The 64,837-nt window shown below is 54.0% G+C and overlaps 8 protein-coding genes, 1 long non-coding RNA gene and 1 other non-coding gene across 11 annotated transcripts; 4 read left to right on the top strand and 6 right to left on the bottom strand.

The window, feature by feature from the left end:
• Positions 1 to 5,979: 5,979 nt before the first annotated feature.
• GFER (growth factor, augmenter of liver regeneration) lies at positions 5,980 to 9,876 on the bottom strand. The gene is made up of 3 exons (XM_056503519.1): positions 9,643 to 9,876; positions 8,890 to 9,101; positions 5,980 to 8,344 (listed from the first exon to the last, which is right to left on the bottom strand). The coding sequence occupies exons 1-3, from the start codon at positions 9,874 to 9,876 to the stop codon at positions 8,182 to 8,184; spliced, it is 609 nt and encodes a 202-aa protein (XP_056359494.1). The 3' UTR covers positions 5,980 to 8,181.
• A 9,291-nt stretch (positions 9,877 to 19,167) lies between these two features.
• On the top strand, positions 19,168 to 23,552 carry NOXO1 (NADPH oxidase organizer 1). Its single transcript, XM_056503344.1, has 8 exons — positions 19,168 to 19,351; positions 19,757 to 19,837; positions 19,952 to 20,015; positions 20,416 to 20,596; positions 20,826 to 21,007; positions 21,214 to 21,327; positions 21,745 to 21,862; positions 22,136 to 23,552. The coding sequence occupies exons 1-8, from the start codon at positions 19,286 to 19,288 to the stop codon at positions 22,704 to 22,706; spliced, it is 1,377 nt and encodes a 458-aa protein (XP_056359319.1). The 5' UTR covers positions 19,168 to 19,285; the 3' UTR covers positions 22,707 to 23,552.
• Positions 23,553 to 23,889: 337 nt separating this feature from the next.
• TBL3 (transducin beta like 3) lies at positions 23,890 to 32,443 on the bottom strand. Its single transcript, XM_056503626.1, has 22 exons — positions 32,360 to 32,443; positions 32,181 to 32,232; positions 32,004 to 32,099; positions 31,724 to 31,771; positions 30,899 to 31,040; positions 30,671 to 30,755; positions 30,205 to 30,372; positions 29,754 to 29,829; positions 29,508 to 29,604; positions 28,927 to 29,123; positions 28,495 to 28,636; positions 28,296 to 28,354; positions 27,689 to 27,792; positions 27,201 to 27,351; positions 26,845 to 27,075; positions 26,627 to 26,697; positions 26,096 to 26,252; positions 25,656 to 25,714; positions 25,312 to 25,415; positions 25,098 to 25,169; positions 24,663 to 24,821; positions 23,890 to 24,103 (listed from the first exon to the last, which is right to left on the bottom strand). Exons 1-22 carry the CDS (start codon positions 32,407 to 32,409, stop codon positions 23,991 to 23,993), a joined length of 2,433 nt encoding a protein of 810 aa, XP_056359601.1. The 5' UTR covers positions 32,410 to 32,443; the 3' UTR covers positions 23,890 to 23,990.
• A 266-nt stretch (positions 32,444 to 32,709) lies between these two features.
• Positions 32,710 to 33,563, bottom strand: LOC130259136 (uncharacterized). 2 transcript variants are annotated; one of them, XR_008841581.1, is made up of 2 exons: positions 33,263 to 33,563; positions 32,710 to 32,899 (listed from the first exon to the last, which is right to left on the bottom strand). It is a non-coding gene; the product is annotated as an uncharacterized LOC130259136 (long non-coding RNA). The 2 variants fall into 2 exon arrangements; XR_008841582.1 differs by having other exon boundaries at positions 33,267 to 33,563.
• On the bottom strand, positions 32,969 to 33,093 carry LOC130259514 (small nucleolar RNA ACA64). The gene has a single exon (XR_008841654.1). It is a non-coding gene; the product is annotated as a small nucleolar RNA ACA64 (small nucleolar RNA).
• Positions 33,564 to 33,660: 97 nt separating the features above from the next.
• RPS2 (ribosomal protein S2) lies at positions 33,661 to 36,300 on the top strand. The gene is made up of 7 exons (XM_056503130.1): positions 33,661 to 33,839; positions 33,952 to 34,041; positions 34,448 to 34,555; positions 35,079 to 35,252; positions 35,324 to 35,483; positions 35,892 to 35,983; positions 36,179 to 36,300. Exons 1-7 carry the CDS (start codon positions 33,684 to 33,686, stop codon positions 36,257 to 36,259), a joined length of 861 nt encoding a protein of 286 aa, XP_056359105.1. The 5' UTR covers positions 33,661 to 33,683; the 3' UTR covers positions 36,260 to 36,300.
• Positions 36,301 to 36,623: 323 nt separating this feature from the next.
• On the bottom strand, positions 36,624 to 38,890 carry NDUFB10 (NADH:ubiquinone oxidoreductase subunit B10). Its single transcript, XM_056503131.1, has 4 exons — positions 38,146 to 38,890; positions 37,346 to 37,484; positions 36,930 to 37,069; positions 36,624 to 36,823 (listed from the first exon to the last, which is right to left on the bottom strand). The coding sequence occupies exons 1-4, from the start codon at positions 38,663 to 38,665 to the stop codon at positions 36,723 to 36,725; spliced, it is 900 nt and encodes a 299-aa protein (XP_056359106.1). The 5' UTR covers positions 38,666 to 38,890; the 3' UTR covers positions 36,624 to 36,722.
• A 191-nt stretch (positions 38,891 to 39,081) lies between these two features.
• RPL3L (ribosomal protein L3 like) lies at positions 39,082 to 46,485 on the top strand. Its single transcript, XM_056503129.1, has 10 exons — positions 39,082 to 39,217; positions 40,150 to 40,342; positions 40,716 to 40,884; positions 41,827 to 41,962; positions 42,677 to 42,863; positions 43,823 to 43,983; positions 44,224 to 44,325; positions 44,413 to 44,508; positions 45,072 to 45,191; positions 46,374 to 46,485. The coding sequence occupies exons 1-10, from the start codon at positions 39,215 to 39,217 to the stop codon at positions 46,425 to 46,427; spliced, it is 1,221 nt and encodes a 406-aa protein (XP_056359104.1). The 5' UTR covers positions 39,082 to 39,214; the 3' UTR covers positions 46,428 to 46,485.
• Positions 46,486 to 46,899: 414 nt separating this feature from the next.
• Positions 46,900 to 56,215, bottom strand: LOC130259132 (testis-expressed protein 2-like). Its single transcript, XM_056503128.1, has 13 exons — positions 55,937 to 56,215; positions 53,359 to 53,523; positions 51,214 to 52,091; positions 50,928 to 51,128; positions 50,547 to 50,847; positions 49,949 to 50,163; positions 49,655 to 49,813; positions 49,461 to 49,560; positions 49,177 to 49,309; positions 48,941 to 49,078; positions 48,517 to 48,720; positions 48,113 to 48,233; positions 46,900 to 47,467 (listed from the first exon to the last, which is right to left on the bottom strand). The coding sequence occupies exons 3-13, from the start codon at positions 52,078 to 52,080 to the stop codon at positions 47,342 to 47,344; spliced, it is 2,565 nt and encodes an 854-aa protein (XP_056359103.1). The 5' UTR covers positions 52,081 to 52,091; positions 53,359 to 53,523; positions 55,937 to 56,215; the 3' UTR covers positions 46,900 to 47,341.
• A 433-nt stretch (positions 56,216 to 56,648) lies between these two features.
• On the top strand, positions 56,649 to 59,163 carry MSRB1 (methionine sulfoxide reductase B1). Its single transcript, XM_056502979.1, has 4 exons — positions 56,649 to 56,788; positions 57,300 to 57,442; positions 57,549 to 57,663; positions 58,141 to 59,163. The coding sequence occupies exons 1-4, from the start codon at positions 56,674 to 56,676 to the stop codon at positions 58,170 to 58,172; spliced, it is 405 nt and encodes a 134-aa protein (XP_056358954.1). The 5' UTR covers positions 56,649 to 56,673; the 3' UTR covers positions 58,173 to 59,163.
• The last annotated feature ends 5,674 nt before the right edge of the window (positions 59,164 to 64,837 follow it).

Raw genomic sequence — 64,837 nt, 5'->3', positions numbered from 1 at the left:
ACCGCTGGCACCGCTGGTGCTGCCGGCACTGCTGGTGCTGCTGGCGCTGCCGGCACTGCTGGCACTGCTGGTGCTGCTGGTGCTGCTGGCGCTGCTGGCACTGCTGGTGCTGCTGGCACTGCTGGTGCTGCTGGCACCGCTGGCACTGCTGGTGCTGCTGGCACTGCTGGCACTGCTGGCGCTGCCGGCACGGGGCTCCGGGGTTGGGGGCTCCCCCGGCCTCAGCACAGCTCTGCTGCCCCACTGCAGCCCCTGCCCCTTGCAGGGACCCCAGCACACCTGTGGACAGGTGTGTTCCACCCCTCACACGATGCAGTCACAAAGTGGATTCCCGTGTGCTGGATCCTGTTCCCAGCTCCCTTCGGCCTTTTGCAGCTTTTTCAATCTCTTCTTTCTGGCATAAGGATTTAACTGTTGAAGCTCATAATGATGCCACGCAGTTTTTCTCAATTACAGGTGAGTCATCATCTCTCCAGGTCTATTTCTGACTCCCAGCAGGAAAATCAGAATTCAGCCCTTCATTCCTCAGTGTCACCAGCTCAGTAACCAGCACATTTTTCTAGGCAAAACCGAAATGGCCACAAAGAGAACGGCAAGTTGGTCCCTCCTGCTTTCTGCTGGCAGCATGGCTTGTGGAGCTGGCCAGGGATGGCACCCCAGTGCCAAGAGCATCATTGCCAGCTCATCCCTGAATTGCAGGTCAGGAACAAAGACCAAATTATCTTGAAGGGATTACCCGAGGTGGGATTTTCAATCAGCTTCAGCAGTTTAGAAGCAGCTGTTTCAGCATCCTCAAAAATTCATTTCATGCTTTGGGGACAAAACATCCCAAACCCATCAGCTCAGAGCTCCAGGTGATGGCAAGGGCTGCCCTACTCCTCAAGGGTTGCCAATGCCAGGCAGGCAGTGAGTTCCAGGGATATTGCACAGGGAACCAGCTGCACCTCTGGGGTCTGCTCCTGGTTTTCTGACGATGTTGGGAAAGCCACTTTTTTATCCCTCTTTCCAATATATCTTGCCCAGCTCATCTGTCCCAGCTGGAACAGACATATTTTGGATAATGCAATGCACAAGGGAGCAGGACACTGCCTGAATCTTTGAGGTTTACCCTAGAACAAATCATGACCATTTCCAGACAGGTACACAGTTTATACCTTCAAGGCACGACCTTGGTACACCAAGCACTGAAACCCTTGTTCCTACATTTGTTCTTTCTTTGGGGTTCATCCCCCCAACTTCTGCTGCTTGCAGTGTTTATACAACCATTGCCCACATCATGGGGTGCCAGTTTTCTTCCCCTGCTCCAGCTCAGATAAAGCACAGGAGGTATCTCCAGCCCACATACAAACTGTCTTTGTGTCTTGCTTCCTATTGCTGCAAATCAGCAGATACACAGAGCCAGCCAATAATGGGCAAGAATATTGCACCTTCCACATTTTCCCCATCAAATGGAGAACAGCAGTGTTTGGAAATGGCACTTCCCAGAGCATTTGTTCAGTTTGAACAAGTTTTGTCTGTATTTATTGCTCCCGCTGGATTTCAGGGGTAGGAAACAAGGACAGGAAACAAATAGAGCAGCACTCAGAAAACTGCCCAAGATCTGCCCATATTTTGGCTTTTCATGAGTTTAATTAAAGGCAGTGGAAAACTGTATTTGCTTCCAGCTTCTTCTGGTCATGCCAACTTCTTCCACCCTATCACAAAAGAAAAAAAAAACAAGTCATCAGGTTTTCTCAGGGCTAAGTGTGTGGACATGACAACCTGGAGGAGATAAGTGTGGGGCTTTCTCCTTCCTCAAAACCTGTTCCAGTCAACCCTACCCTTGGCTGAGTGAAACAATCCCAGCCTGGCTGCAGAGCCTGGCCCAAGGGAGCCAGACTGGCTCTGGATTCCAGCCACTGACTTCAGCAGCTGCCCGTGCTCTGAGCCTGCCCTGGCATGGGCGTGGGTGGGAAAACAGCTTGTCCTTCACATTCCCTGGGCAGCAGGCTTGAAGCAGCACTTTGATAGATGTTTGTGTAGCTGTTGCTCTGAAATGCTTTGCTTGCTGTTCATTAGAGCTTGGCTGGTGCTGCTTTCAGCCATCAGGAGAATGAGAGTTGATGGGAATACTGAGAAGGGCTTAGAAGTCCATAGGGCCCAGTGGCAGAGAGAATGGGCTTCCTGATGAGCAATGCCTTAGCCCACTATCCCTATCTTCATGCTTTCCATCCTAAGAGATCCAAAAATATCTGGAAGATCATTTATTAGCAGGTTACTCATCTGCTTGTGAAAGGTTTCTCAGGTGGGATTCAGCACTCACTGTGCTGGATAAACCCAGCATCAGTGTGCCAGAAAAAACTGGGAAACCTTGTGAAATCACCGAGGGAAGATTGGGATAACAGATCTCAGTGAGCTGAGGCAGCTTTGGTTTTGAACAGGGGAGTTGATATCTCGGTCCTTGCGTAAAACCCAAACTGAACCAAACCCCAAAAGGTTTCAAAACTCCTCTCAGTGGTGCAGCCTCAACGGCTCAGGAGGAAACATAGGCATCTGCTCCTCCAAATATTTCACAGCATGAAAAGTTTGGGGGTTTTAGCAAACCAGAATCTAATCTGATGCAGCCACTGCTCCCCACCTTGGGAGGAGCTTGAAAAAGGGGAACAAGGTCTCTGCTGTTCCCAAATTTGCCTCCTTAGGAACACACTGGTGAGTCCCAGTGCTGGGGACCTGCCAGCCAACAGCTGATGTTGGTGCTGTCACCTGCAGCTTAGCACAGCTGAGCAGAGCTGACAGGTACCAAGACATGGGGCAGCTCAAACAATACTGGGCATGAAGATTTCCACAGTTCTCATTTGAGCTATATCAAGCTTTGCTGCCAAAATACACTGAAAATTTTAAAAAAGCTTTGTTTCCTATCTGAACACAACCCTAAGAGGTGCTCAGATTGACGAGCAGGATGCAACCTGATGGAAAAGAGATTTGTGGGATGGATGGAAATGAGGGATTTTATAACTGTGAATACTCTCAAGCCAGACTTGTGCAGCACAAGCACATTAAAACAGCCTCCCTGAAAGAGATTTTCATCTAAATAGGAAATACAGGCCAAGTCTGCCCTAACAGCTATTTTTACCCCCCTTATGCAGAAGTGGAAGTGTGGCTGCAGAAGATGAAAAGACTTACCTGGTGTCTAGCAAGAACTTTATTACTAAAAAAGACTGAATTTTGATTTCTAGAGCCTCCAGTCATGTGCTCTGGCCATGTGGGCATTGTCTTTTATATCTTGTATATCTTTTACCCCATCTAAGCAGGAGGCACAGTCACACAATCCACTTTTTTTTTATGCACACCTGGATGGAAAAAGCAGGAAAGGCCCAGCTTTCCCTGACCATAACTCAGAATTCACAGAGCAAGTCTCCATCCAGCACTGGGACTTGAGCTTAGAACTAAAACATTGTTCTGGGAAACATGGAAGGTTTTAGGGGCTGCATGAAATGCTTGGTGGGACAGATATTAAATTAACTCAGCTATTTCCTTTCTCACAGATCTGCTAACCCAAAGCAAAACTCCCATGAAACTCTATGGGATTTCTTCCCATGCAGGGCAGATGTCAACAATGCCAAGGAAGTTGGATCCCCTCTCTGGCAGTTCCATGAGTGCTATGTTTTGTTCCTGTACCCACCTCTGCTCTGTGCAGGAGCCCTATCACTGTTTCAAAATTATCCAGTGAAGTTAATTCACCCTTTCTAATCTGTTAATGACCAAAAATCCCAGAACATCTCCATATATCACCAGCTATGGGCTGAAGATCGGGTAGGAAATGTTGGAAACAGAATCCAGTGTTTTATTCTGCTTCCAAGTGCAGATTTCAGCTGCAGGCAGAGGAATAACATATCCCTTGTTTAGGTAATTATACAAGAGGCTTGCACACTAGTTTGAAAAGTAACTGAAAGTACAAAAATCTCCTCCCAAAGTCACAGCAAAGGGACTAGGATGAGGTAAAACATTTGGTATCTGAAGCAGTCTTGTTCCAGAGATGGGTGAGAGGTGGAAAAGCCAAGGAAATGCAAGGAAATACATGGACATACATAGAAATACATGGACACACATGGAAATACATGGACGTACATAGACATACATGGACACGCATGGAAATACATGGACGTACATAGACATACATGGACACACATAGGCACACATGGACATACATGGACACACATGGAAATACATAGACGTACATAGACATACATGGACACACATAAGCATACATGGACATACATGGAAATACATGGACATACATAGAAATACATGGACACACATGGAAATACATGGACATACATAGACATACATGGACACACATGGAAATACATGGACGTACATAGACATACATGGACACACATAGGCACACATGGACATACATGGACACACATGGAAATACATGGAAATACATGGACACACATGGAAATACATGGTCATACATGGAAATATATGGACACACAGGGATATACATGGACATACATGGAGATGCATCCTCTGTTGCCCTCTGCTGTTGGCTTGGTCAGATGTGAAGGGAATTTTCCCGTGGGCAGCACACTGCAGCCAGGAACAGGAGCCAAGCAGAATCACAGGATGTGCTGGATGGGAGAGAAAACTGGGACCAGGAGGGGATTCTGGATTTGGAGTGCTTGGAGGGAAATGCATCAGCCTGCACCAGCACAGGAGATGGAAATGGAGAGCACCTTTCCATGGGAAGCAAGGGCAGAACTGGGCAGGTTCCAGTGCCAGGGTGCCAGCCCATGCCAGGTGCTGAGCCCAGAGAATTGCAGCAGAATTTCCAGGCTGGATCAGCCACCCCTGACCAGGACTGTCCCATGCCAAGGGGAACACAGCAGGTTCAAAGCTTGGCAAATGCTGGTGTGGCTCATCAGCCCCAGGGGCTGGATGGTCCCTGTGGGTCCTTTCTGACTGAGATTTTGTGATTCTAAATCTGAATTCTGTGGTTCCACTTGTGGGAATCTTGAGAGCAATTACAAAGATTCAGAACTGACAGAGAAGTCAGATCCAACGGAGTTGTTTTTTTTTTTTTAACATACATCAGCACAGGAAGGGAACCAAACCCCACTTATCCTCAGCTAACAAGGTTTTTTCACAGTTTCACACATCCTCAGCTCCCCGACTGTGATTAACACCTGAACTGAGGGTTGGCCAGCCTGGAATCAGGATTTGGCATTCATCAACACTTCCCTGTGGTCCCAAGGCTGACCTTACTCCCTTGGATTACAATTTAACTGACTTGTCTCCATGCCATTACCTGTGGTTTGCTTTCCACTTTTTATTACTTTCTCTGTTACCCTACAAAATAAAGAGTTGACTTCACATCACCTTGTTGGCTGTGCTTAATCCTGACTTCAAAAAGTACTGGACAGCTCCTTTGCATCCTCCAGACGAAAACCCTGAGCAGCCATTCCAGGAATGGAATAAAACCCCAACAAAATCAGTGCTTACAGGGAGGGGAAAGAAAAACACTAAAAAATCCAAACCCTTCCCTCTCCAAGCCTGTAAAACTCCAACAGGAAGAATCTCCCACACTGCCTGGAACAGACTGAAGCAAAAGACACGAGAAAACAAATCAACTCTTGGGAATCCTACTGTAAACAGGAGGCTGCATACACCCAAAGCACTGCAAAGGAACAGCTAATCCCTGGAAAAATGTCAAAGGCACAGTGCTGCTTCTGCCAGCATCTGCAAGTCTGCCTGCCATCCATGGAACACACAATTCCCTCAGGGCTCCCTGCTCTTTGCTTTTGGGGAGGGAATAAAAAAAATTAAGGAAAAAAAAAAAAAGAAGGAAATAAAGTGAAGTACAGCATGAATGCAAATATATAAATATCTCTTGTTTTATATATATATAGAGTAGGATCTTGGTATGCAGAGGCCAGACCCACCAGCACAGCATGATCCCTTTTCCTAAGATCCCATGCAGCAGGAGTGAACCAGGAGTGAATTCAGTTCCTTTATTATTTTTACATCAACAGGAAATATAATTTGACTACAGAGATTTTTAAAACTAGATTTCATCAAGTGCAGTTAGTAGAGAATTCACAATTTTCTATACAGGAGTATGAGGACCCCCAATGGAAATTCCTTACCCAAGACTAAAACTTGTGGTACAAATAAGCAGCAAAACAACTTTCCCCACTCCTCACATGGCCAAGTCCACAGAGGTGAGGATATGCCTGAGAAACAATAACATCAGAACTCTTCTGCCAAGCCAAAACCACGAGAGAACAGAGTGCAAGCACAGATTTTATCAAATAGCCACTTGGCAAAGATAGAAACTGCCCTAAAATCATCCTGGCCACAGCTGGTGTGCTCATTTTTAAGCAGGATTTGCTGGAGACACAGACTCAGCTTGAAGGCTCTTCCCAACTCCTGCAGGGCAGAACAGGCTTTCCCTCCTGCACTCCACCTCCAGCTCCCTGAAGCACACAAAGTGACCAGAATGGGTTGGACACACCCTCACCTCCCTGTCTGCACTCAGAGAGTGCACAGGTGTGGTGGGGGCTGTCCCTGCTGCTCCCTGACCCTGGCCAGCACATCCCAGGCCTGGCACAGGGCACTGCAACTCCCCAGCCTGATCCCCTGGCAGATGAAGGTGACAAAGGATGGGGCAGATGCTTCACCAACCCGTTTTCCTCATTTACACTGCAACAAATGAGGGAGAAATCTCATCATCTGCTCCGTGGGCGAGGGAATTGTCACAGAGAACAGTTGAGGGCAGATTGGAATGGAAGAACACAAAATTCCTGCTTTAGCACAAGCAGACCCAGAGGGAAACGCCTTCCCACACCCCCAGCTGCCAAAAGTGTCCTGGCAGAACTGAGTCACTTGGGTCCTACCTGCAAAAAGGGGAGGCTGCAGCCCTTTTGTTGGTCCTCTCCCCTCTAGTGGATCCCAATGGGCTTTGTTTTGGGGCCTGAGTTTATTACCAAAAGACAAAACCCAAGAGCTGGGATTTGTTTGGTCTAAGAACCTTAATATGGTGATAGGGAAATTTTCTGAGCACTTTTAATAGCCTGAATGACACCTTCAATCACACTCCTCATGCAATACCTCATTATCAGCTCATTTGGGTTTGTGTTTAGAAATGTTACAACATAAAAAGTTCAGGAATCATTAGTCCATAAAAGTCTCATATTATTTTAACAGAACCGACTTGAAAGGACTTTGACTGTCCCACAAAATGTTAAAATGTGTTTCCAAAGGTGTTACTGGTTCTTTCACCTCTAAAGGAGCCCCACTGAGTGGTGTGAGGACTAAAGTCTGTAAGTTCAGATAAGATCAGTTCAGATAAGAAGTGCCATTGCTGTAATTACAACAGCATCATTAACATTTCCAGTCAAAACTTGCAAGAAAATCCTAAGGGTAAATTCACAAGTGTGCTGTGGGGCATGACATAAGGAAGCCCAATAAAACATGCAAGAAAACCTCAGCAGGAAACAGGGAAGGAAAAAAACCCTGCTGCTGTCAGGGTTCGTGCAAACTTCTCCCAGCCAGGAGAGCAGGAAGGGATGAGATCACGACCTACGTGAAGAACTTGAAATGATTTTGACTCTGCTTTGTCCTCTGACATAATAAGTTGAAACACAAAACCAAACTGAGAAACCTAGTTTCCACGATTTTAGTGTTTAAATGAAATGTACCTGTCCTCAGGACTTTTATCAAGGGAATTGAATGCAAGAGCAACAACAAATGTTGGAGATCCTGGAAAGAGAAATCCAGAGGTACAGATTTGGCACAAAACCCAGCATGAATTTTCTCTATCAGAACAACAGAAATGAAAATGACAATTAATCAGATGCATTTTGTAAAACATCAGGCAATGTCTGCAGAGAACATCACTGTGTTCAGGGAAAATAAATTCTAGCCACAAAAATAAGCAAATGCCCCCAAAATCAGGAAATGTCACAATGAAATGAGTTTGTCAGTGACCCAATCTCAGAGGTTTCTGGAAGCCTCAACCCCTCAGGTACCATTACAGATACCACTCATCAAAATATCATTGGGATAGGATTTTCAATTCTCCTTATTGGTTCAGCTGTGAATCAGTCCCACACAAACAATTATTGATTCCCACTGTCCCTGCAGCGATTCCCCATGGACTGAAGTGCTCTGCTGGATTCCCAGAGCAATCCCTGGGGGTTAATCACAGCTGCCATCCTTCCAGCCATCCCTCCAGCGCTCATCCACACGGGAGCAGTCGAATTCTGCCTTCCCCAGCTTCCTGTTCACTTCATTGTGGAGCAGACACAGCCACTGGGAGAAGTTACTCCTGGTGCTCGTATCGGGTTGGTTTGTCCGTAATCTGCAAACAGGGAACCAATTACTTGAAACTTCCGAGAAAGAAGTTGAGAGCAGCAGTAAATTTTGTCACAGAATCCCAGAATGGTTTGGGTTGAAATGGATTTAGAGATCATCTCATGGGCTAAACCAAACACCTCAACCCATTTCAGTCTTTGCTTTCACTACTGAGTTTGCCAATACAGGGCATTTCTGAGGGTAGAAGAATACTTGTCTCCTGAAAACCAAATTATTCCAAGTCCCAGTCTATTTTCATGACTGTTCACAAGCCAATTTTGAAGCAGAAAACTTCAAAATCACCTTGGAGGCAGCACAGAACCCAACAGCACGAGAACAGGTGTTTGTTTTTTGAGTGAGTGCACCTGTGATTGATGCAGTAATGGAAGAATCCAGTTCAGGTAGCTACAAACCCCAAGTGCAGGAAGAGCTGCTGATATGCAAACTAGCTGCTGCAGCCCAGCACTTCTGGCAAGCTCCTCTAGCACAAAATCCCGCTGAGGACACTCACCTTTCCCTCAGATCCTCAAAAAACCCGCTGAGGCCACTCACCTTTCCCTCAGGTCCTCAGCACAGTGCTCGCAGGGGTAGAACTTGGAGAAGAGGTTGATGAAGTCCCTCATCTCCCTCTGCTGTGCCCCCGAGGGCCGCTCGGGGTAGTAGGCAGCCATGGTGTGCAGGAAGGCCCAGGTGCTGCGGCCCAGCTGCTCCCTGTCCAGGGGACAGTCCGGAGGGGGCTCCTTCTCCTCCACGACAGCCACGTCCTGCAGAGGGACACAGGGCTGTGAGGGGACACCGGGGTTGCTGGGGACACAGCGCTTTTGTGCTGGGTGAGAAGGTGAGGGAACAGGTCTTTTACATGCTCTCTGGGGACATGGCAGAGCCCCCCTCACACTCTCTGAGGGAACACTGCAGAGCCCCTTCACACCTTCAATGGGGACATGGCAGAGCCCCCCTCACACCTTCAATGGGGACATGGCAGAGCCCCCCTCACACCTTCAATGGGGACATGGCAGAGCCCCCCTCACACCTTCAATGGGGACATGGCAGAGCCCCCCTCACACCTTCAATGGGGACATGGCAGAGACCCCCTCACACCCTCAGCGGGGGCAATAGCAGAGGCCCCTCACTCCCAGGGTGAAGATGGGGACCCCTCCCCATTCCCACTGAAAGGAACCCTGTCCCGGCTCCTTCACACCCTGAAGGGAACGCGCAGCCTCATCCCACTTGAGGGGGCAGGATGGAAGACTGAGGGAGCCCTGCAGGGACTGCGAGACGCCAGGGGTGGCTCCCGCCGCTCCTCACCGCGCTGCCCGGGGCCGCCTGCTTCCTCTGCTCGCGGAGCCAGCTCTTGAAGTCCGTGCAGGCTCGGCATGGCTTCTTGGGTGACTCCCCAGCCGAGCCGTGCGGGACGGAAAAGGGGAAGGGGAAGGAGCCGCTATCGGTGCCCGGGAAGGGCGCGGAGCCCCGGCCCGCGCGGCCCTCGCTGGGCGCCGCCATGTTGGCGCCGCGGTGCAGGACGGGCCGGGGCGGCGCCATTCCCGCCCGGGCGCCGTGAGGGGGCTCGGAGCCGGCGCCTATCCGAGTGCCGTTTCTGGTGGTTTTTTACCAAAAAACAGCAGTAAACTCTGTGTTTAAATATCTTATGTAAGGAGAACACAGCATTTCTGCCTGTGCTTCCTTGATTTGCGCTTCGCATCGTCCCCAGGGTGGTGGGGCTGTGCTCACCCTCACAGATCCCAGGAGGGAGCTCTGCCGTGTCCCCACGGTGGGTGTCAGAGAGTTCCCCTCATATGGCCCTCTCAAATGAGCACAAAAATATGTATAAATATATGTTCATGTGGGTCTGGAGCATCTCTGATGAGGAGAGGCTGCAGGAGCTGGGCCTGGTCAGTCTGGAGAAGGGAAGGCTGAGAGGGGATCCCCTCAATCCATACAAATCCCACCAGGGGTGTCAGAGGATGGTGCCAGACTCTGCTCAGTGACAGGACCAGGAGCAGTGGCCAGAAACTAAAACACAACAAGTTCCACCCCGACATGAGGAAGAACCTCTTTCATGACAGAGGGAGGAGCAGAGCCCTGACATGGCAGAGCCTGGAACAGCTGCCCAGGGAGGTGTGGAGTCTCCTCAGGAGACATCCCAAACCCACCTGGGCACGTTCCTGTGTCACCTGCTGCAGGTGACCCTGCCTGGGAAGGGGGCTGGTCTGGATGAGCTCTTCTAACCCGGCTATTTTGGGATTCTGGGGTGTGTAGATGCTGTGTGTGGCAGTGCCCATGGCACACAGCAGTTCTCCTTCGTGCCAGCGATGCTGACGGGCACCTCAGCATTATCTCCAGCAGACTCATACAATCAACAGGGTGATTTGATGGACAAACAAGTGATTAACTCCATTCAACTCGTGCTATTCTATAGCAACACGCCCATATATAGTTCTGCATGTTTTTAACAACTGTCACATGCTTGTAAATGCATATCGAGGGAGGATTTTTCTCTTTCTGAGAGTGTTGGCACGTGTCACACCAGGGCATGTGCTGCCTGGGGTGATGGAGAGCCAGAACTGACCCCAGGGCCTTAGCCTAGAGTGGACATTTGGCATTTTGTATTTTATTCTCACACAGCCACAGGCATGTGAGCACATCACAGTGGTGACCTGGGCAATGGTCCAGCCTGGCATCAGACTTTGGAGCTTGCTCTCTCACCCCTTGAAAACATTAATTAGCTGTGGCCTTACGAAATTCATAATAGAGATCAGAGGGTGAAAACTTGGAGGACATCACAGACTTGCTCTCATCCTTCTTTTTGGCTAGATTCTGTCATGCTCTTAAAGGTTTGAGAGCTACAAGTCTCCCACCATGAACAATGTGAATTTTGTATCCACTTCAACTTTTCTCCTGTTTATCACCTGTAGGTGAAGTGAAAAATATGATTATTTTGTTTAATGCAAACAAATCTATGTCCAGGATGGAGCTGGACCAAAACATAAATAAATAAATAAATAAATAAATGTGATTTATTTTGCACAGTGTGGTGTAAAATGTGCATTAGGCAAAGCATCATTTTAGAGAAATTTCTCAAAGACTTGCCCTCAAAAATACTTCATCACTTGGGGTGTTTCACGTGGAAATGGCTGAGCTGTTCCTGCTCTGTGGAACACTGAGCTGATGGTCTGGATCTCCATCTTGCTCCTTTTTTTAATTTATTTGCAATTTCTTGGGAATATTTCTTTGCTGAATTTTGTGAGGGAGGGAGAAGACACGTGAGTAACTGGTAGGAGCTGCTGGAATGGCTTTGCCTAAAGTTGTAGACAACCATAAATTTCACATGCAAAGGGAAGATCAAGTAGGGACAGTGACACTTTTATGTCTGTTTTCCTTACCCACCAATAAATGTTTTAACTGATGCTCATGACCTTGTTAATTTTTGTAAGTCAGGAAAAAAGAGAATGAGATACCGAGGGAATTTCCTCTAGAGCTTTATTGTTTGGTCTTCAAGCAATTAAATAGTTGCAGAGAAGTTTCCAAGTCACAGCAAACTCCTGGTTTGGCCGTTAGCAGACTTTGTTTCCTTGGTAGTAATTGAAGTTATGGAGTCAGTTAAAATATTAGCATTTTTATTGAAAAGGAAAAAGCTCATAGCCTGGAAGGAGGCTGTTGTTTACAGAGATTTGGGCTCCACATTTCTCCCCTCGCCCCTTTCCTGCTCAGTTCTAGGATCAGAGCTCCTAGCTCTGGCTCTTTGGGAAAAAGGTCCTTCCTATTTTCTCCACTTGCCTTCAGGTCCAGCATCAGCTTGGATTTCAAAGTTTAAAAAATGGAGAAATGCTCCAGTTCAAGTCAGAGCAAGGAAATTCATTTTACTGTCTGTAAATGAATCCAAGTGCAGAGCCAAATTAGTTTTATCCCAAGGAAAGAATGTGGTGCAGAGCCGAGGAAGGATGAGGGAGCATTCCCTCCTGCTCCCCTTGGACAGCCCTAACCCGCCCAAGCTCTGCTCCCAGCACTGACGTAGGAGCTGCAGTGTGCTAGAGCCTGTTACCAAACAAACCCCTCACAAAATTAGGTTTTGGGGAGGAATTCTTCCCTGTGAGGATGGGGAGGCCCTGGCACATGGTGCCCAGAGGAGCTGTGGCTGTCCCTGGATCCGGCAGTGTCCAAGGCCAGGATGGACTTTGGGGTTTGGAGCAGACTGGGATGGTGGAAGGTGTCCAGGGCTCCAGCAAAGCACCAATTTTTCAGCTGCTGGTGTCTGTGGGACTGGGCCCACTGAGGTCACAGATATCACTGAGTGTGTCCCTCTTCTAGCCGTGCCTGGAATGGGGCAGCTCAGGGGGTGATGACAGCAGTCACCAGGAAGCAGCAGTAAAACTCATGCTGGAGAGAATGAAAGGCTGTGTTTGCCTTTCTCAGAGCTGTTTGATCTTCTGCTCTTACCTTTGTGCCTGTGAGACAAGAGCCGGGAATGGGCAGCTGGCTGTGGGGCTTGGGGCAGGAACATAGGGCTGGACATTCTCTCTGCCCCTCTGATCCCTGCAAAATCCATGGCACAGGGATCCTCACAGTGAGCCTGGGCAAGGACAAAGGTCTCAGCTTAAATACAGCCCCTGAGCAAAGCAGGTGATCACAAGGAGAGGTGGCTCTGAGGAGAGGAGGCACAAGGGGAAAGGATCCCGAGGAGATTTCACACAGTGTGACCCCAGGTTCCTGCAGGTTGGTCACCTGGGACAAGGAATAATATTCTCAGAGCCTGCTTAATTTGAGAATCCAAACATCACTGAATATCCCGTAATTTATTTTAAGTTTCAAATGAGGCAACTGGAATAGGTTGTCCAGAGAAGTCCTGGTTGCCCCATCCCTGGAAGAGCCCAAGGCGAGGTTGGACAGGGCTTGGAGCACTCTGGGATAGTGGAAGGTGTCTCTGGCCATGGCAGGGGGTGGCACTGGATGGACTTTAAGGTCCTTCCAATCCAAATCATTCCATGATCATTCCATGATTCTTTTTTTTTTTTTTTTTTTGGGGGGGGGGGGGGGAGTGGGGAGGAGAACAGGACTGTGCTCTCAGAATCCTTACCAAATGTTTTTGTGATGGTTTCGTAGGTAGTTCCAGCTGAATGTAACTGTTTCCCTCTGCAGGGGAATATAGCAGGAAGCTGTCTTGTATTTACACCTAAGAATGTGAGCCTAAAGTCTGACCAGTGATGAGCCAGCACCAGGAATTAGTCATAGACTTGTTCAAGAAATTACAGCAAACTAGGAAATAGCAACAACAAAATAAAAACATTTATTTCTAGGTAAGTGAATCATATTGATCTTCTCTGCTTGTGTGCAAGAAGTTTATCACCTGCAACATTTCCCAAAATATGAATTTATCCTGCAGATAACAGAAAGGAGCCTACAGCCCCACTTCCAGGGAATGGGTGAGATGCTGATCTTGGTTCAGATCCATCCAGAACTGCTGAAATGTTCAGAACAGTCTGAAGTGTAAGACTGAGCACAAGGCACTGCCTCGCTCAAATCTGGGCATACACACCAGACACTGAGTTTGTTCTTTTAAAGCTGGGGTCATTTTAATGTGTGGATCCTCTTGCTGATTAAAATGAGAATCCATGAGTAATGGTGATGGCAGGGGCAGGGAGAAAACCTAATTATTTCTGCAGGTTGGTTTAGATGATCCTGCTTGTGTCTCCTCCTTCCCAGACCCACTCTGAGCATCCCTGGAATCAGTTTATTCATTCTGAGGACAAACACAGCAAAATTGGGAGTTCCTTTTGTTCCTTGAAAAATGAAGCTCGAAGTCTTCAGTGAGCAGCTCCTGTTCCTCTTGGCTTTGCAAAAGGAGAGTGGCCCCTGATTTGGGGTGATTCCTTTTTTCCAGAAACATGTCAAAGGAATTCAACAGGAAGTCTCCTTCAGTGGAAGAGGTTTTCCTCAGGTAACAGTTGCTATGTTTGGACTCATTAGAATTAAACATACATGGAAGAAAATTCCTTCCACGTTGTTCTTCTCTCACCATGCTTTTGAATGAAGACTGGATCTGATTATCCCCGGTTTCTGAAGGGGGTGAGGAGCACAAGTTGCTGTCTTTGCTCTGAAATACGGGTGAACTTTTACCCAGAGCTCCTGGTGCTGATGAAATCCGCAGGAGAGATAAGGCTTTGCATACTCTGCTCCTCAATGGCCTTGGGGAATGAGGAAAGGGAAAGAGTGGGATGAGCATCTCTGACTAATCTGCAAGGAACACAACGGTCTTGTCTCTGATCAATTTACTATATTTAGCATGATGTAAGAACAGATTTTCCCCAAGTGAAAACAATATTTCTCCATGTTCACTGTGCTTGTTGTTGGCTGTACTGGTGTTGCTGGGATTTTCCCCCACCAGATTTAGGAATGTGTAGGGCAGGCTGTACACTGCAGAGCCTCAAACCCCCTGGAAGCTCCACCCTGCTTCTCTTCTCCCTTCACATCCCGTTCCTGGGTCCCAGCACGTCCACACAGCGCTGGCCCCGTGCCATGCACTCATCAAAGACCGCTTTTTCCCCAGAAAAGAATTCAGGGAACCTCCTCTTGAAGCAGCTTAAGTTACATTCTCACCTGTTCTGGAAGATTCCCTCTTGAATCACACTTCTGTCCTTTGCATAACCTTAGCAAAACATGTCACTTTTATAAAAGAACTATGAAATCATTGCAACGAGTGTTTGGTAAACAGGAGCCTGTGTGCTGTGTGTGCCCCAGGCACCAAACGAACCCTGGAGATGGGCACAGCTCTGCCTGGCCTGGGCGGGGCCATCCCAAAGGCTTTGCAAAGAAAATGATGCCTCGGGAATGAGGTTTGAGGGGGTTTGATATGATGCTGCGATTTTGGATCCTGAAATAAAGCTGCCTGTGAGGAGTGAGTGACTCCCTGCACTGAAGAGGGATGTGCACCTTGGGAAGCTCCGTGATGGAGTGGGAAAGGGCTGAGCTGCTGCCTGGCCTCAAAGGGTTGCTGGATTCTCTGCCACAGAGAAAAGCTTTAGTGCCTGCAGCAGCTGCTGAAATTAGGATGAAATGAAATACTTTCTTCTGGATTAGTTACTGTAAAATCTCTCATCCTGGCCTGTGTGAAAGTTCAACTGCTTCCTTTGTTTGTGAGGTGAAGGAGACTTTTGTCAACTCCAGTGTCTGGGTTTTCATTATTCTTTTTAAATAAAGGTCTGTTTCTCTATTTATTAAAAGTCTAAAACCTCTTTGTACTTTTAAAGTCGGCTTTTAGCATCTGGGCTTTTCATTAAAGGTGCTGATAGGTCATGTGTCATCGCAGGTGACCTTCAAGAGCAGTAAAGGGCAGGTTTTGATCCTGAAGGTGAGCGAGGGAAAGATGAAGCTTTTCCACCAGGCCCCCCGGCTGTGCCCACAGCTCCTTTCTGTATCTGTTCCTCACAGCTGCAGTGTCCTGAGGGTGGTTTGAGGACTTTTCCTCTCTTTGTCTTTCCTGTGCTGGAGAAAGAGAAATCCCTGATGCAGAGTCCCACACCTGGTCAGCCATGAGGAGCACAGGTCAGCCACCAGCCCAGACACAACTCTGTGTGTGGGAAAGATGTTATAACACAGCTGCTCCTCTCCAAGCATCTGGGACAAGGCTGTTTCTTGCTGGACCTGGAAATGGCTCAGGAGGAGCTGGAGAGGAGCTGCCTTTGGCTGCCCCGAGCGTCTGTGCACTCAGATTCTACTGAAGTTACTGAAATGAGAAGAAAAGCAGAGCATCAGTGTTTATTTGGCATGGAAGGGAGGCTGGTCTTGGGATGGAAATCCTCAGTGAGACAGCCCTGGTGGCTGTGGGGCCTTCCTGCAGTCTCTGGATCTCCTGTGTCTTCCCAGCCGTGGGCAGTCTGGGGCAGGCAGCGTGCTGTGACTCCCTGTGACCATGACTCAGTCACCTGCCGCGACACAAACATTTCTGTTCCCAGAGCAGCTGTTCATGGCTGAAGTGATGCTCCTTGAGTAGCAGAGCTTCACCTTGGTGGGGTGCAGGAGGCTCTCTTGGAGCAGACAGCAAAATGATGGGAGCCATTACAGAAAAATCCTGTGTTTCCTGCATCTTGGCAAAGCTAGGCAGTGCACTCCTACATATTTCTGTTAATTCATGATCTCTTTGGTGCCTTGTGAAACAATGAAAGGAAAATTAACTGCTGCCCTCAGAGCTGTGTAAATAAATATCAATGATGAAACAGCAGCATCCAGCAATTCTTGCTGAGTCTCACTTTTTCTGGGCAGACCCCTCCTCCCCTGCCATTAATTATTACCCATGAGGAGGCACTGATTTATGGCAGGATGACACAGAAGCTGTAGAATACACAAAATAAACTTTATAATGTCAGGAAAACAATGTTTGTCTTATTTTTTTTATAAGCATCCAGCAGAGTAGTGGAATTATGGCCTCTGTGGGGGTTAGCCATCCTTCCTGGCTGGCCCTGGCATGGCTGGGAGGTGTGGAGAGCTCTGAGGAGCTCTGTCCAAAGGCCATCAGGTTTCATGGGCGGTGTCACTGCAGACATGACGTGGCTCCTGATGTCATTCTGGAGCAGAGAGTTTCATGACATCACACCTGACACCTCCAGAGCACTGATACTGCTGTGACAGCTGCAGAGCTGGAACTGAGCCCTCCAGGTGACTCCAGAGGTGCTGGTGACTCAGAGGGGTGCCAGGCTTTTCCCCTCCCTCCCTGCACCTCAATTCTGTGTCACAATGACCTTCATTTCCACAAAACGTTTCCTCAAATAACCAATTATTGAGTTTTGAGCAGTTTTGCTCATATTTGGTTTTATATAACACTGCTAATCACCAGCAATCTCCCAGTCAGTCCAATCTTTTCCAGAAAATCAGCTCTCCACACTGCATGGCTGGTCCTTCTGCCTTGGGTGACTCTGTGTAGCTTCACCTTCCTGCTGCAACATTCTATTAGATGTTTTCCACACCCCCCTTTCTGCTTGAATTCCCTGAGAATGTTGAAACCCAGCAAAGCCTTTGACCAAGGCTGTTTCCTACTTTTCTGGTTTTTATGGCATCTGCAGATCAAGGTGCTCTCTGAACCTCCCCATCTCCTTGTCCTGCAGCTCCTCCAAGGCTTTCCTTGCCTTTGGTTTTCCCCAGTCAGGATGAACATGCTTAAATTTTAGAAATATGTTGTGGTTTGTGTTTGCTCTGAGACAGGAAACCAAGCCAAGGTGCTTCACTGGGAGTCTTGGTCACAAAAATTTCCACTTAACAAAGCCATGTGAAGGTGAGCTTGGCCCTGGCTTGGCTGCAAAGGAGAGGTTTGAGGACATGGAGTCAGCAAAGCGTTTTGGCACCTCAGAGACTGGGACTTTCTAAATAAATCTGCTGGATGAAGTGATTTCCTCTCACTCCATAAAATCCTCACTCTTTGGTCTGGGGAGATTTACCAGCACATGCTCTGGCTGGAGCCTTTGGAACAGAGGGATGGAGGGTCTGATTCCAGGGCTGTGGAGGGCAGGGAGCTGCTCCACATCCCTTTTCCACAGAGCAGCTCCTGTGTGGCTTCCTGAGCCAGGAAATACCTTGGAGATGCTGTTGGAGAGATTTTCTCTCCAAAATCCACACTGAACAAAATTGCTCTTTGGAAAACTTTCCCTTTTTAATGCAGGACAGATATCCAGCAGCAATAAATCCTGCTTTCCTTGTCCCCAGAAACTGGCACCCTGCTGAGTGGGAGCAGCCTCCTCTGCTCATGGAACACAAACCAAGACCCTTCTGACTGTATTTTCCAAAAGGAATCTGGTTTGGCTCCCTGTTCCAGTTCTGGGTTGTTTTTATTTTATTTTTTGGATTTTTTTTTTGATAGATGAAAAATCACCTGCAGCCATTGCTGAGGGTTTGAGATGCCAGGTGTAGCTGGGAAATGAAAGGGAGGCACGGCTGAGCCTCTCAGTTTGAGTTCCAATAATGATAAGGATAAAGATAATTATAGTGAGAATGGTTTAATTGAGGCTTTATCAAAGAATAGGCGGTTTGATCACACGGTGCCCCATCATCCCTGAGGGTCAGGGAGAGGACAGACTGTCCAAGGCTGGAATTACCCCTCCTGCTGTGCCTCTGGGCAGTGGAGCTGCTCCTTAGGAAGAGCCGGGGGCTGCCCTGGGAGGGTGTGAACACCCGGCTGGATGCAGGGCAGAGCACTCAGAGCTGAATTTCCATCACACCTGAGGAGATTTCAGTCTTTGAGCTACATCCTGGGGATGTGTCTAACATTGGCATCTCCACTGAGATACTGATAAGAAGTCTAAAGTAACTCGGCAGGTGGGACAAAGCAGGAAAAAAAATATTTGCGACAAATATTACTCACGTTAAATGGTCCTTGATCAGTGTTTTACAACCCATGTTCTAAATCAGTTTTTGGGACTGCAGTGAGCTCAGTCCCTGCAATACAGCCATAAAAACCTCTCAGGTGTCCCGGAAATATCTCGGGGCAGATGCTGCTGCCCCTGTGACCTCCTTTCACCCAGCGCTGGCAAACAGCCCCGGCTTCCTTCCCGGCACTGGTTAGTAAGGACGTGATTTAAAAAAGTGTTTTTCCTCCCCGGCACTCTGAACTATGTCCCGCCTGCACCCGGCAGCATTTGCATGTTAAAAGCAGGGGGAAAGGTAAAAGGCACGCGTGGTTTGCCAAATCACGGAATTTCTGCCCGGTGGCTGGGCGGAGGAGGAAGCTCGGGAACACCTCTGCCCTGCCTCCTGCTGCAGGGTATTTAACCTCGGCACTCGGGGCTGGAGCCGCATCTCTGCTCCCTGCAGCGCTCATCGCTCCAATTCCAATTCCATCCCTGCAGCTCTCATCCCTGCAGCTCTCATCCCTCCAGTTCCATCCCTCCACTTCCATCCCTCCAGTTCCATCCCTCCAGCCCTCATCCCTCTGGCTCCCTGCGAAGGAGGAGCAGCAGCCGTGGGGAAGATGAGCTGCCACAGGTACCCCGTGAATGTGAAGGCTGTCGGCTTCATGCAGTGCAGAAAGCAGAAGGTACTTGAATTTTTATTCTTTTTTTTCCTCCTTAAATATAATTTACAAATTGGGAGACTAGAGGATTTTGAGTTATTCTTCCAGGGATTTGTTTGTTCATTCCCCACAGTGTTGGAATGGGAGCCTAAGGTCTAGGACAAGGGGACTTGGTTTTTAATGGCCTTAATATCATGGGTTTTGTTCTCTATTTGTCACAGCACCATAAAATTCTCCTGGTTTCAGCAATGATTACCTATTTGGGACTATAAATTAAGGAAATATTTTTGTAGTTTTAATATTTCATTTAATTTTTTAATGTGACATTAAAAGCCTCTAAACTAAACCACAGCAAATGCTGATTGCCTGGAAGCATCCAAAATTGAACACTGTGATTAAACTGCTTTCTTTTCCCTTTTCTTTTCCCAGAACTACATGATGTTTGTGTCCTGGTCAGATCAGAACAACATTCTCATCTACAGGACATTTGAAGACTTTAAGAAATTCCATGTAAGTGAATTTTCAATTCCTCAAATTTCAAGATTCCTGTCCTGGGGAGGGGAAGGAGCCTGGCTGTGTGTCAGCTGTGAGGAATCACCGTTCTCTCCTTCTCCTTGCTTTTAGAAAGAGCTGAAGAGAAAATTCCCCACTGAGAGTGGGTCACTGAGGAGTTTACCCAGGTTTAAAGGTAAGGACAAATGTCTGATGGACCAATAAACATAAGAGTCATCAAGGACAGTCATAACCCATGACAGAGTCTGACCTTCCTCTGGAACAGATCAGGGGCTCTAGTACAGACTAAAAATGACCCAGAAAGGTTTTTTTAATAGATAGCTGAACTTGGCAAATCAATGCTACACTTCAAGTATTGACCTAGAGCTTCTTGAAACTTTACATGTGAAAAAAAGAGAAATTTTAGATGTTAAAAAAATCATATCAGGGAGGAAGAGACAGTGACTTTGTATGGTTTGGGCTTGGGCAGGAAGGGTGGTGGGTGAGGGCACCCGGGTGTTCAGGGAAAAGATGCTGCTCCCCAGGATCCAGATCCATTGCTGTGCTGTCCCAACTGTGCCCTTGGTGTTTTGAAGGTATAACTATGCAGCAGAGGAAGGGTGGGAAGCTGAACAGGTGCCTGGAGATCCTGAAACTGCTGGAAACATATTCCCAGGAGCTGCTGAAAACGGATGTGAAAATCTCCCAGGGGGAAGAGGTCAATCAGTTTTTCAAGGCACAGACTCAAGACCTTGATCCCTCCTTCCCTGAAAACAGGTATAAAATAAGAGTTGTATTTTTTTTTTGTTTGTGAAACAGAAATTTTCTGGGATATGGATAGAAGGGAAAGACCATTTACAGTCCAGGCCAGTTTAGCTAGGTGCTTCAATCCACGTTAATTTTGTTTCTGACACCTGAAGCTTTTCTCAGCCTACTGCAGAAATTATTTTACCAAAATCAGTACTAAACTCAACCTTTCACATAAATTTTTGACTTTACATTTCAGTGTTGTGATCATGCCATCAGTGTTCAGAAGGGAGAAGAACCCCCAGCCCCTCTCCATCACCCTCCCTCAGGCGTCGCAGAGCTACCGCTGCATCGAGGCCTTTGAAACCAAAGACACAAAGAACAAACCCTTCACTGTGGCTCAGAAGGAGATTGTGGAAGTGCTAATCAAGGACATGACTGGTAGGTTTGAGAGGATTCAGTGTCAGGGGTGGATGGGCAGATGGATTCACAGCTAGGCAAACACTGAGGTAATGTCAGGGTTTGCACTTGTGTGCTTCCCTGGGGACAGTGAATGTCCCTCCTGTCTCTTGTGCCCCCTACCCAGGGATTATTGTCATGTCTTGACTTGCAAACTGTTAAAATCTGGGTATTTTTCCTCTTTGTAGGCTGGTGGCTGGTGGAAAATGCAGACAAGCAGATAGCCTGGTTCCCAGCCTCGTACCTGGAAGAGCTTGATGCCTGTGAGGACATTCAGACTGCTCTCAGCTCAAACGAGGAGGGTAAGTCTGTTCCTCCTTCAAAACATGAGCTCTGCCAAATCCCACCACTTTACCCACTGCCTGCAGTCCCTGCCTGGAGCTCTGACTCTTCTGCTTGGCACCTGTGGGTCTGGAATCCTGGAGTGGTTTGGGTTGGAAGAGAGCTTAAAGCCCAACTAGTTCCAACCCCAACACCTTCCACTGTCCCAGGTTGCTCCAAGCCCTTTGGATACTTCAGGGATCCAGGGGCAGCACAGCTTCTCTGGGCAACCTCTTCCAGGGTCTCTATGCCCGTTTTAAAAAATAAACTACTTCTTTATATCTGATTTAAATGGATCAGACTGGGGTCCCTGAGCTGCCCTGCAGCTGGGCTGGTCTCTCTCAGGTATCAGAGCTTTTTCTCCACAAAGCAAACCCAACCCGCCCCTCTCTCTGCAGGCAGCCTGTACTTTGTGGTGCAGGCCTACGAGGCTCAGAAGGCAGACGAGCTCTCGCTGAACCAGGGGGTGGTTGTGGAGGTGCTCAGGAGATCCCACGACGGCTGGTGGCTGATCAGGTGAGGAGGCTTTCCCAAAATCCTGGCTCCCCGAGGGAGCTGCTGCTGTTCCTCCCTGTGTGGGATGCACAGGAGCTGTCTGTCTGTCCTTGCCTGGGGATGGTTTCCCTGTCCTCACACCTTGTGTCCAGCACCATCCTGCTTCTCCAAGTGCTCCCCAGGTGCTGGTGGATTTGGGAGGATTCAGTGCCATGGGTGGGATGGATTCAGAGCTGGGCAAATGCTGAGGTGCTGGGAGGGTTTTCTCAGTGTTTCTCCCATCCCTGCCCTCAGGTACAATGGCTGCACTGGCTACATGCCGTCGCTGTGCCTCAGGCCGTACCAGAACCCTCACCACAAGCTGCAGACCATGCTGAGCTGCATGAACGCCTCCACGCCCAACCTGCGCTCCCCAGAGCCCGTGCCCCGGCCCGGCCCGGCCCCGGCGGGGCTCAGCAGCTCTCACAGAAGCAGATCCTGCTCTCTGCCCAGGGCCAGCTCCACCCCACGGCTGCACCAGGATCTGGACAGCTCTTTCCTGAGCTCGGGGAGCAGCAGTGCCGGGGACTGGAAGCCCGACTTGTCGCGATCGCTGCCCGAGGTGGAGCAGGCCCGGAGCTCCGCTGGCCCGGCCCCGCGCAGCGGCAAATCCCCGCAGCTCAGTGCCAGCCGCAGCAGCGACTCCGGCTTCGTGGAGTCCTCCTTGTCCCTCGCTGACCCCGAGCTGGCCACCGCTGTCCCCAAGGTGCCAGCCCGGCCCTCGGCCCACGAGATCCTGCAGCGCTGCAGCACCGTCACCAAGCGCGCCCTGCAGCAATCGGCCCCGCGGCCCGGCCTGCCCCTGCCCGGCCCCGGCAGGAGTTAATGTCCCTGGGCAGGGGACACACAGCCCAGGGTCCCTGGGCAGGGGACACACAGCCCAGGGTCCTTGGGGAGGGAACACAGGGACAGCCCTGGCACCCCAGAGTCCCTGGAGAGGGGACACACATGGGGACAGCCCTGGCACCCCCACTCGCTGGAGTCCCCTGGGAGCCGTGGGCAGCACCAGAGTCAGAGTTTGGGACTGTCCCTTCCTGAGGGACACAAACACATCCAACCTCCCTGAGCAGCTTTAGGGTTGGGGACTGTCCCTTCCCAAGGGACACAAACACATCCACAGCTCCCTGGGCAGTCTCAGGGTTGGGGACTATCCTTTCCACATCCACACCCCTCCTGCTGCAGCTTCCCCAGGGAGCTCCTGGGAGAGAACTGAACGAGGTCAGTTTTTGATTTTTTTACTTTTGGTGTTGGTTTGGGGATTTTTTTTTATAGGTTAGTGGAGAGGCCATGAAATAAAGGAAGAGCTGGATCTGCTGAATAGTTGTGAGAATAAAAAACCTGTTGGGGAGGAACCTCATCCCTGTTCCCTCCAGCCATGTCTGTGCAGGCACAGGAACACAACCAGGGGAGTCACAGCTTTTGTCCCAACAGGGAATGGGAACAGGGAATTTTCATGGACAAAACATTCCTCTTTCCAGGGGACTGGGTAGTTACTGAAACAACAATTCTAATCCTAAACTCTTCTGCTAGAAATGAGTTAGAAAGAGAGTTATAGGAAAATTAAGACTTTTCTCTACACTGATGGCTTTAATTGTACTTGTTTTCCCAGGTATCTGTTAATATTTTTATAAGAACTTTTGAGTTTTTGTATTGTTTGAATTTTATACATTTGTGACTATGGAATAAAATACATGTAAATATCTCTGAAGCCTGCTTGTATTTTATACTTATAAAATTTGGTGTTTGGGCAATTTAAATTGTGCTTCTCTCCCTCCCAGGTGCTAAATTTGGGGTGGGCACAGGTGGGTCCAGACTGCTTTGCCCAAGCAAGATCCCAGCTCCATGAATCCTTTAAATCCCAACTGCTTCTTGGCATTCTGCCTTTTTATCCCAAGCTAACTGCTGTTTGTGAGTCTGAAACTTCAGGGTGTGAAAACACAAACCCCAGCTTGGCCAAAGAAATGACTTTTCCCTTTCTTTCATCCCTGAGGAGAATGGATACTGGACTTGGTTTAGAAATTAAAACATTTATTATAAAATACAGGAACTAAAAATCCAGCTGCCATCCTGGTGGGCTTCTTGGAGAGAGAATTTGGTGGAAGAGGGGGGGTCACAGAGTCCCCTGGTCCTGCTGGGCCACATCTGCCAGCCTCATGTTCTGCCACATGAACTCGATGAAGGTGGAAGCCTGGAGCAGGCGGCTCAGCCTCTGGAAGTGACGCTCTGCAAGGAGGGAAGGGCTCAGAGAAACAGGGCAGGGAGGGGAGGGGAGGGGAGGGGAGGGGAGGGGAGGGGAGGGGAGGGGAGGGGAGGGGAGGGGAGGGGAGGGGAGGGGAGGGGAGGGGAGGGGAGGGGAGGCAGCAGAAGCCAGCCTCAGACTGTGCAGCCAGCCTGGGGGAGCTGGGAATGTCCAGCCTGGAGAAGGGAGACTCCAGGGAGACTTCCAGGGACTAAAGGGGCTCCAGGTGAGCTGGACAAGGGATGGAGAGACAGGACACAGGGAATGGCTTCCACTGCCAGAGGGCAGGGATGGATGGGATATTGGGAAGGAACTGTTCCCTGTGAGGTTGGGGAGACCAGAGAAGCTGTGGCTGCCCCTGGATCCCTGGAAGTGTCCCAGGCCAGGATGAATCCCCAGCCAACCAGGTGGAACAGCCTGGGATTGTGAAGGTGACCCTACCATGGCAGGTATGGATCTACTAACACGTCTCTTCCACCCCAAACTATTCCATGATCCCTGATCCAGCACCTGCAGCCCAGCCCTGTCCCCAGAGTGCCTCACCTGTGTAGGGCAGCAGGGACTCCACAGCAGATTTAACTCCTGAGAGCTGCAGGAGGTTGTCAGGGCTCTCGTGCTTCAGCAGCGTTTCCAGCACAGCCTGCGCCTCGTGGCAGTTTCTGGAGTTGGTGTTCCAGGTCACCAGGAAGCCCAGCACTGCCTCTGTGGGGGAAGGAAGCCTGGCCAGGCTGGCACACAGCACAGCCCACACTGGAGAACATCCCTGGGTTCTCACAGAGCTTCAGCTCCCACACAGTGACTGAGGCTCCCCATCATCCCTGCAAGTGCCCAAGGTCTGGTGGGAGGTGTCCCTGCCCATGGCAGAGGGTGGAACTGCACAATCTCCCAACCCAAACCATTCCAGGATTGCAGGATTCTCATTTCAGGTGACAGAAGCAGCCCCTGACTCTCTCCCAGCACTTTTCTCCTGCCACAAACCTTTCTGATCCTTGCGGAGCCGAGCAATGTTCTCCTCCAGGTGCCTCCTCCCCTCAGGCTCCTTCAGGATGGCTGGAGAGAGAAATGAGAGCAGGGTGAGGTCACCTGGGAAAACTGAGCCTTTCAGACTAATTACTGGAGCCTTGAATCAGCTGGAAAAGGTGTTCAGGAAAGAAACAAGGGCAGGAAATGCTTCAGAGCAGGCTGGACTCACCCTTGACCACTGTCAGCACCGTGTGTGGCCGGTCCAGGGAGATGGCCAAGCCCAGAGCTTTGAGGTACCTTTTCTCATGGAGGAGGTTAGAAAGCTCTTGCTCTCTGGAAAACAAATTGGGGCAAGAGTGAGACCAATCTTTGGGTGGTGGAAAAAACCAAAATTACACAAAAAGCAGCAGATTTGGCAATAACAGTTAAGAAGTTTGTGGTGCTCGTCAATAAATGCCTCATTTCCCTCACTCCAATATTGGGATCAGGTGGAGATGATGGCTCCAAGTGTGGACAGTTCCACTGCAAAGTTTGCCTTTCACAGCTCTTTATTTCGTAAATAAAAATACTCACTTCATAATCTGCTCCTCCTGTTTAGCCTGTGCTTCTTTCTCCTCAATTTCAGTCACATCCTATTAAAAAAAAAAAAAAAACCAAAACCAAAAAAAACCAGGATAAAACTTAATTAAATCCTGCTTTAATACAAAAAGGTTTTGATTTAGCCATCAAATGATGTGGAGACCAATTTCTTCAGCAAAATCTCAGGGTCAAGTAATTTAAATATTAAATCCAGCAATTTCCAACTTCCCTCCAAAGCTCCAGTGCTGGGGCTCATCTGCTGCTCTGGAGAAATACAGGATGGCCAAAAAATACTCCCAAACCCCAAGAGCAGCCTTATTGACCTAATTTCAAACTGCAGCCAAGGAGAACATATGGAAAACAAGGCACTGAGACCTTGAGCTCTCCAATTCCCCAATTATTGACCTAGGGAGGAACCAGCCCCTGTGCTGTACCTGCCACAGGGTGATGCAGGAGTCACTGGAGGCTGTCACAACCATGTCATCTTTCTTGTTGGAGTGAAGGCCCCAGATTTTATCTTCATGACCATCTAATGTTTTCACACACTCGTTTGTTTTAATTGTCCAGAGTTTTAAGAGACCATCAGATCCACTTTTGGAAGACAAACACAAAGAAGGAATCACTGGACAGATCCATTCTTGCTCTGTCCCACCTTGAATATCAGATGAACTCATCCCATCCCAGTTCCTTCCTAACAGCAGAATTAACCAAAATGTGGAGGGCAAGATGCACCCTTAGCTTTGTCTCCTGTGTTTGTCCCAGCCCAGCAATGCCACAGCAGCAACATGGAATCCATGGAACAACTGCAGATGAGGAAGATTAAAATAACCTCTACAAAAAGCCTGGCCTAAATATGGCATCTTGCTATAAACCTTCCCAAAAGATTCTTTGGACAAAAGACTGCTCCTGAGCTCAGCTATTCCCTTAATTCTGGAATATCCCCAGATCCCTGGGCAGGCACAAACCTGCTGAGCAGCTGAGCCCCTCTGCTCACAAAGATGATTTTCAGCACTGAGGCATCGTGGCCTTCAAAGGTCTGCAAAACAAAAAGGAGGCTCAGCAGTGCCAGGCCTTCAGAGAGGCACAAAAGGATCCAATTTCCTCATAAAGCCCAAAGAAAGAGGCTCCAAATTTTGGAAGGATCCTTAACAAACCCCAGGGCAAGAGGCAAAGTTCTCATCACCTTCAGGCAGCTGAAATCCCGAAGTCCCCAAAGCTTCAGGGTCCCATCAGCTGAGGAGGTGGCCAAGACCTGATCCACAGGGGAGAACTGCACACACCAGATGCCACGTTTGTGGCCAGAGAAAACCCCCAGCAGGGAGCAGTCAGAGCAGGACCAGAGCTTGGCCAGCCGGTCCTGCGAGCCCGTGGCCAGCAGTTTGTCATTGGGGGACACTGCCACGCTGTTGATGTCCTGGGGAAGCCACAAGAGGAGGAGAAAGAGGGTCAGGCCTCAGCTCTGGCTGTAGGACACAGAGCAAACAGAGGCTGCAGCACAGGAGGGAGATTGAAGCACTGAAAGATCAGGTGGAGCTGTACCTTGTCATGGCCCCTCTCAGTCACTCTGGCATGGAGGGGCTCTGGACTGGAGATCAAGGCTGCTTTTGCTTTGGAAGTGAGAGATTCTGGGATGTTCCAGATCTTGATGGTGCAGTCCTGGCTGCTGGTCACTACAAAGCTTTCCTTCAGCCTGAAAGGAATGGAACCATCGAGTGCAGGGAAATAATTCTGTGGTTTCTCCTCCCTGACTGACATCTCCACACTCAGCCACTGCTGGGATGTGGAAAAGTGGTTTCAGGGCTTTCCAAACTCTTTCATTTCAGAGCTCTCCCATCCCTGGGAGTATCCAAGGCCAGTAGGAGCTGTCCCTGCCCATAGCATAACAGGGGGTGGCACTGGATGAGATTTGAGCCTCTTCCATCCTCAAACCATCCCTTCCCACACGGGCACCACGAGAAGCTGGGAGCAGCACAGCTGGGAGAGGGACAGCACCCAGCAGGACATTCCCCTCCCCCAGTGAGTGTTACCTGGAGCAGGTGACAGCTCCCACGCTGTGGGCATGGCCCAGGCCCAGCCCCACACAGCTGACCCTGCCAGCCCTGCCCATGCGCCACACCCGCACGCTCCTGTCCTGCAGGGAAAGGACACAAACACCTCAGCTGGCTGGGCAGTCAGCAGCTCCCTGTGCTTTCATCACATCCCTGAGCACAGCTGGTCTCTGATGTCCCAGCCTGAACCTTCACCTTTGTCACAGCAGGTGACAACATCAGCCCCTGCTCTGGGGTTCCAGCATGGAGGTCTAATTCTGGTTGTATTTCAGCTTTATTTTTGGGTCTATCAGGGCTCTTGGCACCTTTTCCCCCCATCATTCTCACACTAACATGTTTTCTGAACTCCAACACCAGACCAGGATGTTTGGAGAAGGAAACATCTCATTCAGGACAATAAAATACAATAAATTTTCCCAGGGACAATGTTAAAAAGGAATAATGGGAGAAACTTGTATTTGGGGCATGCAGCAGACAGGGATTGTATGAACAAAAAGCCCTTTCTGGAGTTCCAAAACCAATCTAATTTTGCCCACAAGGATCACTAGGAATGAAGAGTTTCATTAAATGGAGAACGGTGACACACCTTGGCACAGGTGACAAACATCAGGCCTTTCCTGAAGACATCCAAAGCCAGGATTGTTTCTAAATAGGAGAAATAAAAGCTGGTGGGTGCAGAGCAGTGCTGAGATGGGACAACAGAAAGGGGTGAGTTAATGAGCCCAGTTAATGAGACAGGGGACAGGTCTGGGACACACCCCCCAGTCCCTGAGCCTGTCACTCACCTGTGTGGCCATACAGGATCTGGCAGTGGGATGTTGCCAGCTCAAACACTTTCAGCTGGGGGCTGTTGGTGGCCACAACAATGTGAGAGTCACCAGGGCCCAGGAACTTCACATCCAGGACCTCCTCATTGTATCCTGCAAGCTGCAATGGGAACAGTCCAAGAGAGAAAAGGCAGCTGGAGGAGAAGGTGGCAGTGACTGGTTCTCATTGCACACTGGGTGTCATTTCTACACACAGGAGCCATTTCTGGCTAAGCCTGCTCTGCCTCCTCATTCCTGTGTTGGTCTCCTGGCAAACCTCCCCCAAACCATGGGATTCTCTGGCACCATGGAACAATTCCAGACCAGGCTGGAGGCCAGGGCAGAGCTCTTCCAGCAGCAGAGCTGATCCTGGAGCAGGGATAAAGGGAAGAGGAGGCTGAGGGCTGTCACCTGCTTCCTGAGCTGCAGGGTTTGAGCATCATAGAAGATGATGTTGTGCTCCATGGACACGGTGAGGATCTCATTCCTGGCAGGAACAAACTGGCACTGGGAGAGGCTGTGCTCACTGGGCTCCTCCTGCAGCGTGAAGGGCACGGGCTGGGTGTGCACACAGGCAGCTGTGGCCACCTCCCACACCCTCAGCATGCCTGGAAAAACAGGAGAAGTCATGGCAGAGCCACTGCTTTACACAGGAATATCATCCAAGGAATATCATCCAACCCACAGTGGGAAAAGCCACACGGCTCCAGGGCAAGACTGGGCAGGATGCTGTGGCTGGAAAAGCCTCAAAGTTTTGCTTCTTCAGTGAAAACCAAACTCATCAAGTTTGAAAATAGAGATAAATGTGTTTGAGTATCAAATGGATCAGGCTGTGCCTGTTCCATGCTGCTCATCAACTCCTGCCCAAGGAAGGCAGGAGCAGGCTCTGCTCTCCACCCAAAGCTTCTGCCACATGGAGATCACACAGCCCAGCAGTGACAGCAGTGAAGTGACTGAAGTGCCACCCTTGAGGCTCCAGCTGTGACACCCACCTTTGCTGCCAGCTGTGACAAAGTGCAGCCCTTGTTTCTTCACACCCAGCTGAGAGAAATCTCCCTCTTCAGGCAACAAGACAGCGGCTTCCACAGTCTGCAAGAGTCAGAGAAGCACAGAACCAGAGCTGAAAACCCCTGGGAAGGGAGAGAAACCTGATTTCACAACATACAGACCCCAAAGAGGGAGACCACGGCCTAGAAACTACAGAGGATCTCAAAGGAAGAAACAAACAGCAGTTTCACCTCATACACAGGGACAGTTCGTTTGCTCTGCCTGGTGTCCAGGTCCCACACCATGCAGATCTTGTCACGGCCAGAGCTGCAAATGAAAAGCTCAGTTTTAGCTAAATCAGTTCAGCTTGGGTCTGGGTGCAACTCTGGCACTGTGGGAGTTGAGCACCTCCCTGGAGAGGCCATGGGAGAGAGAGCAGCAGCATTCCCTGTGCCAGCACAGGATACTCCCAGAAATACAGGCAGGCTGGGTGGGGCTTGGAGCACCCTGGGACAGTGGAGGGTGTCCCTGCCATGGCACTGGATGGGCTTTAAGGTCCTTCCAACCCAAACCATTCCATGACTCCAATGCAGAGGTGCTGACACCCACTGAGCACTTGCACCACCCTTCCCCTCACAGCAGAACCTGCCCAGACCCTCCAGGAGGTGAGTGGCTGGAGGTGAAAGCCCTGCCAGGAGGTACCTCAGGAGGGTGTTCCCATCTGCAAATGCCAGTGAGGTGACAGCACTGAAGTGCCCATCCAGCAGTGCCACACATTTGCTGGAGCTCAGGTCCCAGATGCGGATTTTGTAATCCATGGAGGAGGAGAAGAGCTGCAGGCGGGAGATGTCGGGGTGGAACTCGACCAGGCTGGGCAGGAGGAGAGTACAGGACAGGAATAAATCACCCAACCTTGAAATAATGCACATCCCACAGCAGGACAGCTTGGATGGGCTCAGAGCATCCTGGGGTAGTGCAAAGTGTCCCTGCCCAACAATTCTGTAATTCCATGGAAATTCCTGACCAAACTCTTAACCCTGCTCCCAAAACCCAGGAAGAGCCCAGAACCTGCTTGGAATGGACCTGCTTGTTCCATTAACTCAAGAATTCCACATCAATCCCAGTATCCCAGCTCAGCCAGGGACTGACAAGCAGGACAGGTCCTTACTGTACCACTCCAGAGGATCCTTTCAGGTTGTGTGTGCAGTAGTGTTTGACCATATCCCAGATCTTAATGGTGCTGTCACAGCCACCTGGGAAGAGAAGGACACAGCGAGTGAACTCTGCAGGAGAGAGGGGGAAGTCCAGACCCCCAAACTGGGCACAGCACCGGGGCTCTGAGCCTCTCCTGGCTTCTCCAGGAGCAGGAGATGCCATCTGTGGCAGAGGTGGGTACCTGTGGCCAGCAGGGTGGCCGTGGGGTCGAAGGCCATGGTGGCCACGGGCGCGGTGTGCACGGCGCGCCAGCTGCGCTCACAGCTGGGCTCCCTCCAGCGCCAGCAGCGCAGCAGCAGCGCCCGGCTCCCCGTCACCAGCACCTGGGACACAGGCAGGGACCCTCCATGAGTGATGCCTTCAGCTTTGTCTTCATGCTTTCTAGATCCTGCACTGCTTTGGTGTATGATCTAAACTCTGTATCAAGCGTTAGCGAGTTCTCCTCACAGTCAGTCACACAAAACAATCCTTTTCCAGCCACCTTTACGGCTTCAGGCCCAAAAAGTGCAAACAGCAAACTGAGGAGAGAATCTGGGAGGATGGGACTGCAGAATCTGGAGCTGGAATTGGACAATTAACCCCAATACAGAAATGGATCAAAACTTATAAAAGTCTGAAAACTCATGACCCATCATCCATTTTGGGTGCAGCTCTTGTACTGCCCAAGGTGAATCCTTTTTAATAAATCCCTACTTTATTCCTTTAACTCTGCTCCTGCTCAGCCTCTCACAGGTATCATAACCACGGACTCACTGATGGGGTTTGGGTTCTATTGGTCTCACACAGCACAAGGAGCTGCTGCTGGAGCTCAGGCTCTGGGCAGTACTGAGTCTGAACGGGCTGCAGGGGGATCTTAGAAGCACACAGGGTGTGGAATAGAACCATGGAATATCCCCAGTTGGAAGAGATGCACAGAGATCATCGGCCCTGCACAGACACCCCAAAACTCCCCCCATGCCTGGCTCAGCCTGTCCCAGGCTGCTCACAGCCCCCAGCACAAACCCACCTCATCATCAGGGCTGAGCACAAATGCTGTGACATCCTCTTCCTCATCCTGGGAATACAGAAGGGAAATCCCACAGTTAAAGCATCCCTGGAGAGATCTGAGAGCTCCCTTCTCCACGCGGCTCTGATGACACCAAGCACAGCTCAGGAACCGCCCAAAATCTGTGTTTGGGTCCGTTCCCACCCTCCCTGCGCTCCTCACTCCCGTGAGCTTCACACCCACAGTGAGAAAACCCTCCGGGAGCCTCGGAAAACACTCAGGAGAGGCCGATCCCCGTCACCTGCTGGAGGCTGTGCAGGACAGCTCCCGTTTCCACATCGATGACGTTGACTTTGCTCCCACAGGGGCAGAACATGAACTTCCCATCCCGGCTTATCTGGAGAAAAGGGATGGGGAACAGCAACGTTAGAGCCAGGAGGGACGACAATCCCAAATGTCCCTCCAGAGCCAGGATTACCTGGATCCGCCCTCCTTTGTAGAACGGCTCGATCTTTCGCGTCGCGGCGTAGCTGGAAAGGAAAGAGATGTACGGAGACGCCCCGTTAAAGCGGAGCGGCGGCGGCCCGGGGGCTCCGGTCGCGCGGCCCGGCCCAGCCCAGCCCTCGCAGCCCCAGCCCGGTCCCGCCGCTCCCTCACTTGCTCTTGAAGCGCACGGCAGCGGCGGCGGCCGCGTCCGTATCCGCCATGGCTGCGGCCCACGTGCTTCCGGTGCAACTTCCGGGAAGTGAGGGAAGACTTCCGGCCTCTCCAGTGACGTCAGCGAGGGGCGTCCCCCGCGCCACGCGGGCTCCAGAGCACGGGGTGGAAATTCCCCGTTCGCCCATGAAAGCGGCGGCAGCCCGGCCCGGGGCAGCGCCTGCGCCGCATCTTCAACGCGTGCAGAGCGTTCTCCACCAAAACTGCCCCTCCCTCCCCAAGGAAGGGACCTGCCGGGTCCCACCATAGCGTAAAGCGGGACTTTTGGCAATTAGAAAGACCACAGACTGTTTATCTTTTAATCATTTAATCTTTTATTGCACATCAAAGTACAAAACGAGTAATTTTTAGCTGTGACTCCCATGTCGCCATCCATCACGGCATCCCCGTGCTCTTCACAGCTCCTCCGGGGAAGGGATCGCCGTGAAGTGCCAGCCCAGCCCCGGCGGGGCCGCGGCTCTCAGCGGCCGGGATCGGCACCTGTACAGGAGAACAAAGCTCTGAGAAACAGCCCCTGGAACCCCTCACTCCCGGTACCCCCGGCACGGGGCTTATGGGAACATGGGTTTCATTGCCCACACACAGCCATGGGCAATAAGCTTAATGTTCCCGATGCTATGGGCGCCGTTATCTCACCCGGGGCCACAGCAGACCCAGAATGATTTTCAGACCGCGCCGGGCGCTACCGCGGCCCCCGGAGCGCCTTCCCGGGACGCTCCCTGCAACCCACCCGGCCGGGCAGCGCCATAACCACTTCCCAGCAGAGCTTTGGAAAGGCTAAAAGCGCACGGAATTAAGCAGATGCAGCAGTTCCCGCCCACTCATGTACCCAGAGCTCCAAACCTACCGCAGCCCCGACGCGCTCTGAGGGCGCCGGCCGTGCACGCCCGTTTATCCCGGGAGTCGCGCCCGCCCCGCACTCTGTATAATTTATCATAAATCGCTCGTTCCAGCCCGCGGTGTATTCATCATTCAGCTTACTGGGCTGGCACTGCCGGGCGCTGCCGCCCCATACTCTGTATAATTTATCATAAATAGTTCGTTTCAGCCCGCGGTGTATTCCTCATTCAGCTCGCAGGGCGGACACTGCTCTCGCGAGATGCCCGCGCTGTATAAATACCGAGTGTCGCTGTCGCGCGGCCTTCTACGCTGAGAGATCACGTAAGTATGGCGGGAGCCGCGGTGGCGGCACCGGGCGGCCCGGCCCATCCGGCGCCATCCGCGCCCGCCGCGGCCCGCCTGATGTCCCGCTTTGTTCCAGCAAATGGCGGACGACGCCGGTGCTGCGGGAGGAGCGGGAGCGGCCCGCGGGGGCTTCCGCGGTGGATTCGGGACCGGGCTGCGGGGCCGCGGCCGTGGCCGCGGAAGAGGCCGCGGAAGAGGCCGCGGGGCCCGCGGAGGTAAAGCCGAGGATAAGGAGGTGAGTGGCGACTCGGGGACAGGGTGCTGCCGGCCCCGAGGATGGGGCAGCAGAGTCGGGTCCCGGCGGGTGCTGGCACCTGGTGACTCTTGTCCGTGGATTTCTCTGCCAGTGGATTCCTGTCACCAAACTCGGCCGTCTGGTCAAGGATATGAAGATCAAGTCTCTTGAGGAGATTTACCTTTTCTCGCTCCCCATCAAGGTGAGTTGCTGTGGACGTGGAAGTGATGGGTCAGGGAGATGCTCTCAAGGGGTGGAGCCAGGCAGGGAGAGCAGGAGTTGTTCAGCTGGAGAAGGGAACGTTCCGGGGAGACCTCAGAGCCCTTTCCAGAGCTCCAGGAGAGCTGGAGAGGGACTTGGGATACGGTCAGATGGGATATTGGGAAGGATTTGTTGCCTGTAAAGGTGGTGAGGCCCTGGCACAGATTCCCAGAGAAGCTGTGGCTGCCCCTGGATCCCTGGGACTGTCCAAGGCCAGGTTGGATGGGGCTTGGAGCATCCTGGGATAGTGGAAGGGATAGTGGATTATCTCACCTTTGAAGTCCCTGTCAACCCAAACCATTCCCGGAATCCATGATTTCTGTGTGCTCAGTGCCTGACTCTTGCAGGAGTCGGAGATCATCGATTTCTTCCTGGGCTCCTCGCTGAAGGATGAGGTGCTGAAGATTATGCCTGTGCAGAAACAGACCCGTGCTGGGCAGCGTACCAGGTTCAAGGTAATCCCCTTTTCCTGGATCCTTCTGTTCACAACTTCTCTCCTGCATTTTTAGTGTCATTTTAATCACTCCAAATCCCTTTTACATCGCATCCAGTAAATAAACGCTTTGCTTTGAGGACTGTTAGTAGTTTGTTAAATTACTGTAAAATGTCAGTGATGTGTGCAGATGTTCCTTGAAGCAGCACTGGCCCAAAAGTTGAACTGCAAGATTTGTAAACTTCCTTTCAAGCAAAATCTTGTGACACTGCAAAATTCAGTCATTCTTGCACAGCAGTGTTGGGTTTTCAGAAGTTTTGGGTATAAAGAGGGAATGCTGTTGGGAAATCATGAGGTGTCTGACCAGAGTGAGGCTGCAGCAGAGAATTGAATCCCAGTGCTTTAATCTTAGTTGAATGTGACTGAAGAATGAACTCTGAGGGGAAAATTGGATTTCAGGAACTGTGTGTAAGGTTTGGGGGTGATGTGTGAGTTCTGCTGAACACACCCCACAGAGGGAACAGTGAAAACTCTTCTTCCTGCAGGCGTTTGTCGCCATCGGGGACTACAACGGCCACGTGGGGCTGGGGGTGAAGTGCTCCAAGGAGGTGGCCACGGCCATCCGCGGGGCCATCATCCTGGCCAAGCTGTCCATCGTGCCCGTGCGACGCGGCTACTGGGGCAACAAGATCGGGAAGCCGCACACGGTGCCCTGCAAGGTGCGTGTCCCCCTGCTGGCCCCGGGGCTGCTGGGGCTGCGTTCGGGCTGTGACCCGCCGTGTCCCCGCAGGTCACCGGCCGCTGTGGCTCCGTGCTGGTGCGTCTGATCCCGGCTCCCCGCGGCACCGGGATCGTGTCCGCCCCTGTCCCCAAGAAGCTGCTGATGATGGCTGGCATCGATGACTGCTACACGTCAGCGCGGGGCTGCACGGCCACCCTCGGCAACTTCGGTGAGTCTGGGGCTGGCACGGAGCTTCCGGCCGCTTTTGTCACTGATGGGGCACAGCACCTCTGTTTTACTGAGGTTTGTGCCCCCAGCAGTGAAGCAGAAGCCACAGGTTCTGCTGGCAGTGCAGGTTGTGTCAGAGGTAATCCCAGAAATGTGGGGGTTGCAGCTGTCCACGCTCCCCAATCTCCCAATCTGCGCGATTGCACTTGTGTCCCGTAGTGTAATTGTCGTAAATGGAGAGAGACAGAAACCTGAGTTTGGTGGTTCATCAGAGAGGCCCTGCCATGGTCTCCCTGGTCCTTTTAAAATTCTACATTTTTGTAACTGGGGGCTATTTTGGAGCTGTGTGTCGGATCAGTGGGCTGGTTCTGCAGCAGTGTGACAGGCAGTGTGTGACATCTCTCTGCAGCTAAAGCCACCTTCGATGCCATCTCCAAAACCTACAGCTACCTGACTCCTGACCTCTGGAAAGAGACTGTCTTCACTAAGTCTCCTTACCAGGTAAGAGCATTTTGGTAACTTGCAGCTCAAATCTTATCCTTCCTGCCACTAAAATTCAGATTTCTGATGACACAAAGATTTGGTAGCTGTAAAGTTGAGCTACCCCAGGCCCAGTGCACAGCAGAGGTGGGAAGTGGTGCTCAGGAAGCCGTGAGAGGGGTTTGAGGAATAACCCATCGCTGATGATTTTTGCAGGAGTTCACTGATCATCTGGCCAAGACCCACACGAGAGTGTCGGTGCAGAGGACCCAGGCAGCTGCTGTGGCCACCACCTAAGCGGGTTTTGTACGAGAATAAAGTGATCAGAGAACCAGGAATCATTGCTTGGTGTGATGAGGGTTGATGCTTGGGGCAGGGGGGTTAAACCATGGAATGGGTTGGGCTGCAAAGGGCCTGGAAGCTCATCCAGTTCAGCTCCTGCCGTGGGACACCTTCCACTAGACAATGCTGCTCCAAGCTCTGTCCAGCCTGGGCACATCATCTCTACTCAGCGAGTTCAGAGCCAGGGCAGAGCTGCACACTCAGTGTTCTGGTGGTTCAGGAGGACAGGAAGAGGTCCAGAGGGCAAACCCAAATTCTGACAGCCCCAAGTGCATGGAGCTGAGGGCCTGCAGAGCTCTTCAAAGAATGAATACAGATCCCAACTGTACAGGTGTGTATTTATTGTGGAGGCAACACCTCCAGAGGTCAAGGAAGCAACATGCACTTGGATACCAGCACCATGAAGGGAGGAGCTGTTTCAGCTCTGCTGCTCTTCCTGTGCTTTCCTCTCCTCCATCATCCTGTGCTTCTGCTTCATCAGGCAGGTCCGTGCATTGCCATGGTAACCCAGATCACCGTCTGAAAAAGAAAGGAAATGAGCAGTGCCTCCCACAAGCCTGTGTTCCCTACGACCCCCCTTCCCTGGGTTTAGAACCCTTTTCCTGTGTGCTGCTGCCACACTCACATCTGTCCTGGTAGGCCTTGGTGACCTGTGCCAGCAGCTCCATCTCCTTGGCACAGTTCTGGAACTGGTTGGGCCCTTCCCTCTGCTTGCAGGCAGCCGCCCTTTCCCGGATTATCTCCACGATCTGCTGATCAACCATCCTGGGGGAAAGACGGCAAGGAATGCAACAGCAGCCATGAGATGACAGAAAAGCTGAACCAAGGGGTGGGGGCACCCTGTGCAATGTCAGCTCTGGGATTTTCAGCATCCTGGTCCCTAATGCCACCATGTTTATATGTGCTGCAGGGACAGCAGGACACTGATGTGTAATGGGGTGGGCTGGAGGTGCTGCCTCAGCACCCACAACAATGCTGCAGGTGCCACAGCTGTGTGCTCAGCTGTGACCTCGCCTGGGGACAGTCCAGGGGCAGCCATACCTGTCCCTCCTCCACTGAGCCTCGGCCTCATAGTAGCACAGGTAGTCGCCCTCCAGGCACTCGCTCATGTCAGGCACACGGCGGAACTTCTGGTGGTAGTAGTAGAACTTGTTCTTGTTTTGCCACTTCTCGATCCACTCTGCAGGGACAGCCTGGTCACACACCCAGCTCCAAGTGGCAGCACAGCCCCTGTGCTGGCACTGCCCGGTGTCACCTTCCCAGGCAGCAGCAGTGCTCCATTCCTGTGTCCAGCCCATGCCCAGCTGTGTGTCTGTCCCTCTGTGCTGTGTGCCATGTCCTGTCCATGCTGTGTTACTGTGTCCCTGTATCCCCTGCACCTCTCCTAGTGTCCGAGCTGTGTCCCTTGTCCTGATGTCCCTCTGTCTGTCCCAGGGTCCAGGCTGTGTCTCATGTCCCTGCCCCAGTATCAATACTGTGTTCTTGTCTGTGTCCCATGTCCCTGTGTCTGCCCTACCATCCAAGCTGTGTCCTACTGTGTGTCCCCTGTCCATGTCTGACTGTGTCCATATTGGGTCTCCTGTATCTGTCCTTTCCCTTTGTCCATGCTGTGTTCTTGTCAACGTCCCGTGTCCCTGTCCCTCTGCCCGTGCTGTTGCTATCAGAGCCAGTGTCCCTGTGCCCTTGCGTGTGCCCTTTGCCTGTGCAGGTGCCCGTGCCCTCACGCCTTTGCCCCGTGCCCCAGTGTGCCCATCCCGGTGTCCCCGTCCCCATGTCGCTGCTCAACTCCCACGGGGAAGGGGACGTGGGGACGGGGGGGAGCGGTCTCGTCCCGCCGGTACCTCGGACTAAGGTGACGGGCGTGTCGAGGACATAGTTGAAGGCGGTCTGGAAGTAGTTGACGGGGTTGGGCACCGACGTGGTCCTCTCGGAGACAGGGGTGCGGGTCGGTGGCACCTTGTACGCCTCCCAGTCATGATCCTCCGGCATCGCTGCGGCGGCGGAGAAAGATGGCGGCGACCCCTGAGGGGGCGGGAGCACGGGAATATGGCGGCGACCCCTGAGGGGGCCGGGCGCCGAACATGGCGGCGGCCCCGGGGCACGCCGGGAGTTGTAGTCCGAGCGTCCCTCCTCCGTGAGGGGATCCCAGAACCCCGGGATGGGTCGGGATGGAGGAACCCACAGTGTGTCCCTGCTCATCACGGCCATCCCACAGCACGTGGCACAGGACTGTGGGCAGATGGCTTTGGGATATCCCCGGTGAGCGAGACCCCACCTTCTCTGTGGGATCTGTGCTCGGTCACTGCACAGGGACAAGGTGGAACCTCCTGGGATCAGTCCCAGCCCGTTCCTCGGTGCCATTTCTGGGCCCCAAAGCAGAGCCTGGGCCTTGCACACCGGACATGCAGGGCTGAAGGCCGCTCTCACCTGTGGAAGGTGTCCCTGCCCATGGCACCAGTTAGGACTGGATGATTTTGAAAGTCCCTTCCAATCCAAACTGTTCTGTGATTCCAAGATGTATTGTTTCGATCTCTTTTCCAGTCAGAATCACAAAGCCTGGGCTGACAGAGAGATTTTCAGTCTGTGCTGGGGGTACCTGGTGCAGGTGTTCACAGCCCTGGGTGTGGGGTAGCCCTTCTGAAAACTGCCCTAATTCAGGAAACTGCCCTGATTCCTGCCATTCCCATCAGAGTTATTCAGGAGGGAGAAGAGTAAACTGAGCCAGCAGCAATTGACCTTTATCACACCACAACTGTCGTGTCCAACCTGCCAGGAATGAAATGAATATCGCAGCGGGTGAAGCGAGCGGCTAAATTTGTGTCTTCAGACCCATACCCATCTTCAGTATTAATCTGGGGAGGCACTCCCTGACAGCCTCTCTCTGCTGCTGCCCCGGGCTGAAGACGTCCCATGGTTGGTACAGCTCTGCTGGAGTCGCTGCTGGGCGAGGGTCAGCGAGCAGGGCTGGGCTCTGCTCCTGGTGGTGCCGCTGGAATGGGGTCAGAACCCTCAGAGCTCCACTCAGGCTGGAAAATGAGCTTGGTGCAAGGCACAGCTGAGAGCTGAGACTGATCTGAGCTGCCCTACAACTGCAGTGGCTGCAGGACTAACCCTTTGCTGCTTGTGGCTTTCAAGGTGCCTTTAGAGCCTGTGCATGTTCCTGTTACCCATTCCTTTGGGCATCCTTTCCCCTGTTTTCCTGATCCTTGGCTGTGCTTGTTTTGTGCCATTTGCCTTGATGACACAAAGCCCAGGAATTCCAAGCAGGCCTTTTTGGTGCTACAGGATACAAAATAAATTGTTATCATTAAGAGCACAGAAGGACAGACCTAGTAAAGAATGTATTTCTCCTTCAAAGTCCTTCAGAGGAAGCTAAAGGAGGGAGATCATGTTAAGTTTTTTATTTAAGTGGCATAATTTGTCCAGAAGTTTAGTAAATTCACACTGACAGAGAGTAGATTTAGAATGGGTATTAGGAAGAAATCCTTGCCCTGTGAGGGTGGAGAAGCCCAGCACAGGGTGCCAGAGAAGCTGTGGCTACCCCTAGATCCCTGGAAGTGTCCAAGGCCAGGTTGGATGGGGCTTGGAGGTAGAAGGTGTTTGGGGTTTAAGGACTTTAAGGTCCTTCCCACTCCAAACCATTCCAGTATTCTGTGCCATTTTTCCACGAACATGACAGAAGCTTGAACAAAATCCCGCCCTGCTACAACTCAGTGAAGAGCCCAGAATCTCTGTGTCATTCCCATCTGAAAGGGGGGATTTTTGCTGTGTTTTTGTTGTGTTTCCCTTTACCCCATTTCCCGGGGAGCTGCGAGTGAAGCCTCCCTTTGTTCTCCTCTCCGCAGTCCCACCGCAAGTTCTCGGCTCCCAGGCACGGCCACCTGGGCTTCCTGCCCCACAAACGGAGCCGCCGGCACCGAGGGAAGGTCAAGGCCTGGCCCAAGGATGACCCCAGCAAACCAGTCCACCTGACAGCTTTCCTGGGCTACAAGGCTGGAATGACCCACACTGTGCGGGAGGTGCACCGGCCCGGGCTCAGTAAGGCGTGGCTGCATGGCCACATGCACCAGGGAAAGGAGGGAAAAGGCTCCTTGGGAAAGGCTGGGCTGCTGGAGCCCAGAGTTCTAGGTTAAATCCTGGTTTCTAGGTTAAGTCCTGGCTCCTAGGTTAAATCCTGGCCATCCACATCTTGGATGGTCAGAGGCCACCTCAGCACAGGCTGAATGTGAGGGTTCCTGGAGCTCTCCACACTGGGATGGTGAGTGGTGGTTTGGGAGCTGGGAAGGCTGGGACTGGCTGAGATTGAACATGACCTTGCCCCTAGCACTCTCTGTGACAGAGGGAATCCTCCAGGAAACGACCTGATCCCAAAAGAGAACCCTTTGCTGCACTTCCCTTTGCTGCCTTGCAGAGGTCTCCAAGAGGGAGGAGGTGGAGGCTGTGACCATCATCGAGACCCCCCCGATGGTGGTGGTCGGGGTCGTGGGCTACATCGAGACACCTAAGGGCTTGAGGAATTTCAAGACTGTTTTTGCTGAGCACATCAGCGACGAGTGCCGGCGGCGCTTCTACAAGAACTGGTAGGTGCTCCCAAAAAGGGTCATTAAACACTGGAATGCCCAGGGAGGTGGTGGAGTCACACCCTGGAGGTGTCCAGGGCACCCCTGGATGTGCCACTCAGTGCTCTGGGTGACAGGGTGGGGATCAGTCACAGGTGGAACTCGATGATCTAGGAGGGCTTTTCCCAACTCATTGATTCTGGGATTCCCAGAGTGGGGATTTCCTGGGGGGCTGCCTGTGAGGGATCTCTGGAATTCCACAGGCTCTGCAGGATGCCCGAACAGCTCAGCTCCTGTGGAGTAAAACTGCTGCCTATTTAGTCATGCACAGGGACACTGCAAACATGAGGAGCAGCGTTTGCATATGTAAATTTATTCTAATAGCCTAACCAAGTTAGCTCTCTCCACAATATCATATGGCAGGTTCCTTTTCCCTCATGCAGCTCTGGCTTATCAGCCCCCCAGTTAAATGGAATCCTTGAGCTGGACTGAAACCAGATTTGCCAGGGGTAAAATTGATGCAGAATGTGGTCCCTGACCCTCATAAATATCAGCACCCCTCAGCAGAGAGGGAATTGCAAACACGAATTTCCCCTCTGTAGGAATTGGGTCTCCTGTAACAGTGCCATGGAGACCCACCCACCACAAGCCTCTGATCCCTGCTTTCTCCTGCCTCTGATTTTGCCTCTAATTTTGTGTTTTGATGGTGCTGAGTCAGTCAGTGGGAGACAACTGCATTCCTCATGCAGAAAGGTTTGAATTACCCTTGAACAAGCCCTTTTCACGGCTCATTATCCACTTCCCTCTTCCCACCTCAAGGTCCTGTCAGCCAGGTGCGGCTCAGGTATCCACAGGTTCCTTGTGTCTCCCAGGAGGTGGCTGACAAGGTGACCTGTCCCCTCTCTGCACTGTCACAAGCCCTTTTTTCAGCTCTGATGGATGTTAAACCTCTTCTGTCCCTAGGCACAAGAGCAAGAAGAAGGCATTCACCAAGTACTGCAAAAAATGGCAGGATGAGGCTGGGAAAAGGCAGCTGGAGAAGGATTTTGCAGCCATGAAGAAGTACTGCAAGGTCATCCGTGTCATTATGCACACGCAGGTCAGAGCTTCCCCTGGCATGGGCAGGGGGGCTCGGGGGCTTCCTCAGCTCTGAAGGGCCTGGAAGTGGGATCAGGGGGTGTTTTTGAGGGGTCACAGAGGCTGAGAGAGCAGAGGGTGTGAGGAGGTGCTGGCTGACCTTTCCTGCTGCCTCCTGACCTCCCAGAACTTTCTGCTCCAGGGTTGCAGTGGGGGCTGTGGTTTGGGAACACTGGGGACCCCTCACATCCCAATGGGAGCCCCCACACCCCGAGGGGGAGACCAGAGCCTGGGCAGGTCCTGGGTCCTGTGTCAGCAAAGGACCTTGGGCCTCATGATCACCTCAAATTAGCAACTGGTGTCAAATGTTTTGGGCAAAAATAACCCCACGGGCAGGCACAGTTTTGCCAGATGCTGATTGCTGGATACACAGGAGCCCATTTTAATGCTGATCCCTGGAGTTAAGGGCTGCTTTGGTGTCTGGGGGAGAGCTTAGCTGGCTCAAGTCCAGACAGGGTCTCTGGGCTCAAGCACAAGGATCTGGCTCCATAAAATCCCAGATATAAAGAGCTGTTACCCAGGGCTGCTATGAAAGGGGTGACTGTGGCAGAGAGGTGGAGCAGTGGCTCTGCTCACCCCTGTGCCCCTCACAAACTGTGAGTGACCCAGCCCTGCTGCACCCTCCTGTCTGTGGGGCCAGGGGCCACGTGTCACCCTAAAGCACTGTGTGCTGCAGATGAGGCTGCTCCCACTGAGGCAGAAGAAGGCCCACATCATGGAGATCCAGCTGAATGGGGGCACAGTGGCTGAGAAGGTTGACTGGGTCAGGGAGAGGCTGGAGAGGCAGATCTCAGTGCACAGTGTCTTCAGCCAGAACGAGATGATCGATGTCATCGGCGTGACCAAGGGGCACGGCATGAAAGGTACTGGGGTTTGGGGCTCTCCTTCCCACATGGCTCTGCCCATCAGCTGCTTCTGGGCTAGGAGAGTGTTGACCATGCTGAGAACCCTGAACTTTTTGTAGAGGGAGTAGAAAAGAGCCTCTGGATCTTAAGTATGACATCCAGTTCTGTTGTGGCAGGGCTCGGTTTCCTTAATTTCAGGGGTTCCAGCAAGGGAAAAATTCAGCAGGGGCACCTCTGATGTAGATACAAAGGAGCTGACAAGGTGGAAAGATTTTCCCTGAGATTAAGGCCAGTGAAAGCTGTGTTGTCTGTTGTGCCCAGAGGCCTCCCAGGAGGCTCAGAGGCACTGTCAGTACATAAAGCAACCATGGCAGGGGTTGGAACTGGACAGTCTTTATGATCCCTTCCAATCAAACCATCCTGTGATGTCTCACTATTGAATGTCTCACAAACACCACATGTGCAGGGCTGTGGCTGTCCCTGGCTGTGTGCATGGAACACATCCCAGTATAACCAGAGCCATGGGAAGTGAGAACAGCTCCTGATCTCCTCCCAACACAGCCTCCTCTGAGAACTGCAGGAGAACCATGGGACTGTTCCTCAGGGGAGAAATGGGAATGTCCCTCAGGAGAGCAATGGGACTGTCCCTCAGGAGAGCAGTGGAACTGTCCCTCAGGAGAGCAGTGAAACTGTCCCTCAGGAGAGCAGGAATATCCCTCAGGAGAGCAGTGGGAATGTCCCTCAGGAGAGCAGTGGGTCTGTCTCTTAGGAGAGCAGTGGGACTGTCCCTCAGGAGAGCAGTGGGTCTGTCTCTTAAGAGAGCAGTGGGACTGTCCCTCAGGAGAGCAGGAATGTCCCTCAGGAGAGCAGTGGGACTGTCCCTCAGGAGAGCAGTGGGTCTGTCCCTCAGGAGAGCAGTGGGACTCTCCTTCCCCAGCCCCAGCCCCAGCCCTCCCTGCTGACCCTGCCCTCTGCAGGGGTGACCAGCCGCTGGCACACCAAGAAGCTGCCCAGGAAGACGCACAAGGGGCTGCGGAAGGTGGCGTGCATCGGGGCCTGGCACCCGGCCCGCGTGGGCTACTCCATCGCCCGGGCTGGCCAGAAGGGCTACCACCACCGCACCGAGATCAACAAGAAGGTATGGCCCAGGGGCTCCCTCAGGCCTCCCAGGCTGTCACCATCCTCCTGCCACGGTGCCCTCAGCTCCCTGCATCCCCTGGATGTTTCCCTGGACATCTCCTGATGCTTTTCCGCTGCTCGAGGGCACACCTTGGTGTAAACCCCTCGATTCTGTGGAGGGTCCTGTCACCCCGTGAAGCTCCTCAGCAAAGGAGCAGGAGAGTCTCCATCTCCATCTCCACTGCCTGTCTGTTGCCAGATTTACCGCATTGGCCACGGGATCCACGTGGAGGATGGCAAAGTGGTGAGGAACAACGCCTCCACGCACTACGATATCACTGAAAAGACCATCACGCCTCTGGTGAGGGCTGAGGGCTGACAGGGCTGGGACCCTCCTGACCCTCCCAGCCAGCTCTCCTGCCCACCAACCCCTCTGCTCTCCCCACAGGGGGGTTTCCCTCACTATGGCGAGGTCAACAACGACTTCCTCATGCTGAAGGGCTGCGTGGTGGGCACCAGGAAGCGCGTGCTCACCCTCCGCAAGGTGAGAGCGCCAGGCTGGGGTGGGCTGCAGCTCCCCAGGAGCACATTCCCCACATGGAGAACCCTCCAAATGCTGGGCAGGGACACTGGTGCTGTGTCACACACAGTGTAGTGCTGAGGCCATTGGCAGGTGGATGGAGCTGGAGAGCTTCAGAGCTCTGAGGGCTGTGGTTCATTTCAGAAATGAAACCCTGGATTGTCACAGAAAGGTGATTGGGCTGCCCAGGGATGTGCTGGTGGAGTCACTGCTATTTAAGGACAGACTGATTGTGGCACTCAGTGCCATGGTCTGGGTAACAAGGTGGTGTCAGGTCATAGGTTGGACTTGGTGATCTCAGAGATCTTTTCCAGCCTGGTTGATTCAGTGATTCTGTGATTCTGTGAAATGCTGAGCGAAGAACAGCTCTGCAAGCTTTCCACCACCTGAGCACCAGGGTGCTGCTCTGAGAACAAAGATTTTTGAGGAGATATTTGTTTAGAGGATATTCCATCCCTGCTGCCATGAGACCAGCTGTCCTGACTGTCTGTGATGGTTCTCCTGATGTTGTGACTGTTCTTCCCCAGTCCCTCCTGGTGCACACGAGCCGCCGGGCGCACGAAGCCATCGAGCTCAAATTCATTGACACCACTTCTAAATTTGGCCATGGCCGCTTCCAGACAGCTCAGGAAAAGAGAGCTTTCATGGTGAGTTCCCCAGGCTGCCTCCAGCTCATCGTGGGGCCACAGCTACTGACTCCATCCATGGCCAGGAAGGTGGAACTGGATGAGTTTTATGTCCCTTCTAACCCAAACCATTCCAGGATTCTATGATCCCATGATTCTGTCATCTGTTTCTCAATACAACAACAGCCAAATGAATGTTTGAGACTCTCTTGCCTAAAGGCAGCCATGAATTCAGTTCAGACAGCAGAAATGATGCTAAGGAAGAACAGGATGGTTGTGTGAGTGATCCAAGACAACTCAACCAACAAATAAAAGACCATATGGGCAACCAGTTCCCATTCACCACGGGAAGTTTTAAACAAGCAGTTAGCTTGGCAGGCACTGTCTTGGCCATATGGTCCCTTTCACTGGCAATTGTGCACTGCTTTGATTTGTTTGGAACGATTTATAGCTTTTATGTTCTTAGAGGAAAAAAGTTTGGGTCAAATTCAGATGCAAATTTGTGATGCTTTTGTCAGAAGGTTTCAAGAAGGCCAAGCAGTGTATTTTCTTTAAATCCACAAAAAAAAAAAAAAAAAAAAAAAAAAAAAAAAAAAAAAAAAAAAAAAAAATCCAAACACAGCAGTTTCCTGAATAGTTTTGCAGCCTTTACCAAGCTGGTGTCAGTCTGAGTCTGAAGTGGAGGAAGCACTGAGTAAACCAGGAAAGGGAGAAGTAGAAGGGAAAGAAACAACTGCCTGGGTCCCACGCAGATGTAAACTGGGTCTGGATCTGGCCTGTCAGCCAGAAATGCCATGTGAAGCTGGCTAAGCCTCCTTAGTGCTGGCAGGGGGATTGGTTGGGCACTGCCTTTGCAGAGCTCCTTAGAGGTTAAGCTGATTTCCTTCAGCTCAGTGTCAGCCTGTTGTGTCACTGCCAGCCCTGAGCTGCTGTGACGAGGAGCTCGGTGACAGGAGGAGGTTTGACCTGGGTGCAGCTCTTTTCTTTGTCATTTTGCCCCATGAATTCTGAGTTAAGACATCACATTTGTGAAGAAGTTGAGGGACATAAGTAATTCCTGCTACCTGCTCCAATAGGATTGATTTGCTGTGGGATAAACCAATTTTTCAGCTGCTGGCCAGAGCTGCTTTTCTGTTTGACAGAGCCATTCAGGCCAGGTCTGTGTGTCCCTAAATCCAAATTCTCCTCTCTGCTCTCTTCCAGGGCCCCCAGAAAAAACATTTGGTGAAGAAGCCAGGTGTGCAGGAAGAGCTCTGAGGATGGAGATCCAAGGCTGCCTGACTGGGCACTTGCAATAAAGGGGCTCCAAGCCACACTGCTCCCTCTCTGCTTCTGTTTTCAGCAGGTGGGGATGGGAAAAGTGGCATTTGGGACTGGTCCACATGGACAGGGACTAACTGGGACAGCCAAGTGCCTGCTCTGTCCTCTGGACTCTCCCTTTCCTTTGCCCAGTGAATTTTTCCCACACACCCAAATCACCACAAAGACTCCCCTTCCTCTCACCCAGCAGAGAGCAGGGCACCAGCACTTCTGCCCCATTTTCCACTGGGATTACAGGGCCTCCCCATGACCTCCTCTGCCCAGGCTCCCTGACTGTGCCCTCAGTGCCTCTCCCACACATCCAGCACTGCTTTTGCCAAGTTGAAGGGCTTCTCCCTGCTCAAAGCTGCCTGGAATCCTCAGCAGAGGTGGGGATTTGTGTACAACACAAGGGCTGCTAGGCAGGGCTAGCCAGTGATGGATTTATTCACTTGGGATCCTTTCCCACCCATGCTTTCCTTGCAGCCCAGCTGCCTGCAGGGAGGGGGGGGATTCCCTGGAGCTGGGAATTTTGGATCAGCAGTGATCCCAACTCCTTCAGTGCTATGATCCAGGTGTCCTGCACCCTCTTTGGGAACCAGACAGTGGGAAGCCCAGCCCTCCACTGTCCAGAGCTGCCTGCTAGACCAGGAGTCCTGGCAATGTGGCCATGGAATCCCTGCATCTCCAGCAGCCTGGCTGTGCCCTGAACGTGTGCTGGCAGGATTGGAGGAGGCTCATCTGCAGAAGCAGAGGATGAGAATGAACCCAGGCACAGCCCTGGGTGCAGTCAGTGGTCAGGCCCTGGCTGTCCCCATGTCCCAGCGAGGTCCTTGAGCTCTGGGCAGTGTCCCTGCCCCAGGGGTTGTGCTTCAGAGCCTCCTGTCCCCCCTGGCTGGCAGGTCCTGGGGCAGGGCCGTGGTGGGTGGCCAAGGATCCAGGCCAGAGCGCATGATGGGAATGATGAGATCGTCCATGTTGGGCATCACCAAGATTTTCTGCAAAGAGGAATCCAGAAAAACAAATCAGTGGGTTAGAACAGCACAGGGACACTGCCTGGAGGTCGGCTTGGCAGAGCCACGCCCAGGTCAGAGCTGGGCTGTGAACTGGAGGTGCTGGGCTCCCACCCCCGCAGCAGCAGCCCCAGCTCAGGATATCAGGGTGGGGACAAGCAGGAACAGTTTTTCTTTGCCCTGGTCACCTCTATGGCTGCAGGGGAGGGACCAGCATTTCAAAGCCATCCATATGGGTGGCTTTTGGGGGGCCCTAAATATCTTTAGGACATTTCTGCTCTTTGAGCAGAGGTGAGAGGCTGAACACAAACCCTTGGGAAGGCAAATCTCCCAAACATCCCCAAACCAGAACAGACAGGGGGATTCAGCCCTTCTGAATGTGACTGACTCACACCCCAAACCCTCCCTGCTTGGGGCAGGGGTGCAAATGATGGGAGGAAATCACTTTTCCTCAGCCCTTGAGCTCGTTATTTGGGTTCTGTGTCTTCACTGTTCCAAACTGGCCACACCAGACCAGGTGTTGGCTTTTTGCAGAAACACCTGGCCCGAACTGAGGTTGACTCTCCCTGATGATAGCAATGCCCAAGCCTTAGCAGGGTTTGCTGAGGCCCTGAACAACAACCCAGGCACCTGAAATTCGTGCTTCAGCTTCCTCTCGATCCACTCGGTGACGTGCAGGAATGTCACCTCCCGCTCACCCAGCTTGGGGCGCACCTTCAGCTCCAGCTGTGGGGGCACTCGGAAGCTGTACCTGTGAGGGGAAAGGAAAGAGCCAGAAAGCATCACCTGACAAAGGTGTGGCACAGCCCAGGCAGCCCCACTGCTGGGTTTTAGGGAGGAGGTGACAGCTCAGGGCCCCCAGATGTGTGTTGGCCTGGGTGCAGACTCAGAGAAATGAGGTTTGTGAGCCCCTTTGGGGAGCAGCCTTGGATTGTTGGTGCCCAAGACGAGTCTGAAGCCCTGGAGCTGGCTCCTTGCAGGGAGCAAGGGGAGCTGGAAGCAGGAGGTGCCTGTGGGGGAAGCAGAGCTGGTACCAGACACGGTCGGTCGGTGGCGGGGGGATGTTCACAGCCAGGGTTCCTGCCAGCTCCTGCACCTCCACCGTCAGCAGCAGCGGCGTGTTGGAAACCTCCTCCATCTTCTTCTTGATGAACTCGTTCTCTGTGGCCTTCTGGAAATACTTGGACTTGGCGATCTTGTCCACGAAGCGCAGGATCTTCCGGCTCGTGCTGTTGTGGCTAAAGCAAGAGGGGCCCCAGCTCAGCCCTGCTGGGTTTTGGGGTCCCCCACCCTCTGCCACAGCACCCTACAGGGACAGAGTCCCCTTTGAAAGCCACCACCGTGTGCTGTGTGTGTCCTGCTGGGGACACTGTCCCCATGCCCCTGTGCTGATGTGGCACAGTGCGTCCCTGCCCCGCCCCGTGCCCCCCATGGCACAGACCCCCAGCACCCCCTTACCCCTCGGTGCCAGGTGGGGGGATCCTCTCCCCTGGGGCTCCCACGGGCTCTGCAGTGGTGACATCGTCCTCGTCCGAGGAGCCAGCGCTGGACGACTCGGCGTCGCTGTCTGCCAGCAGGATCAGCCGTGGCCTGGCCCTGCGAGCCCAGGAGATCAGGGCTGCTCTGGGGACAGCAGCCTCGCCTCACTGGGGCAGGAGGAGCAGGATGAGCCCATCCATAGACACATTCCTTACCCCTCTCTGCCTGCCTCTGCAGGGCCGCTGTCCTCTGCAGAGCTCTCCTTCCCCAGCTTGCTGAGGTTCATCTTGGTCTCCAGTGTCATCTGCAAGGAGCCGCTGTAGGTGACCTCCATGTCCACCCAGAGCCCTGCCAGGGAGAGGGACAGGGCGAGATCAGGTCAGCACCACCAGGCTCAGAGCTGCTTGTGCACTGCCAAACCCTCCCAGCTTCGGGGACTGGGCTGGCAGCTCCATGAAGCCATCCTGCAGCCAGCCCTGTCCCTCTGTGGGGCTCTTACCTCGCTCATTGATGGTGGGGTTGGAGGCACTGAGCACTGAGGGGATGGAGGTGCCCATGTCCAGCTCTGTCAGCGTCAGCTCGTTCATGAAATACGGGAGCTGATGGAGGGAAACCCCCATGGGGACAGTCACCACTCACCTTGGAGCCTTAGGAACAGGGCTCCTTGAGTGATCTGATGCTCCTGCCTCTCACCTTGATCTTGCTCAGCTTCTTCTGGATCTTGTTGGACACCTGCTCTGCCCAGTACTGCTCCCGGAGGAAGTCCCAGAAGATGCGCCCCACCAGCGTGTTCATCCAGGCCATGCTGGCCGTGTCCTCGCTGGCCTGGGGGGGGACAGCAGCCACCAGCCCCTGCAGCCAGGTGGCCCTGTGAGCAGTGGGACCCACTGTCCTTGCTCCCCTGCCCCAGTGCTGCTCAAACAAACCACAGGCTGGGCTCCATCAGCCTCTGCTTGGCGCTCCCAGTGCTGGGTTTGTCCCACTCACCTTGGTGGGCGTGGGGCTGCCCAGGGCTCCGTGAGAGGGGCTCTGCTCCGGGCTGGGTGCCCCCTGTGCTGGCACGAACCGGGCCATGTAGGTGCTGTAATCCAGGTAAATCTCCTCAGTGCTTCCCGACACATCCCTGGCTGAATCCGTGGATGGGATGTCCTCGGCGCTGCCCCCGCTGCTGCTGCCGCTGCTCTGCGGAGCCGATCCCATGCCTGGGGGTGTGGAATCACAGAATTATTTCGCTTGGAAAACCCCTCAACTGACATCAGTGCAACCACTCCCCAGCCCCGCCCAGGCCAGCACTAACCCGTGTCCCCAGGTGCCACAACCACATGGCTTTAACTCCCTCCAAGGACGGGCACTCCATCCCTGCCCTGGGCAGCCCTTTCGGTGAAACATTTATTCCTAATACCCAATCTGTTCGGTCAGGATGGCATGAGGGGTGACATCATGATGCCAGGGACATGCCACACACCCTGTGGACGAGCTGAACCCTCTTGGCTACACTTTGGCTCCTCCACATCCGTCCATGCCCACTGCTGCCCACCAAGGAACTGTGTTCCTGGATCAGTCCTGGTTGGTGGCTGCCCCTCACCTGCCGCGGTGTCCCCGTGGCTGCTGGGTGTCCCACGGGAGGCTTGCACGAGGTGCTGGTACCACTCCTCCTTCTCCCGCCCCGTCCGCCCAAACAGGTACAGGCACCTGTCCCTGCAGTCCCCTGGGGTGTCCTGCCCGGCCACCGGCACCTTCCTGCTCCCCTCCTCGCCCTGCAGCTCCGCGTCCTGCTCCTCGCTGCTCCTGCCCTGTCCCTCGGCCGCCTCGGGGAGCAGCACACAGATGGGGTATTTCTTGTTCCACGTCCGCTTTCGGGCCAGGCTGGGGGGGCACAGGAAGACCTGCAGCACCGAGAGCGGGGTGAGGCCGGGCCGGCTGTGGGGGAACCCCGCGGGAGGGTCCTGGGCACCCCCAGGCTCACCTTGGCATCGGTCAGGTCGTAGCAGCGGTGGCTGACGAAGACGGTGTCCAGGATCTCCTCCTCGAAGGTGGCTCGGCGCGGGATGTTGCTCTTGGGGTAGGACAGCTTGAGGGTGGCCCCGTCCAGCACGGCGAGCACCGAGTGCGTGAGCGATGGGTGGAAAAGCTCGGGGTCGTACGCGTGCAGCTGGTTCATCCAGCCCTGGAAAAGCGGGGAGAGGGATCCGGCTGCTTCCCGCTCCCCACGACCACCCCCATCGCCTCATCCCGCACCACCCCTCTCCTACCTGGAGCTGGGGGGGTTCCCGCGGCTCCCCCGGGAGCAGCTTGGGGCGCAGGCGGCCCCACGGTCCCCGAGCGGCCGGCGGAGCCTTGGGCACGAGGAGGAGGATGGCGAGGAAGCCCAGGAGCATCCCGCAGAGCAGCCCCACGCAGAGCCCGGCGGCGTAGGGCGGCAGCGGCAGCACCAGGTAGCCGTAGGCGAGCAGGGCGATGGAGGCGAGCCCCCTGCCCGGCACCGAGCCCCCGGGCCGCGCCGCGGGCGGCTCCTCGGGCGGGGGCAGCGGGGGTTCCGCGTCTCTCTGCGCCACCTCCACCACCTGGATCACATCCCCGTAGGAGCAGATCTCGTAGCGGCAGTTCAGGGTGGGCTCCCAGGGCGTCCAGTCCCGCACCCGGCGGCCCCCGGCCCCTCGGCTGCCCGCCGGCTCCTTGGCCCGGCCCGTGGGGCTGCTCTCCTCGGCCATCAGGCGGCTCAGGCGGCTCAGGGGCTCCTGCACGGCCTCCGACAGCCTCCTCCTGGTGTCCTCCAGCCGGGCGTCGCGCAGCCGGAGCAGCGCGGCTCGGCTCTCGGACGGGGACACGCTGGGGGACGGCGGAGCCGTGCGCGACCGGGCCGGGCTCAGCCGGGGCTGGGGGGCCCGCGGGAGGTCGGCCAGGAGCATCCCCCCGGCCTGGGGGGACGGGGGGCGTTTCGTGTCCCCATCCGCCGTGGGAAGGAGCCCGCAGCCATCCCGGCCGCCGCCGTCCTCCCTGGGGCTGCCGGCGTGCGGCGTCGGTCCCTCGATGTCCCCACGCCGAGGGGAGCCCGGGGATGGTGTCAGGGCTGGAGAGGCGTCTGCTGCCACCGCAGCCTGGTCTGCCATGGCTCGCATCGCCGGCGGCACTGCCGAGGGACAGGGAGACAGCTGGCAGAGCTCCGTGTCACCGCAGGGCACGCGGCATCCCTGCTCTGCTCCTGCCTCCCCATCGGCATCGCCCGGGGGCATCTCCCGGGACCCTCATCCCGGGCTGGGCACCTCCCAGCCTATTTCGGGATGGTTTGTGGGATCAGCTCAGTGGCTGAGCTTGTCTGACAAAGATAAACCTCAGCCAGGCAATTGGCAACGAGAGCCCGGAACTGCCAGCCAGGGCTGCAGCCAAACCAGGAGGATTTTCCACACCAGGATATTCCACTGGTCCCAGTGCGAGCTGGGATGCCAGCCCAGAGGGCAGCACTCCCTGTCTCCTCTAAAAGTTCCTGATTTGGGCTCTGCTTCAAGCACTGCATGAATCCAAAATTAAGCCAGCCCAAGCTGCAGCCCCAGTGCAGCGAGGGGATGCTCTGTAAGCACAGTCAGTAATCTCTGTCTTTACTGGGGCTGGGGGAGACAAAAGTTTTTCTAACACAAAGTTTCCATTGTCCTGAGGGGTCCCTGGCCTCAAGGAAGCGCTGTCTGTCCCCAGCAGCCACCACCACCCCTCTTTGCTGCACTCCTGCCAAAGCCACGGGCTGAGCGCTCTGGGCTGTGCCCCCTCTGGATTTTGGGAGGGAGAGGGATCTGCAGGACGGGCTCTGCAGGGCCACCGCGGTGCTGAGTCAGCTCCCAGCAGGTCCATGGAGTGCTCAGCCCCTCCCTGCCCTCTTCCCCTCGCAGCAGCCCTGCAGCAGCAGCAGGAATGCATCCAGGGACCCCGGAGCTGCCTCACGCTCGCACCGTGCCGCCCTGGATCCTCAGAGCTCCTCAGTGCCAGGAATTCATTACAGGCTGTGCCGCAGCTGCCTCCAGCCCCCTTTATATAATCTCAGCTCTTGCTTTGCAGGAGCCACTTGTTAACCCCAAATCATCCACGGGAGATTGTCCCGGTGGTCCCAGCTCCTGGCAGAGCCTGGCTGGTGCTGCCCTGGCAAGGCACCAAAACAGCCAAACGAGGAGTGAGCGAGGGAAAGGAGCAGTGGAGCTGGGCCTGAGAGGAAACCTGCTCCAGGGAAATGTCTTTAAGGTCCCTCCCAACCCAAAGCATTCCATGATTCTGTGATTCCAAGGGGTCCCTCCCCTGCCCACCCCAGCACTGCAGCCCCGACACCCGCTGCCCCTCCCCATGCAGGGTTCTCAGTGGCCCCATCACTCCCAGTATGCCCAGTACTGCCCATCACCCCTGGCTGTTCCTACCAGAACACCCCTGGGCTGGTCCTTGGAGGGTCCTGCCCTGCTCCGTGTCCCTGCCAGGTCAGGGGGACAGGGTCACCCCAGCGCTGGGCTCGCTGCTCCTTGTGCTCCACTCCACTGTGCCCAGCTCCCCGTTCCCACTGCTCCCGTACTCGTGGGTTTTAAAAGCTAAAAAAAAAAAAAAAAAGAAAAAAAAAAAGTCTGTTTCCTGAGAGACCATTAGCACGGTGGAAGACAGAGATAATAATAGCCTGGGTTTGTATGGGAGGTCTCCTCTGGCAGGGATGGTGAGTACAGCGGGGGCTATGCTACTGCTGCTGCTGCAGCCACCTCTGGGGAGGGTGGGACAGCAGGACAGACCCTGCTGGGTGCCCTGGCTGGACCACCAGCACCCCGAGAGAGAGCTGCAGCCCCGGGGGAGGCTGTGCTGCTGCCTCAGGCTTCAGAGAGCCAGCACTGAGTGTGGAGGTGCCCCAGCACTGACCCCCCTCCCGGCCTGCAGCTCGTCCCCAGCCTGTGGCCCTGCAGGATCCTGGGGGGATCTTCTTGCTCTTTCCAGGATAAATTGGACATGCAGGTCCTTGCAAGGGTTTTGGGGATGATGGTGGCTTTGGAGGTGCCAGCAAACAGCTCTCAGGGGTGATCCCAGCTCTTCCAGGACATCCCTGGGAAGGACTGGGGCTGAGTGGGATGTCTGCTGAGCAGCAGTGCTTAGGACATGCAGCCCAGGATGGTCACACCTCTGCAGGGCAGGGACACAGAACCAATGACAGTGACACAGTGACACAGTCCCTGTGTGTGGACATGCCAAAGCCATGACCATCAGTGAGCCTCTCCACTGGATTCCAGCTCCAAAATTCTGCACCTTGCTCCCACCAGCTTGGTCTGGTGTCCTGGAGTGTCTCCCCCAAAACATTCCCTTCACACGTGGCATGGCACAGCCTGGCACGGTGGGAGCTCCCGGGTGGGCACTGCCCACCCTGCTGTTTGCTTTGGTTGTAGAATCAGGGAGTTAATTGAAATATCAACTTCATTAACTTCCCTCAGTCCTCTGGGGTTAATTAGGATGGCAGTGGCGCTGCAGGCGGGGACGTGGCACCACAGCAGCGCTTTCCTCACGCAGCCAAAGGAGCTGGAAATCCCTCTCTAATTGTCTGCACAAAGCACCGTGACAGAGCCCGGCTGTGACGCTGTCCCTGGAGCGCTCCGCATTATCCCGAGATAACTGAGGGATTTCTGCAAGCCCCGAATGTAACTTTGGCCAATGAGCCGGGCAGTGTGGGGTCCCAGCTCCATCCTCTGCTCCCAGTTCCACATCACATCGCTGCTGCTCAGGGGTTTTGCTGGTGGATACTGGGGGGGGGGTTGTGCTGCTGCGGGAACAAGGAGCCAGGTGGGCTTTGGAATGCCTCCAGCAGGATGCTGAGAGCCAGCCAGCCTCAGGACCCACTCCCAAAGCCTCTACAGCATCCTGTGCATCCCAGGGCTCTCCATAGACTCTGCTTCACTCCCGTGTCTCAGCCATTCCCAATCTCTGCTTGTCTTCCTGAGCTGCACGGCCCCTGCAGCTCACAGGAGCTCCCAGCCACGGAAGGAAGGATCCAGCCACTTCCAGCATCCATCCCATGCACGCCGGCACAGCCCCACCGTAGGAATTGCAGGGAGCAGCAGTTATCCGGCGGATGATGCTGCCGAGACCTTCTGTCTGCTGCAGCCTGGAAATCCACACCCCGAAGGTGTGCGGCGTCTATTTGGAGCATTCCTTGACATCCCGCTCCTCTGATCTCGGTGGATCTTACGGGAGGCGCTTTCAAAGCAGCACATCCCCCTCCCTCCTTCCCTCCTTCCCTCCTTCCTCCCTCCCTGGCTCCCCGCGGTTCGGAGCCCCTTCCTCCCCCTGCCCGGGCTCCTGCCACGAGCCATCAATCCCCGGGGCTGCAGCGGGAGCTCAGCCCGCCCGGGATGAAGCCTGACCTAATTCAGAGCGGCAGCATCCAGAGGGCAGCGGCCCCGCGCGGGGTCCCGCAGCCCCGGGGGGAGCTCCGGGCGGCCGGACACGTCCTTTGGCATTTGGGAGCGGGGATCAGTCCAAGCATCGCTGCGGCCGTAGGGCCAGGGCAGCAGAGCCAGATCTCAGATTTTGTCCAAAGGGCACCAAAATTTTTTCCTCTTGCTCCAAGGAAGGTGCTATTTTCACCAGAGCCTAAGCCCGGCTCTCATCCGAAAGGTTTTCGATAAACTACACAAGAAGGAATTTGTGGTGCTGATTTTTGGAAGGAGAAGGAAGCTGCAGCAGCTCAGCCCCTTTGGAACCTGCCCAGGTTCACCTTCAAAGCCCTCACCTTGCCACACGCCGGGCTGTCACCTCCTCCTCTCCGGGACCCCTCGACGGGCCCCGGCCAGACCCCGCATCCTCCGTGCGAGGGTCCCCACGGGTGACCCCGGTCCCTGCTGTGCCCCCATGCGAACCCATCCTCAGGGCCCCGAGAGTGCCGGAGGGACCCCCAGTCCCACCAACCGCGCTGGAGAAACCGGGGCTGCCCGGCCCCGCCGCCCGGCCCGGGCCCCGCAGCACCGGTACCTGCGGCAGGCGAGCCGGGAAGGGTCGCTCGGTCCCGGTGATGGAGAAGGACGAGCAATTCCGGGGAATCGGAGCGGTCCCGGCGCCGGGGGAGGATAACGCGGGGGTCAGTCCTGCTGCCGGGGGAGACCGGACCTTGTGCCGGTGTCAGTGCCGGTGGAAGTCGGTCGGTCCCGGTGCCAGGATCCAAGGACTGACGCCGGTGCTGGGATAGCAGGGCCGGAGCGGTGCCGGTTCCGCGGTACCGGCGGCTCCGTGGCGGTCTCGCTGCCGGTTGCACATGCCCAGAGCCGGGCTGGCGCCCGCCCCGCTCGCACCGGCGGTGCCGGAGCATCCGCAGCTCCGAGCCGGCTCCGCGCTCCGCCCCGCGCCCCCCCGCATCCCCCCGTATCCCCCGCACCTCCCGTATCCCCACCGGGGCTGCCCCGCGCGGGGGCTGCGGGCCGGGCTGGGGGTCCCCGGGGGATGAAGGGGGTTCGGAGCGAGACCCCGGAACCGGGACCCCCGAGAACCGGGACCCCCCCGGTACCGCCGGGCTCGCAGCGCCCTCTGCGGGCGGCGAGAGGGGCGGCAGGGGCGGGTCCGGAGGAGTGACCGGGGGAGGGACACGGAGGTGGCCCGGGGAGGGGAGGGACACGGGGCTGGCCCGGCGAGGGGAGGGACACGGGGGTGGCCCGGCGAGGGGAGGGACACGGGGCTGGCCCGGCGAGGGGAGGGACACGGGGCTGGCCCGGTGCATGGGCGTGTCGGGGGGCGCGGCCGGGCCAGCGGAACGGGCCGGGGCAGCGGGCGCAGCCATGTCCTTCTGCTCCTTCCTGGGGGGAGAGGTGTTCAAGGACCACTTCCAGCCGGGTGAGGGGCTCCCCGCGGGCTTTGGGGGTGCGGCCGGGGGGATCCCCAGCGGGGGCGGGCAGGGGGTGTCCCCCAGCAAGGCGGAACCCCGCGGGTGAGCGGTATAAGGGAGGGATGTCCTTCTGCGGAGCATCCTCCAGCCATAATTCCGGGTGGGGGTCCCCCCTCTGCGCTGCTTGTTGGGGTCCTCCCAAGGAGATGGGGAAATCCTCCCCGATGGGTGCCGATAGGGATTCGGGGGGTCGGTCCCTGTCGGAGCCCCTTGGGGAGGGTCCTGCTCTGGGGGAACCCTTTATGGAATGGGGATGCTGCCCCTGCACCCCCCTGCCTGGCCCTGGGGGTGCTGTGGGGTTCGGCAGCCGCAGCTGGCAGCGACCCACGCGGGCAAAGTCCCGTGAAGTGTCCCGTGTCCCCTGCGCTGTCCCTGTGCTGTCCCCGCGCTGTCCCTGCGCTGTCCCCGCTCTGTCCCTGCTCTGTCCCCGCCCTGACCCCCCCGTGCCGCCCTCCCCAGGTATTTACGTGTGTGCCAAGTGTGGCCATGAGCTGTTCTCCAGCCGGGCCAAGTACGAGCACTCGTCGCCGTGGCCCGCGTTCACCGAGACCGTGCGTGGGGACAGCGTGGCCAAGCGCGAGGAGCGCCCCGGGGCCTTAAAGGTGCGGATCCCCTCGGCGTGGAGCAAAAATCCACCCCCGGGCTTGTTCTTTTAACACGAGCCCGTGAAAATCCATGGAATGCCAACCGCTCCCCTTGCTTGTGCAGGTGACGTGTGGCAAGTGTGGCAACGGGCTGGGCCACGAGTTCCTCAACGATGGGCCCAAGAGGGGCCAGTCCCGCTTCTGAATATTCAGCAGCTCGCTGAAATTCGTCCCGAAAGGTACCGGCTGTGGCTTGGCAGCTGTCCCAGCCCGGGAGTGGTTGCTGGGGCACGCTGTGTGCTCGGCACTGCTTGCAGCAGGGTGGCCCTGGCCGTGCTGATAACACCGGGGAGCTGCTCCCGAATAAACCAGGCTCAGTCTGCTCAGCTCGAGGCTCCCCCACCTCCCTCTGCAGCTCCTGGCTGTGGCTGCGGCTCTCTGCGGGTTTTGAGGGGTGGCTGAGCTTTGGGGAGTTTCTCTGGGGGTCTGAAATGAGGGTGGTGGCACTGAGGGAGGGGAGGGGTTTGCTGGTCACTCCCTGGGGAAGTTGTGGAAGAAAAGACTTTGAGGAAAAACCTCAGGAGGCCAAATTCCAGCCATGAGCTGCTGGCCTGCTTGTCAGGCTGTGATGTTGTGTAGCAAAACTCCCAGATAAAAAGGGCTGGTTGTTCTGGAGGACGAAACACAAGCCCTGAGTGTTCCTTCCCCATTTTTAGGTAAAGCTGACAACGACCTGAAGGAGAAGTAAGCGAGCTGCTGCTCTGGCACTGCCCTGGGCTGACCCTGCCTTCACTGCTGCCTTCACACAGCAGGAGAACCCCAGGGAAGCCCCTGGTTCAAGTTTTCCCCTGATTTCCTGGTCACGGTTTCCCCTTGATTTCCCTGCCAAGCTTTCATTCCCTGATTTCCCTGCCATGGTTGCCCCTGTTTTCCCTGGTCCAGCTCCTCCTTGGGGTTGTTCCAGCTCCATCCAAGGTGCTGTGCCTGTGCTGAGCCCTGGGGAGGGTTTGCTGCTGCCTTCAGCTGAGGCAGGACAGTGTCCAGATCCCAGGCAGGACTGATGCAATCCAGGCTCTGCTGGCACTTCCAGAGTAACTCAGGATTAGCTGAGGTCAGGGGCTGGGTTAATCCCTGAGCTATTCTGGGCTGGGATCATGGTATGAACTGCCCTATATAAACCCTTCAGGGTGCTGGGGTGAGGATGTTTTATGGTCCCACTGGGCAGCATCCAGGTGTTCCCCCTGTGCCCACCTTGCACACGGCAGGGACGGTTCCACATCGGCTCTGCCCTGGCCTTACACCTGATTGAGCACTGTGCAATAAACCCCAGGGGCACTCAGGTTCCTGCTGGCTGTGCCCTGGTGGGAGGGAGGCTGGATTGAGCCCAGGGCTGGGCTTGGCACTGCTCAGGCTCCAGGAATCGTGTCAGCGCTGCCCCAGCGCTCCCAAGGGCTGCCACTGGGATTTCCTCAATTCAACACCCAGTTCGTGGCCTTCCCTCCCTGTGCCAGGAGCCAGATCCTACTCTGGAATGGACACACAAGGATCTCTAAAGAGGGGAAGGGCTGTTGCTGACCCCTGGGGTCTGGGGACACATTTGGGGCTTTTCTCTCCACATGTTCTGCCTCAAGCCCACAGATCCGAGGGCACCAGGGGAAGTTTGCACATCAGCTCATTCCCTGGAGCTCACTGCTGCTCTTGTACCTCTCCATGCTGAAATAAAGCACTGATTCACTGTGCTGGACTGTTGGACATGCTGGGAATGGCATCCCAGGGCTGTGGGTTCCTGCTCTGCTCCGTGGCTGCAGGGATGGGATGGGATGGGATGGGATGGGATGGGATGGGATGGGATGGGATGGGATGGGATGGGATGGGATGGGATGGGATGGGATGGGATGGGATGGGATGGGATGGGATGGGATGGGATGGGATGGGATGGGATGGGATGGGATGGGATCCATGGGATGAGGGTGGTTTCACCTGGAATCTGCTCCCATTTCCCCAGAGTTTGCTCTGGCAAAGGGGGGTTGCTGATGCACTGGAGGCCTCTAGGCATTCCCAGAGCCAAAGCTCCACTGGGAAGGTTTCCTTTTCACTCCATTTAGCACTTTCTCCCAAACTGAGCTGGTTTTAGCTTGTTCCAAGTGTGTTCTTGGTACTTCCTGGGCTGTCAGGATTTTCTGGGCACAGCTGAGTTTCTCACCAGAACTTGCTCACACAAAGCTGTCTGCAGGACTGGAAGCCACAACCCTCAGCCTCACACGGGACCTTCACCCCACTGCAGCTGGATCCTGGATCCCTGCAGCCTGGAGGCTCGAGCTGGGCTTTGCCAGACTCCAGTTCCCTGCTGCAGGGGGTGAAGTCCCCTCTGGAACTGGCAGTGCCAGCTCTGCCCCATTGCCCTCACCTCGTGTCACCCTCCAGCTCTAATAATTCACCAGGTTCCAGTCTGAAGGTCCAGTCTGCCTTTCGACTGATTAATCTTTGGATTTTAGGGTATTGAGGAGAAATTCTTCCCTGAGGGTGCCCAGAGCAGCTGTGGCTGCCCCTGGATCCCTGGAAGTGTCCAAGGCCAGGTTGGAGCACCCTGGGACAGTGGGAGGTGACCCTGGGGGTGGCACTGGATGAGCTTTAAGGTCCTTCCACCCAAAACCATTCCAGAATTTTCCCAGCTCAGGTGACATCCACGTGAGCCCTGGAAGTGTGGAAGGAAGAGATTTTTGGGAATTTTTTCCCCCTGAGATGCTGCAGTGGGAGGAAACCTTGGGAATGCCAGGGGTGAAGGGACAGCAGTGCTTCATCCACATCGTGAGCCAGGGAGGATCCAGCTGGAATTCCTGCATTCCTGCCCTGCCAGGGGGATCCAGTTGGAATTCCTGCATTCCTGCCCTGCCAGGGGGATCCAGATGGAATTCCAGGCTGCCTTGCAGTTTGTGGATACGGGCACGGGAGGGTGCAAGTGCCTTTCCTATCCCTTGCAGGGAGGGAAGGGAAGGAGGAGGATGCTCCTGTGGGATCCCCTGCATCCACCCCTGCACAACGAGGAAATATCCCCAGAGCAAAACCCCCGGGGATGGTGGAAGTAGGGGTGGGACATTTTAATGGAAATCTGGCTGGAAATGGGATTGTTAAAGAGCTGAGGTTGGAGAGCTCCAGGCAGCGCCGGTGCTGAGGATACAGGATGCAATCCCGCAGAATGGATCCCATCCCATCCCATCCCATCCCATCCCATCCCATCCCATCCCATCCCATCCCATCCCATCCCATCCCATCCCATCCCATCCCATCCCATCCCATCCCATCCCATCCCATCCCATCCCATCCCATCCCATCCCATCCCATCCCATCCCATCCCATCCCATCCCATCCCATCCCACCCCCCGAGCTCCCCCAGCCCTGGGCACCTCCCCGGACCCCGGGACACCCGGAATTCTGCTCATCCCCCCTCACTCCGTGGCCCGGGCGTTCCCTCTGCCATTCCTCCTCATTTAATTATCCCGCTAATGACAATTCTGCCTTAACGAGGGGATTTTGCTTAGTCGGGAGCAGCCGCCCCAGCCCGGCTTTAACGACGCAAATTCAATTACGTTTCCAGGCCGACACAAACTTCCCTGATTGTTTAAGAAATCACTCATTTCCTCCCCCGTAGCCTCCAGCTGACCTCCCTTTTGAGTTTCGCCGTTTTTTTCCCCGCATGCCACGCACGGGACCTGCCCCTGACCCTCCTCGGGATGGCTCCAGCCGCCGGCAAAGCATCCAGAGCCCGCCACGATTTAGATTAATTCTCTAATAAGACAACAAGCCCTATAGAAATGATGTTATCCAAGGAAAAGGAAAATGACCTGGAGGCACTCGGAAGCTCTAATTACCGCTATTCCTTGGAGCCAGTGCCTGGCTGCTCCTGCTCCTCCTGCACCCTTGGAATTCTCAGTCGTGTTTCCAGTGGCTACCCAGCATCATTTAAAAAAAAAAAAAAAAAAGTGTAATTTTATTTTATTTTATCCTTTGATCCACAGGTTTTCCCACTCCAAAAACCCAAGACCCCAAAGCAGGACTTTTGGTGGGTTAAACATCGTTTCACACAGGGAGCACAGCCTGATTTGGGATGCTCTGGCATTCCCAGCAAACATTGCCTTTATCCCAAGCTCGGTCAGGTCCCATCCCTTTGCCATCAATTTGCTTCAAAGGGATTATTTGGGTTCTTTTTGGGGCTGTGAAAATGCAGGTTTTGTTAATTACAGGAAATAAAGGGATTTGGAGAAAATCCGTGATGATTTCCTGGTCACACGGGGTTGGCACGGGAGAGGAGCCTCCATCACCTCAGGTGCTCCATGCCAGACCTCACCTGTCCCCCAGCACCTGCAGTGCAGCTGCAGAAAAACCAAGGTTTATTCCAGTCCATTCACCAATCATAGCTTCATCTCCCTGTCTCAAATCCCACCTCTGGCTGGACTGGCTGATCCCATTCCCCAAATTTGGTTAATCCGACTGAACCTCCCAGAGCCACAAGGTGGGGAAATTTGTTTTCAGTTTGTGGTGTGTGTTAATTAGGGAAATAATGGCTGGAGACATCCAGAGCGAGTCTGAGCACGCCAGAAAAATGTTTAGCCCAAGGAAAATTTTAATCCTTTCCCCCCCTCCCTTTTCTGGCTATTGAGATCTGACTTTTTAAGGCAATTAGCGGGGGTTTAGCTGTTAATCAGTCATACTTAGACACTTGCTTTGGGGTCTTATCTCCTGCTCCCAAGTGAGCATCGCCTGTAATCATGAGGCTCATTTTTGATGTGGGAAATGCCTGTCCCAGGTGTGTTCCTGTGCTCAGCACCGGCTGCACGTGGGAGCTTTAGGTGGGATCATAGGAAAATCTTTTTGTGGAACAGGTTGTAAATCCCTGGAACTGACTGGTGGAGCCACCAGCCCTGGAAGAGTTTGAGAAGCTGGATGTGGCTCTGGAGGATGTGAGTGGCCATGGTGATGCTGCTGCTTGCACTTGATGAGCTGAAAGGTCTTTTCCAGCCTTAACAATTCCATATTCCATGGCTGGAGAGCTGTGCCCACCACAGGCTCCCTCCTCACCCCAAGAGCACCCCAAGTTTTTGGGGGTTCCTTGTGGGTGTCTCACTGGGGTGGGACTGATCCCCCCTGTGCTGTGGGATGGGGCCAGCACGGGAATGTCCCAGCTCTGCTGCCCTCCCCTGCTCCTGGGTGAGCCCAAACCACATCACCTGTGGCCCTGGGGAAGAGTTCACCAGGGAAAAAACATTCCAAGCTGTGCCAGCATCAGTCCAGCCCTGTGCCAGCATCACCCCGGCCTTGGGAACACCAGTTCAGATCTTCCAGCATCAATCCAGCCCTGTCTGCACCAGTTCAGATCTTCCAGCACCAGTCCAGCCCTTCTAGCAACAGTGCAGCCCTGCCAGCATCAATCTAGACCCTCCAGCACCAGTTCAGCCCTTCCAGCACCAGTTCAGATCTTCCAGCCCTTCCAGCATCAGTCCAGCCCTTCCAGCATCAGTCCAGTCCTGCCAGCATCAATCCAGACCTTCCAGCACCAGTTCAGATCTTCCAGCACCAATCCAGCCCTGCCTGCACCAATCCAGCCCTGCCAGCATCAATCCAGCCCTCCCAGCAGCATCCCAGCCCTCCCAGCACTGGTCCAGCCCTTCACCAGCAGCATCCCAGCCCCGTGAGCATCCAGCCAGCCCCGTGGCCACCCCGAAGTGCCAGGAGCCCACAGCCCCGGGCAGAGGGCGATGCCCGCCGGGCTCCCTCCCCACGTGGCTGCTCTTTCAAACGATCCACTTGACTGTCTGCAGTAATGATTTGTTGCTTGTAAAGCCGCCGTGATTAACTACAGTTTAGCCTCCTGGTTTCATGTCTTATCATGTTTCATCTCACACAAAAGACATTTACAGTCTATTTTCAACTTCAAAGCAAATGCTTCTTGCGTGACCATTAGGGCAGGCAAATATTTAAGCAGAACCTGTATGGTATTAGTGTCTCTTGATGTTCCCTGCTGAGTGAGGATGGATGGCTGCCCCAAAAGGCAGCTTTTTCCTATTGTTTTATGCACCAGTGATTAATATTTCATGTTCCCACTGTTACAGATTTGCTGGCTGGCACTGGCCTGCCCTGACAGTGCTTTCTTCATGTCTTACATGTCCAGTTTTTGTGCACTTGGATACGGGGAGTGTGACTCTTGGCAGGGTCCTCTGGGCTTATTGAAGCCTCCTGCCCGAATATTTTGAATTGTCTTGACGACGTTAGGGAGGGTGGTGTGCTCTCCTTCCCCACCCACACCTCTGTCCTGTCCCTTCTTGGAGCCCTTGGCTGCCCCAAATTTCGGGTGGGATGGGAACAGCACCAGGGAAATGGATCCTGCAGCAGCCAGGGTGAGGCTGGGTCCTGCCCTGCAGAGATGTGGGCTGAGAAGCTGCTCCCATCCCTGGTACCACCCTCTGTGACATCGGTGTCACCCTGGGCACTGCCACCACAGCCTGGCACTGCCACCACAGCCTGGCACTGCCTTGGGCTCTGCATCCCAGCTGCAGAGGAGCAAACACAGCCTTTCCACCACTTCCACCCCACAATTCCCCAAAACCCCACCGAATTCCCACCCAGCCTTGTCAGGGCAGGATGAAAATAACCCAGGACCAAATTCCTCTGCTGCGAAGCCACGCTGGTGAGCGTTTGTCAGAAGGGTAAATTAGAATAAAGCCAGGAACCGTGAGGGCAGGCTCTGCTTATCCTCCAGCCTGCAGTTCATCTAATTCAATTAGCATGACCAGTAAATAGAGCTCACTTTAATTCAGATGCAGGGGTTGTTGTGGCTTGATTCTTTAATTTCAGGAGTGGGGGAGCTGTGGGAAGACTGCCAAGAATTTCTGCAGAGCCCACATTTGCTCTGGCTCTGGGTGCTCAGAGGCCACCTCCAAATTATGTTTGGGATGAGGTGGAAGCTCCCTACAGCACCTGGGACTGTGCAAGGATTTTAAACTCTCATTGTCAGGTGGAAAATAAAGACTTGAAAGCCACTAGGAAGGAATAAGTGGTGGAGTTTATTTAAAGAGGAAAAGCTGAGCTCGGGAGCGATGCTGGGGCCATGTGTCTGCAGGGCTGGGCTCATTCCTCCCAGATTATTTTAAATTTGAGCATCTTTTCTGCATCACAGTCTATCTTTGTTCCCCTCTGACGTCTTGGGGTTTTATGGCCGGGGCTGTTCCTGCCAGCAGCGCCACAGCTCTGCTGGAAATCAACTCTAAACCCAATCTCGCCGGCATCCGATTCAAAGCCAGGCTCCAAATTAGTTAATCTCGGATTAATTTAAACTGGGTGAAGCACCAGGGCTCTGGCAGGGGTGTGACCCAGGCAGGAGGTGCTGCCTCTCCCAGCACATCCCAAGTCTGTCTGTCC

Source organism: Oenanthe melanoleuca, chromosome 14 (assembly GCF_029582105.1).
Source record: "Oenanthe melanoleuca isolate GR-GAL-2019-014 chromosome 14, OMel1.0, whole genome shotgun sequence".
NCBI lineage: Eukaryota > Metazoa > Chordata > Aves > Passeriformes > Muscicapidae > Oenanthe > Oenanthe melanoleuca.
This window is presented reverse-complemented; position numbering and strand designations above follow the sequence as displayed.

What these genes read in the sequence shown, in the direction of transcription:
- GFER (XM_056503519.1), bottom strand. Translation starts at nt 9,876, where the DNA reads ATGGCGCCGCCCCGGCCCGTCCTGCACCGCGGCGCCAACATGGCGGCG. An exon ending in AGGCGGCCCCGGGCAGCGCG is followed by an intron (nt 9,102 to 9,642) that starts GTGAGGAGCGGC and finishes GTCCCTCTGCAG; the next exon opens with GACGTGGCTGTCGTGGAGGA. An exon ending in GCTGAGGACCTGAGGGAAAG is followed by an intron (nt 8,345 to 8,889) that starts GTGAGTGGCCTC and finishes CCCTGTTTGCAG; the next exon opens with ATTACGGACAAACCAACCCG.
- NOXO1 (XM_056503344.1), top strand. Translation starts at nt 19,286, where the DNA reads ATGAGCTGCCACAGGTACCCCGTGAATGTGAAGGCTGTCGGCTTCATG. An exon ending in TGCAGTGCAGAAAGCAGAAG is followed by an intron (nt 19,352 to 19,756) that starts GTACTTGAATTT and finishes TTCTTTTCCCAG; the next exon opens with AACTACATGATGTTTGTGTC. An exon ending in GACGGCTGGTGGCTGATCAG is followed by an intron (nt 21,863 to 22,135) that starts GTGAGGAGGCTT and finishes CCCTGCCCTCAG; the next exon opens with GTACAATGGCTGCACTGGCT.
- TBL3 (XM_056503626.1), bottom strand. Translation starts at nt 32,409, where the DNA reads ATGGCGGATACGGACGCGGCCGCCGCCGCTGCCGTGCGCTTCAAGAGC. An exon ending in TGTCACAGCTGGCAGCAAAG is followed by an intron (nt 29,124 to 29,507) that starts GTGGGTGTCACA and finishes CTGTTTTTCCAG; the next exon opens with GCATGCTGAGGGTGTGGGAG. An exon ending in TGTTTGTCACCTGTGCCAAG is followed by an intron (nt 27,793 to 28,295) that starts GTGTGTCACCGT and finishes CTTTCCCTGCAG; the next exon opens with GACAGGAGCGTGCGGGTGTG.
- RPS2 (XM_056503130.1), top strand. Translation starts at nt 33,684, where the DNA reads ATGGCGGACGACGCCGGTGCTGCGGGAGGAGCGGGAGCGGCCCGCGGG. An exon ending in TTTTCTCGCTCCCCATCAAG is followed by an intron (nt 34,042 to 34,447) that starts GTGAGTTGCTGT and finishes TGACTCTTGCAG; the next exon opens with GAGTCGGAGATCATCGATTT. An exon ending in GGCAGCGTACCAGGTTCAAG is followed by an intron (nt 34,556 to 35,078) that starts GTAATCCCCTTT and finishes TTCTTCCTGCAG; the next exon opens with GCGTTTGTCGCCATCGGGGA.
- NDUFB10 (XM_056503131.1), bottom strand. Translation starts at nt 38,665, where the DNA reads ATGGCACCGAGGAACGGGCTGGGACTGATCCCAGGAGGTTCCACCTTG. An exon ending in GCCCGTCACCTTAGTCCGAG is followed by an intron (nt 37,485 to 38,145) that starts GTACCGGCGGGA and finishes CTGTCCCTGCAG; the next exon opens with AGTGGATCGAGAAGTGGCAA. An exon ending in CAAGGCCTACCAGGACAGAT is followed by an intron (nt 36,824 to 36,929) that starts GTGAGTGTGGCA and finishes TTTCTTTTTCAG; the next exon opens with ACGGTGATCTGGGTTACCAT.
- RPL3L (XM_056503129.1), top strand. An exon ending in GCACCGAGATCAACAAGAAG is followed by an intron (nt 43,984 to 44,223) that starts GTATGGCCCAGG and finishes GTCTGTTGCCAG; the next exon opens with ATTTACCGCATTGGCCACGG. An exon ending in AAAAGACCATCACGCCTCTG is followed by an intron (nt 44,326 to 44,412) that starts GTGAGGGCTGAG and finishes CTCTCCCCACAG; the next exon opens with GGGGGTTTCCCTCACTATGG.
- LOC130259132 (XM_056503128.1), bottom strand. Translation starts at nt 52,080, where the DNA reads ATGCGAGCCATGGCAGACCAGGCTGCGGTGGCAGCAGACGCCTCTCCA. An exon ending in CCCCACCATCAATGAGCGAG is followed by an intron (nt 49,310 to 49,460) that starts GTAAGAGCCCCA and finishes TCTCCCTGGCAG; the next exon opens with GGCTCTGGGTGGACATGGAG. An exon ending in GCAGAGGCAGGCAGAGAGGG is followed by an intron (nt 49,079 to 49,176) that starts GTAAGGAATGTG and finishes CTGGGCTCGCAG; the next exon opens with GGCCAGGCCACGGCTGATCC.